This window comes from Helianthus annuus, chromosome 5, assembly GCF_002127325.2.
Source record: "Helianthus annuus cultivar XRQ/B chromosome 5, HanXRQr2.0-SUNRISE, whole genome shotgun sequence".
Lineage (NCBI taxonomy): Eukaryota > Viridiplantae > Streptophyta > Magnoliopsida > Asterales > Asteraceae > Helianthus > Helianthus annuus.
The window spans coordinates 169,020,146-169,092,234 of record NC_035437.2 but is presented as its reverse complement, the minus strand read 5'-3'; the positions used below and the strand labels follow the sequence as shown (position 1 = coordinate 169,092,234).

The following is a 72,089-nucleotide window of genomic DNA, read 5'->3' as shown; positions in this document are numbered from 1 at the left end:
GTGGAGTGATGCCAACGTTTGAGTGCAAAATGGGAACTTAAGAGGGGAGTTGACATGGAATAACCTGATTGGTTGTGGCTAAGTGGGGAATACTCCCCACGTGGGTAACACCCCGTTCACCCTAAGTTATATAATATAGTAGGGGTGTACATGGGTCGGTTTTAGCCTAAAATCATAACCATAACCGCGATATAGATTAATGGATAACCATAACCATAACCGATCGGTTATGGCGGTTATGGTTAATCGATTTTGATGATTATAGCGGGTCGGTTATGGGAGGTTAACCGTGTATTTAGCCTAGCTAAAAATAGCTTACTTTTTTTTAACATGCAATAAATTGTTATTGCATATTTGTATATATTAGTATATTACATAGTATTAAAAAATACATATAATCTATAATATTAACACCGATTATTACCGAATATTCAAATAAAGTGATCTGATATATTCCATAAACTCAAATAAACATTCAACCAAAACCGCAAAACGATATGAAATAACCAATAAATACGAAAAAAATTAATCAAAAACATTAAATATTATAAAACTAGTGAAGAGTCCTAAATCCTACAAAGATTTATTACATGTTGGTTTGGTTCGGTTATGGTGGTTTTGGAAACATTGATAACCATAACCGACCTGCTACTTTTGGTTTTTCAGAAAAAACATTAACCGACCCACCAGTTTTTGATTTGATTCGATTTTTTCGGTTCGGTTTTATCGATTAATTCAGTTATGGTTCAGTTAATTCGGTTTTTTACACAACCTACAATATAGGCAACATTAATTGAGTTGTGCATAAATCAACAAGATATTATATTTTTATGGACAAAAAGAATATTTCTGGTTTAGGAAGTTTTGTGCATGCGCAGCCGTCATGTGTGATATCTGTTTATCTTGTGGGTTGGGTGGCTTATCTCATGTGCTTTTAACAACTTTACACATGTCCGAATATTACAGACTTTACATACAATCACAAACAACAAACGAAACTTCGTAGGTTTGTCCAAAGATCAACCTTGAAAACCACAAATCAAGATATAATCAAAATGATTGATTTGGAACAAGGATGTAATCAGCAGGGCTGTTTACGAGAATTCATGAAACGTTTTGGGTTCGGGGTGAGTAAGAAAAGAAACGGACCCCTATAATATAAACTCAATAATAAAAAAATCATAATAAGACGATAAATTTGTATTGAGTTTTAATTATTGGACTATTTTTTTATTTAATTATTTAACATTTTGAATAATTGAGCCTCTTTTTATTTGAAAACAAAATCTTATTTGGGTTTAGTTGTTTCAACTAATCAAGTCTTATATTTTTATTTCGGTATAAATACACACAATTTTTTAATTAAATATTAAAAGAAGTCTAGACCCTTGGGGAGACCAGGCCCCAAGGCCGTCGCACACCCGGCCCTCCTGCGGAGTCTCTAAAAACGACCTTGTCACATTAGGGTTTGGTTATTCATCACAGTGTTTCAAAAGCAGGTTTTTCCGTTTAAATAATTGTATAGCGGTGTGTTATTGATTTTCTTTGGTCAATGATTCGAAAATTAGATCGGTTATCAAACCAACTACTCTATGAGTTCACGGGTACAGTCATCAAAATCGGATAATATAATAATTAGTTTAAGTTACAAATATTGAGAAAAAAACAATAATGCACATATACACTTTTTGTACAAAATATTTATTTGAAAACGGTTTCTATACGATTAGTAAGTTATAACTAATTTAAACAAAAACATGAATAATTTTTTTTTTTGAACAACAGCTTTCATTAAAACGAGTCTACTAGCAAGTCGCTAGAAAGACAAAAAAACAAACAACTTACACATCACAAATACACCACTTGTCCCAATCTAAGCTAAGGCATTTTGATCTATTGGAAATAAGTAAATAGTTGGTCATGTATATGCATTCCATGACATTTGTGACAAGTCACAAAAATACAGTGGGTATATGAAAATTTTACATCCATTTCAATGTATAAAGGTAAAATCTTATATAACTAATCGAACATGTGGTTTAATATTTCTTAATTATTTATTTTTGGAAGAATTGTAAACCGTCAAAATATCAAACTATTAAAACCAACGGGTTTGTTTGTTCCATATGGTTTCTAGCTTCCTAAACCAGTTAAACAACGATTTTCTTTAAAATTTTCATCAAAACTCATCGAACAAGATCGTAAACACACATCATGTTATTATATTTTCCTCGACAGTCATTAGATGATGAACATCAAGGTTTTAGAAATAGTGGCGTGGAATTTCCTTAAACCATCAAATATGACCACCTGAGTTTCTCGTTTTTGTTTATATCCCTCAAAAATTATAAGAAAAAAGAAAGTAAATTACTTTCTTCTCCCCCAAAACCATACACTATTGCGACTTTGAACACTACCCACAACACCTTTTTGGTCATTTACCACTTCCTTTTCATCCTCACATCCAACTTTCTTCTTCTGCAATGGCTTTTTGTACTTCTTGCTTGAAGTATTGTACTTTCCTTTACCATCTTTTGCTTCACCTTGACCGGGCCCAGATGACGCATCAGACGCCAACGAATCATCTGTATCCACGTCATCATTCTCCGCCATCGTCTTCTTCCTGCCACCACTGTCGCCGCCACTTCCACTGCCGTCATCATCGTCAGTGGATGAACCAATGTACATGGTCCATCCAGATTCACTGCTCTGACACTCCTCTACAAAATTTTTGGAATATGACTCCATCTTTCCCCTATTCCAAAAAAAAAAAAAAATTTTGTTAAAATTAATGTTTTCATAACTAGACTTGAGTTTGCAATTTTAATAACATACAAAGACTTAAATAAATAAAATATGGAGTTTCGAGTACTAAATAAAATATGGAATCACCTTTTAAATAGTTCTTACAGTTTGTATACGAAATGCGGTTTGTATTTGACCCTACTCCTTGATAAAGAAAACGACATTTTGTAAAAAAAATATAAAAACAAAAACTAAAATATTGGAACTCTGGTCTGACCACCCGGTTCGTCTGGCTCACCCGCCCAACCAGTAACTAGCCGGTTCAAATGGGGAATGATTGAATAGGTTTAATCAGACTGGTTTCCTGTCCAATAGGTCCGGTATGGTTTTGAAAACACTAGTAAAAATTTAAAAAAAATATATAAGAGAATTTTGAAAAATCAAATAATTAAAACTTACCTGGATCCAAACAAGAACGGATTTGGGGAATTTAAGACACTAAATAGAGTGGGATGCTCATGCTCTCTTTCTTATGAATATATAGATACATGTAAACATAGAGAGAGAATTAAGAGAGAGAGAGGACAGACATCCTTAGCTTAAGTCATTTAATATATTCTTTAAACAGTTGGTGAATTAAATTCCAGGTTCAATACCTGTATAGCAATCAAAATAAGCCATAATTTCTCTGACTTCACCTGTTCTCCATAACCATGAAGACAGCTAGAAGCTGTCAAAAAGGAGAAAATTTTTAAAAATTAAAAAGAGAAAAGGGGAATGAATACAAGTTGTTTGAATTTGAAACAAACAACAGGGGAGATCCAATCATCTTTGTATTGGTCTGAACTGTTCATTTAATGTAAAGGTGAGGCCTTTTTCATAAGTTTACTGGTTGGATTCTTAAACTCAAAACCTTACTTGTATATCAATCGGGTCCCTGGTCCATTGACAAAAGCGTTGTCTTTAAAAACACGTAGGTTTGGAGGTTTTTAGTTCATGTCTCACAAATAACAGGACGTAAGGATTAAAGAAATTCACCCTTATAAAAAAATTAAATCAATCCTAACTCTGACATGTTTAAAATCGCTAACCATAAACTTGATATTTGTAATCTATTTATATAAAAAAGTCAAATGGTTGACGTGTTATAAATATATTGACGGGTGGTAAATGGGTTGTTGAGTTGTGTATAGGTTATAATAAACGAATTGAAGGGTATATTTGTCCAAATATGATTTGTGTTTATTGTCGTATTTATATATAACTATGTTTTATTACCGTCGCGGCTACTTACGCGACGAATTAAACTCAAGTAAAGAAAACTTGGCAAGTTATCTATCCAGGATTCCCAAATTAAAAGCATAAAACAATATAAGTTGGTTAAAAGATTTTCTCTTTGTCCATGACTTTATAGTCTAGTGGCATCTTGGTGGTGGGATAAAACTTTGGGACCAATAGATCCTGTGTTCGATTCCCACAAGGGGGTTTTTCCCATATTTATTGGGTTTCCTCCTGAATTGGTGTATATGCATTATGCCTAGTGGAGATGGATATGATCGGGTGGTTCCGCTGGTGGCACGATGTGTCACACCCCCAAAATAACACGTGCGGATTTCACCGCGAGACGTGTGACGTACCAGGATCTAGCCACTAATCATGTCGAACTAACAGTAAATATTAAACTCAAAATTTTTATTCAACATGAAAAGTGCATTTCAACATAAGCGATTCAACAAAGTATACGTTCAGCGGAAGCAAATTGTAATTGTTTTAAATATTCGAAAACAAATTGTTTGTAAAGCATCACATAACAATTAAGCGTTTGAATAAGCAACAGGACCCATGACATCTCCAGCTCCTCCGATTGCAAGTTTCGTTTCATGGATGTATCTAACTACCTGCAAGCATGCAGAAAAGTGTGTTAACATAAAGTTGGCGAGTTCACAGTTTTGTTTAACGAAAATCATGTAAGTGCTTAGTTTAAAGACATGTTACGAATATTAAACTCGATACCGATTAATTGTTCTGTTTTTGGTGCCCTCAGAAATGTCTATCATCATTGATCAAAATGTTTAAGGTCATTAGTTCACGCGCGTCCTCCCAGGTACGGTGTGAGGTTTGTCATGCCTAATAGCGCTATCAACTAATATCCCGTTGCCTCCCAGGTAACTAGCTCGGTATGGAAGTAGGGACTTTCCTGATAGAGTTGAGTTTGTTAATTAACATCGAAATTAAACCAAAACATAGAAAAGTATTCCTCCCAGGAATAGTACTTTGAAAAGTATTCCTCTCAGGAATAGTAGTTTGCTTGTCCCCCGGGACACATGCTTGTAAAAGAATAGTGAACTCACATTAGTTTGCTCGGTATGATAACGTACTTCTAGCATTAATTAATTGTTAGGTCTGTTACATGCGACCTAAGGTATAATGTTATATAAGTGAGTATACGAGTAGGGTTCTGCAATACCCTAGTGTCCAAATAACAGTGTCCAATGTGATCAAGTTTAACATGCAACAGCAGTAACACATAGTAGATTCTAATTGTTACCATAAACACATATGGTTTGTTAATATTTATTTTGTTATAATAGATTGAACCTTATAATATTTCTTGCTATAAAGAATGCAAAGTTGCAAATGTTTTAGAGTGAGAACCATATCTATGAATATATGGTCATTAGCCCAATACATATCAGAGCCCACTCACATCAGCTTTTAAAAGCTGGCCCTCCATAACTTTCTTTAAGTCCAGAACACATAAATTTTATTTACATTTGATTGGTAGTTGTCATCAGAAACTTGGAATATTGCAAAGTGTAATTTGGACTTCTTTGATTAATCGGACATTCTTGGCCCAATAACAAACTTAGCATATACTTATTAGTTCGGAACATTCATGAAGCATGTTATTCTTTTTGAGTATTTAGTCTCAAATTCGGAACATATATTAACAATATGTAGCCATATATTCTGAATACATATATACATGGACATCCTTTATTCTATAAAAACTCGGAACTATCACCATTTGAAACTTGGATATAACACTTGTTTTAAATAAATGAAAACTCAGCAATTATGTGTAAAAGTCGGACTCCCCTTGTGCACACATGAACCCAGAACCCAGAGATAAACTCGGACCATTATAGCTTTCTTTTAAAACTGGGAACCATATCTTCCCAACTAATTCTGATTATTATATCAGCTACTCGGACATATAGATAACATAAGCATAAATTCACTCTTCCATACCTAAACTCTGAACTCATAAAGTGCCCAAGCCAAAATAAATTCGGACCAAACCCTTCCTTAAACTCGGACCACTTAAGTCGTTCAAAAAAAAAAGTTTGAATGTAAACTCTGATGCAATTCAAATTCGGACAATATAAACCTTAATATATGCGGACCACTTAGAACTAAACTCGGATCATCTTGTTCAAAAGTCCTGATCACACACAAACATATAAATTCGGACCTTTTTGAATTAACAAACCCTAAACTCCCTTTTGTTTTGTTAAACTCGGAACATGTAAGAGCCAAACTAACTTCCTATGTTCGGATGCGAGGAATAAGTTCTGATTTCCTTTTTTTATAAATCCTGAATACATATGTGCGGACCATATACATGTGCGGACCCCTAATGCCATACAAGTCCTGATCTTTTCTTTATAAACATTACACATCAATTCGGACTATTTCATGATAACTCTGATTATGCATTAATAATTAAGTTCGGACCCTTTTTAACTTGTAAACCCTGATTCAAGTTTGTAAATAAACTCTTGACTTATAAGGTCGAACTTTGTGACGTCTGACAACTATCTCCGGACTAACAATTTTCTTTTAGATTACCAAAATCAAAGTCACAGTTTCAATGTAACAGTTACTACGGTGAAAACACTAATCCACAATAAACATCAAATATTACAAATTATCAACACAGATTGGAAATTCTATCATATCAACGGATTCTAATACAACGGATTTTAATACACATTAACAATGCACATTCATTCACAAAACACCATCATTCAAGCACAAACAAGTAAACACGGGGCCATTGTTTGGAGGACAAGGGTTTGCATGAAATCAAGTAAACAAGAACAACAACACATAATCATAAACACTTACCTATGATTCGATTGTAAAGGTTGTTCTTGAAAGGTTGAAAGATCAAAGATTTGAGAACTTGATGTAGCCAAAAGATTAGAGGAATGATTGGAGAATGATGATTTGCAAACTGCCGCAGGATGATTTGTGAGGGAGGGTTTAGGGTTATGAGGAGTTTTATTAAAGTTTCTAACGTATCCAAAAAGCACCCCTAACTATGCAACTTTCACATAAATCACATAATAGCCAGTAATTTACACTTAAAGCATGTAGTTCACGTATTTGTCATCCAGCACATGAGTTTCGTATAAACCATCCGTTTATAATTATTATTCGCGTTAGTCACCAACGTTCGAGAGTTATCATGTGTGTATTCCGGTAATTCCCCGAATTACTAAAGTAGGCTCATTTAACTAAGGGGTTGTTTGTTTGTCTCTTAATGAGGCTCTTAATGATTCAGCACTTAATGGTTCAGACTGTTTGTTTCGCGAGCAAATGTCTGAATGGTTTAGACATTTGTCTCTGAATGGTTAAGCATTATACCGAGTCTGAATAATTAAGACCTCTAATCTGAATTGATCAGACATTTGCCTCTGAACGGTTAAGCATTATACTGACCCTTAATGATTCAGACCTCTTACTGGTTCAGCACTTAATCATTCAGAAGTTGCCAAGCAGCCCCTAACCCTAGTTAAATGCAATGCTATGAATATATGACTAAGTTAACTGTAGTTAGGTTAAAGTAGTAACTTGAAGTTAGTGATTCAAATTTGCCGTTAAAAAAGATTTTTTCTCTTTAGTTAATTAAGTAATGAATGGCTAAGCAGAGGTAGTGGTGCTTTTCAAGCATTAACCAATTACATGACATGTGTCTAGTTGTCGTATTTATAACGGTGACTTTCGCAACGAATTAAACTCAAGTAAAGAAAACTTGACAAAGTTATCTATCCAGGATTCCCAAATTAAAAGCATAAAACAATATAAGTTGTTTAAAAGATTTTTCTCTAGTTAATTAAGTAATAAATGGCTAAGCAGAGGTAGTAGGTGCTTTACAAACATTAACCAATTACATGCCATGTAATAACTAAAAAGTTAATAAAGAACTACTATTTATGAGACTCAATAAATACATGTGCTTTTTTTTTTTGAAAGTAATTTTTATTCACAAGCTAACCCTCAAAACAAGGGCAACCACACAAACAACAACCAATTATAAAAAATTGAAAGAGCACAAGCTATTCCATAAAATACCTTCCTATTTCTAGATTTATTTCTGTACCATAAGAAACCTAAGACTTTAACATCTTGAAAAGTAACCGAGATCTCTTTCCTATTATTCTTGAACCTCCTCTCGTTTCTAGCTTTCCATAAACACCAACAACCAACTATAATAATACCTTGAAGGGCTTCTTTAGCGTTTTTTCCAGTCCCGAGTACTCATGGATAGACAACAAATCTCTAATAGAGAAGGCATAGATCGGGCTAATCTTGCACCAACGGCTGATACGATACCAGATATTTGAGGCCACTGAGCACGAGCAATGCTCAGCCGTCTCCACTAACTCATCGCACAAGGGACACTTCTCATCACCGTTCAATATGTGCTAATCAAACAAAAAGACATACTTCGTCAAAATGTAAAATTCAATGAACAACAATTAACCGTTCAATCCTAACTAGTGCCACATTTGGTGGATAAATACAATGAAGACTAGTTCTCCCAGACCTTAGGTCAAGAGTTCGAGTCCGAGCCACCCCGGGTTTTAATCCACCGTGCGTCACGCCAGAGAGAATCTTTCTTGTGGCGGTGCAAGCCCCTGTTACTTGCAGTGGTGGTATGGCTTCCCGTGGAACGTCGTTAGCCAAACTCTGACGCCAGCGTGGACATAGTTAAGACAACATAGTCTGGCCAAAGTGGGGTTAGGGCCCTCTGTTTAGGAGGGTGTGGGATCTCTCTCACAACAAGTTAAAGATTCTCACTGTTAAAAAAAACAATTAACCGTTCAGTAAACAATGATAACAAATTCATTCATCAAAATGTAAAATCCAACGAACAACAATTAACCGTTCAACAAACAATGATAACAAATTCATAGTTCTCTAACCCTCAGAAACTATATTTCTTAACATAGGAGCTCATGGATTCTCTAACCCTGCTTCATTAACTCCCAATTGCTGCAAACAGATAGAAATTTCCAGAACTCATATCTCAATGCTTTAATCATAAATACGTACAACTTTGTAACAAAAGACATACTTCATTAAATGCATATGCAAATTAAACAAAAGACATACCTCATCAAAATGTAGGATCCAACGAAGTCAACTCAGAGCACAAATTCAATCCAAAATAGTAGTTCGTAACAGAAATTCAAATCTCATAACATAACACAACGATTAACCATCGCAAATGAAATCTCATTCTACAAACCCTAACTCGAGATGCTCGAATTTTACTAAACTTAACTAACACAAAAACAAACTTCACGTAGAGTGACAAAAGACCTGGAGAAACACACCTGAAGGCGATGAAATTGGAACAATAGGTCATATTCGACACACAAACCTGGTGATCGACACAATGACACATGCATCAGGCATCAACAATACTTTTTAGAAGAACAAACTGACATTCCATGCCTTCACATCATTCTTGCACTTACTACCCGTCGAAACGGGTCAAAACATACTTATCTCAAAATAGAGATAAAACATACCATTCATTACTTACCCGTTAGAAACGGGTAATTACATTCGTAACATAAATTTCCATTCGGTCCGTTTACCACGAACGAATACATTCCTTTCATTTTTGCACTTACATCAACTCCAACCCGTTTATAACGGATCGAGTAATTTCATTCCTTTCTTACATAACTTTCCAATACGGTTCATCCGAGATGAACCGATTATAATACAATTTCCTTCATAAACTTTCATTTCATATGACCCGTTCGTGACAGGTCATGTTATCTACTACATAACTACTACGAACTACCATAATTATGATTTTAGTACAAGAACGAAAAGTTACAAAATAAAGTTTGTATGCATAAAACAACATACCTCGATCTTGCGAACCTTCCGATTTCCTAGCGTTTGAGCTTTCTTTTTTTACGCCTACATCAATACATTCACTCATTTAGCCCAAACTATACCATTCCATCATTCACATAATTCCTCATATGTCAACATTATCATAAAATTTCCAAATTTCACATATTTGTTCTCTTAGACATTTTATCGAACACTTGGTGGGTTTAGCATTAATAGGACACTTAATATAAGTATTTTAACACATGATTCTACTAGTTCAGTTAGTAATTCATCAATAATTCAAACAAGTTCATAAGACCCTTTTATTCTACATCAATTCATCTAGTGCCCAAGTATCACAAACAAGATCAAGCATCCAGATTTCAAGGTTATACATGATTATTTCTATGATTTTGATCATCCTACATTCATGAAGATTCATACAAAATGGGTTAATACATCAAGTCTTTTAATTGATCAAAATCAATCATAAACCCTGTTCTATAGTGCAAATCCTACATTCTAATTACACATATCATAACATAAATTTCATGATTGGGTTAAACCCATTTCGTACAATTCTCCAAAACAAGAAATTCGACTTACCACTTCCCTATATGAGCTTAGATGATCGAAACTTGAGTTCATGCAATCAATTATCTTTGAAATTTTCTTCTAATTTGGCTGGATTAGCAACTAGGGTTGAACCCTTTTTCTTCCCTGCCTTGATCGATCCCCAGACACACACACACATAGTGTGTTTTTAATTTTTCCTTATTTTATTAATTTGAGTTTTGACATTTTACACCTTTGGCCCTTCAAGTTTTGTTCACTTAGTTAATGGGAAATGTTACAACTACTAGTAATAAAATGAGAATAATATATATAGGGAGCCGCTAAAATGAAAACCATCCCCAGTTATGAGAACCGCGAGAACCACTCTCCACCAATAAGATTTTGCCATTTATAAACTATTATTTTAAACCCAAAAGGTTATTTTGGTAATTTAACCCAAAATGTCAAATCTTATCTGTCTGTCTCTTGTCTTAGTCCCATTTTAAAGTCTCCTTCACCACCAGACTTTTTCATTCAAAATCAAACCCCCTCCCCCAAAAATTGAATCTCTCATCTCTTCTCTCTCTCTCAAATCGTTCACCACCATCTCTCAAATCCCTCATATGAAACTGGCCAATCTGCCACCCACACAACCGGAGTTGATGAACTCGCCGCTGATCCCTGATGAACTCGATGCCGGCATCACCCACCCCGTAGTTGATGAACTCGCCACCGGTTTCTCTCTCTCACACACTCGTTCACCACCATGTTTCTCGGGCAGAAGTGACGCCGCTCACGATGGCGGTGAACAGAAGCCCCAATGGGCAAACCAGGGTGGTGAGTGGTGGGCAGAGGCGGTGCCGGTAGTACAACCGATGGTGGGTGGTGGGTAGAGGTGGTGCCGGATTTGGGGGTTTCGATGTTTTTCGGAGACGGTGGTGGCGGTGAAAGATGGGTGAAGGGCTGCAGTGTGTCGAAGGCGGTGGTGGCGGTGAATGGTGGGTAGAGGGGTGGTTGTTGGATGCGGTAATTTTTTGATGGGTTTTCTTTTGATTTTGGGTCTTGTGGAAATATGCATTCTTTAAATGAGATTGGTTTCTGATGATTTGCAATTACACAAATGGCTTTGAATGAATTTTGATTTTTGGGTCTTGTGATACTGATGGTTGCATTCTTTAAATGAAATTTGATTTTTGGGTCCTTGAGATACTGATGGTTGCATTCTTTGAATGAAATTTGATTTTGGGTATGTGCAGCATGTTTGTTTGTTATTGTTGCTGGGTTTTCCTTTGATTTGGGTATTCTTTATGAAATGGGTATTGGGTGTTTTATTAGAGATGTTTTGTGTGCTTCTGTTGGCTGGCTTCGATATCGACTGTTTTTAAAGGTGACCGACTTTGCAAGTGGTGCCGGTGGTGCCGATCGAAAAGTTGTCGAATTTGTGTGAGGTTGTCTGCGACTTTTGATATTGGGGGTTTGAGATTGGCAGTGATAGTTCGAAACAATTTTTCCGACAAATTGATAACGAAGGCGCGACAAGGATGGTGGAGGATAGGTTTTTGAACCTGCAACCCCACTTTGCAGCCTTGATTATTAGAAACTTTGAGCCAAACCCCGTTTATTTCAAGATCCACACATTTGTTTTGATTTTTGTTGTTGGGTTTTTTATATTTTTTTTCTCAATAATGATAAGTTCAAAATATCTAAGACACCTACCGAGTTGTGATTTCTGGGCGCGTTCGTTTTGTGTAAAAAAATTTTGTAAAAAAAGTCTAAAACCATAAAAAAGTTTTCGTAAAAAAAAGTTGAACAAAAAAAAGTTTTTGTAAAAAAAAAAAGTTAAACCGTAAACTTTTTAACGTAAAACGTAAACTTTTTAACGTAAAATGTAAACTTAAACTTAAACTTTTTAACGTAAAACGTAAAACTTTTTATAAGTAAATTGTAAAACGTACAACGTAAAACGTAAACTTTTTAACGTAAAACGTAAACTTCTATGTAAAACGTAAAACTTTTTTAGGTAAATTAAAAAATGGCTCGTAAAAAAATCGTGTGATAAAACGACGCGTAAACAAGGGGCGTGAATACGGGACGTAAAAACGGTGTGTAAAAACGGGACGTAAAAAACAGCACGGTAAAAAGCGGCGCGTAAAACCAGACATAAAAAAAGGGCGCGTAAAAAACCGGTCGCAAAAACGGCGCGAAAAAAACGGAGCGTAAAAAACAGGTCGTAACGGGCCGTAAAAAAACGCGCGTAATAAACGGGGCGTAAAAAAATGGCTCTTAAAAAACGTTCTTTTAAACAAATCTTGAAAAAAAAAATTATCAAAAAATCTGATTTCAAAATGTTGTTTAATAAAAAAATCTGATTTTTAATAAAAAAAACAATTTATGTAATAAGACAAAAAAGGTAATAAAAAACAATAAATATAATAAGACAAAAAAAAAACAAATTTACTTAAACAAGTTGATTTTTTGCCCGCACGTTGCGCCGGGACCCAATAACTACAAAAGGCGTGTCAGCAACGGCAAGCAGATACCGAATATCAAAACATAAATAAAAATGACGTGATAAGGATAGTCACTCCGTCCAAAAAAACGATTTTAAATAACCTAATATATAATAATAGGACCCACACGTCCTACACGTTAGAAAGTCGGTTGTTTTCAGTTCAGTTATTAGACCATGTGTAGTGGTAGAACCTTATAATGCCCCCACCATGGGGCATTATACGACACGTGGCGTCCTAGTCAGCAAGGGGGCATTATAGCAAAAGTGGTGTAGTGGGTATAATGCCCCATAATGCCCATTCAATCATAAAAAAAAAAAAAAAAGAAATCAAAAGTGGTTAGAGTGTGTCAGTCCATTTGTTCTCTTTCCATTGGCCCATTCAATCAAAAGTGGCTACACAATTTGTAGTGTGGGCGTTTTGAAGAAAACGCCGAGCCCCTTTTTTTTCAAAATTTTTGCAATAAAACGCCCCATGTAGTGGTAGTGGGGGCGTTTTAGGGCGTTATTTTTCAATTTTTTTTAAAAATCACGCCCCACTACACATGGTCTTACTGTGCTAACACATTAAAATATGGATGAGCTCGGTACCGGTAACCACACCGAAAGTACCGATCCGGAAAATCATCGAAATTAGGTACCGACACCGAAAATGCTCGCTACAATACGGTATGGTATTTGAAGGTAAAAATCAATAAATACAGGTATGGTGCTAGACCGGCATCGAAACGAAAGTAGCGATTCTGAAAACGCCAAAAGGTGGGTACCAAATTGGTACCGAAAATGATTTGGTATAGTAAATTTGGTACCCATACGATACCGGTTTGATTATACGATTTGATACGATTTTGCTCATCAATATTCTAAATATCCAAGTTAATTTTACATGCTACAATTCATTCATTACAGAAAAAGACAAAAAAGAAAGCAAAATAAGTTGTTGTGTATATAAAACCTCATTGAAACGAAATACAGTTTACTTACTGTGTGTATGAAAAGTAATCTAAACGGTGCAATTACTTGCATTGCTGCGTTGCTACAGGATTTGATGAGCTCGGTACTAACCGGTACCGAAAATACTGTTACTAAAATCCCCAAAAGTGGGTACCGGTACCGAATATAACTGGTACGGTTGGTACCGGTCTGTACTGGTACGGCACCGGTATTTGAGGATAAAAACCGGTGAATACTGGTGTGGAACCGATACCGAAAATACACTGATTTAATAAATCGGGTACCGGAACCGATACCCGATACCATTTGCTCGTCTATTAGTAATGTAACTGTTCATTCCATTTTGATTTTAATATATGGGTAATACCATTAGACATTAAAATATTAAAAACAAAATAAGACAAAAAGAATTTTATAATAGTTTTAATTACTTTTAATCTCATCCATCTATCTTGAATATCTAATGATTAGAAAGTGGTTCTCTCGGTTCTTATAACTAGGGTGGTTTTCATTTTAGCGGCCCTATATATATATATATATATATCGAAAACCCATGTGAGTTGAGAAAACCCAAATAAACCCTATGTAACATTTTTATTTTTTTCTAAAAAAAATAGGGAATGTAATATAAATGTACACGGACCTATTTATGAAAAAAATGTAAAAAAACGCTTACTATTTTTTTTTTTAAAAATGTTGAAAATTTGTATGTTACATTTTTTTTGGACATATATATTATGTAACCTGAAATTTTGTAACATTTTTTTAAAAAAACTACTTGGTGTTTTTTTGTGTTTCTTTTTTAAAAATGTTCAAATATATGTATATTACATTTTCTATTTTTTTAGAAATGTTTCTTGAGTTTACATGGTTTTTTTACAAAGGTTTTCTGAGTTTTCTCAACTCAAGTGGGTTTTCGATTTATCCTTCCCCTATATATATATATATATATATATATATATATATATATATATATATATATAACAAGGATTCGTTAGGAACCATCATTTATTGCGAGAACCGCGAGAACCAATGTGAACACAACCAAAAATACCTAAAAATAGCTAAAAAACACACAATTTTTTTTAATAATTTTTATAAAAAAATCGCTGGATTTCGTTAAAAAAAATTAATTTTTTCTTTTAAAAAATTTTTTTTGGCTACTAAAAGTAGCGATTTTAATGTAAAAAATATTAAAAAAAAGAAATTTTTTTGTGTGTTTTTTGATTTTTTTTTATTTTTTTTAGGTTTTTTGAGTATTTAGTTTTCAGCATTTTAGCTTGGGTGGGGGGTGGGGGTGTTAGGTTTTTGGGGGGTGGGGGAGGGGGGTTTGGGTTTTTTTTTTTTTTTTTTTTGTGGGGGGGGGTTAGGTTTTTTTAAGGGTTTTTTAGGTATTTTTGGTTGTGTTCACATAGGTTCTCGCGATTCTCGCATGAACCTTACCCCATATATATATATATATATATATAGAGTAGGAGTTGGGTGGAAAGTCTATTTTTCCTAGAAAGTCTAGGAAGGAATAAGATTTGGACATGTGTCATTGAGTGATTTTAAGTAGAAGGGCTATCATGTAATTTCAAATTTTAATTTTATTTTTGGAATGTATCTTCATTAACTAAAATTCCATGATTTTCGGAATTTTTATTGTTTTCGAATTCAAATCTGCAAGTCAATGTGTTTATCTGAAACTATCAGCATGTTCTTGGTGATGTGTTTTACCAGTCAGAGAGGTTGAAGTCAGTGTGTTTTAACAATCTGAAGTCAATATATAATCAGGTTGTGTTTTAACAGCTATTTTGCATTTTAACACTCTGAATGTGTTTTATGTTGTTGTCTATGTCACATTACATCACATTGTGTTTTTTGATGATTACATTACATCATAATGTGTTTTACAACAGTTTGTTTTTATACTGGAGTTTAACAAATCTGATTGTGTTTTAAGTCAGCAGATTTGCTGGAGGATTCTTGATATTGTGTTTTAACAGCAAGCAGATTCTTGACATTGTGTTTTAACAGCAAGCAGGCCATTGTGTTTTAACAGCAAGCAGATTCTTGACGCTGTGTTTTAACAGCAAGCAGATTCTTGACGCTGTGTTTTAACAGCAAGCAGATTCTTGACGCTGTGTTTTAACAGCAAGCAGATTCTTGACGCTGTGTTTTAACAGCAAGCAGATTCTTGACGCTGTGTTTTAACAGCAAGCAGATTCTTGACGTTGTGTTTTAACAGCAACCAGATTCTTGACGTTATGTTTTAACAGCAAGCAGATTCTTTGACGCTGTGTTTTAACAGCAAGCAGATTCTTGACGCTGTGTTTTACATGCCTCTCTACAATCATCAATTAAAACAGAAAAAACACAGCCAACTTACAAGCAGATTAAGACCGAAAATGTATATGCACTTCAAGAACTTTAATCACAACACAAGATATGAATACCTAGTGAAGAAAAAGGGGTCTCAACAAGCCTTGGAACCGAAATCTGAATGCTTTTGGGGTCCTTTTTTGCGTCGCCAACAGCAAGGGGGAGTAGAGATCGCAGGTTTTATTATGCTTAGGGTTGGATTGGAGAGAGAAAGAGAGAAAATCAAATCAATAATGGAGAGAGAGGGAAAATCCCATGAAAGTAGGGATTGCAGTTATCTAATTGATTTAAAAAAACGGCCATTTGACAAAATTGCCCCTATTCATTTAAAACAATTAATTAATTAAACTCAAATATTACAAAATTGCCATTGATTTAATCTCAACCCTTAAACACACCAATCGGATGGACCAGATCGCTTCCTAGACTTTCTAGGAAAAACACACTTTCCGTGCGAACCCTATATATATATATATATATATATATATATATATATATAGGAACATGATTACGAGATAACGCCTCAAAGTGTGAGAACGGTGAGAACAATTCTCAGCCACAAGATCTTAGTGATTTGTGGCTGAGATTGATGCGGTGGCATTTTTGTAAATAATAGGAGCATTGGAACTAACAGGAGGGGTAAAATAGGAAGATCCAAACAAAGGTGCACATGCTAATCACATGCCATTTTCCCCCATCATATTTAAACGACAATAACTTTTTTATACGTGATTATTTTTCGAAAAAATTACACCATAAAACTCAGCGTTTTTTTATCTTTCCAACGAGTATATTATTGATATACTTTTCAAAAAAAAATTAACTGGGTTTTATGGCGTTTTTCTGAACTGAGTGTTTTTATGGCGTTTTAACTAGGTATTTTCATGGCGTTTTTCTGAACTGAGTGTTTTATGGCATTTTCAACTGAGTTTTTTCATGGCGTTTTTCTGAACTGGGTGTTTTATGGCGTTTTTAACTGGGTATTTTCATGGCGTTTTTCTGAATTCGGTGTTTTTTATGGCGTTTTATTTGAACACCCAGTTCATGTGAGTGAGTTTTTTTTGACAATATTACCCCTGAGTGTAATTTAGTATCAACGCCACATGTCACCACCAAAATTGTTCTCACACTTTTCAACATTCTCTCTAAATCCTGACCCTATATATATATATATATATATATATATATATATATATATATATATAGGGTAATGCTAGACAAAAAACCCTAAAAATTTTAGGAAACTCTGGAAACTCAAAGTTCCCGACTTTTTTTTTTGAAAAAAATAACACATGTAATATACATGTTTTTAAGACTTTTGGGCAAAAAAAAAAAAAACAAAAAAGCGCCGAGTACTTTTTTAAAAAAAAATAAATAAGTTTCAAAAACTTCGTTGACTAACATATGTTAGACAAAAAATGCTGAAAGTTGCTGAAATTTGTTTTTTTTAAAAAAAAAACCCTTCGGGATGGTGACCGTCGGTGGTTCTAGGTGGTACGACGTGGAGGTGTGGGTTGGGGGTGTACGGTGGTGGTCGTGGAGGTGTGGGGGTGTACGGTGTGGGGGAGTACGGTGGTGGTCGTGGAGGTGTGGGGGTGTATGGTGTTCGATGATCGATGTGTGGTGGTGGGTTTCGAATGGGATGGGTGAAATGGGGAGTGATCGAGATCGAGATCGAATGCGAATCAGATGAGTTTGAAGTTTGTGAGCCATGTGGTGAAGGAGAAGGTGATGGCGGTGGTGAAGATTGAGGTGTAATGGAGGGGTAATATGGTAAAGAGGTAGATGATTGGGATGAGAGAGATGAATCTGTATATGCCTTTGGGGATGTTTGAAGATATGTAGTAGCAGTAGGTAAGTGATGTTGTGGTTGATGTGTAGATGATGAAGTTTGTTTTTAGATGTGGCTTCCATGGTGTATGTATTTAAGGGTTTTTTTTTTCCTACTGAATGGTTTGGTTGACTGGTTTTTATCGAACTGTCTAGATTGAGATAAACAACTAGGTGTTTGTGGAACTTTTGTGTTGACTCTCTGTAGTTTTGTGGAGGACTTTTGTGACAACTCTTTGTAGTTTTGTGCAGGTATTGTTTGACCCCTTCTAGTTTTGATTTTTTAATTGGCATATAACCCAAAAAGAAATAATAATCAATATATAAAGAAGCCATCTATATGAAAAAACCAAAGGCTAAAGAGTATGAGTTTGATAGCCTTGAAATCAATCTAGAATACATATTATGTTAGTAGTTTTATCTATAGGTTGATGTGTGGTTATTCTATTAGTAATAATACAATGGATTAAGGACGAAAATGAGTTAAAACTTATCTTTTAAATTCAATAATAAAAACGTAAAACGTAAAAACTTTTACGTTACGTAAAACGTAAAATGGTAAAAGTTTCATGTAAAATGGCGATTTTCTGTTGCGTTCGGTTTTGCGTAAAAACGTTTTTGTAAAAAAAAATTAAACCGTAAACTTGTTAACGTAAACCGTAAACTTTTTATCGTTAAACGTAAAAACGTAAAAAGTGTTACGTAAATTTTTTCGTAAGTTTTACGTAAAACATAAAACGTAAAAAGTTTTTCGTAAGTTTTACGTAAACTTTTTCGTAAGTTTTTCGTAAATTTTTTTCGTAAGTTTTACGTAAACTTTTTCGTAAGTTTTTCGTAAAACGTAAAAAGTTTTACGTAAAACGTAAAACGTAAAAAGTTTAACGTAAAACGTGAAAATTTTAACGTAAACGTAAAAACTTTTACGTAAAACGTAAAAAGTTTAAATTTTTAACGTAAAACGTAAAAAGTTTTACGTAAAACGTAAAAAGTTTTACGTAAAACGTAAAAAGTTTAACGTAAAACGTAAAAACTTTTACGTAAAACATAAAAAGTTTAAATTTTTAACGCAAAACGTAAAAAGTGTACAAAAAGGGGCGCGTTAAAAAAAGTGAAAAAACGGCGCGTTTAAAACGGCGTGTAAAAAAACGACGCATTAAAAAACGTGGAGAAACGGCGCGTTTTAAAAAAACGGCGCGTAAAAAACGGCGTGTTAAAAAACTTCGGAAAAACGGCGCGTTAAAAAACTTCAAAAAAACGGCGCATTAAAAAACTTCGGAAAACGGCGTGTAAAAAGCGTGTAAAAAATTTGGCGCGTTAAAAAACGTGGAAAAACGGCGCGTTTAAAAAAACGACGCTTGAAAAAAACGGCGCGTTAAAAAACTTCGGAAAAACGGCGCGTAAAAAACGTGTAAAAAACCGCGCGTTAAAAAAACGCCGATTGAGAAAAACGACGACTTAAAAAAACGGCGCGTTAAAACGGCGCATAAAAACGACGCGTAAAAAACGGCGCGTTAAAAAAACGCCGATTGAGAAAAACGACGCCTTTAGAAACGACGCGAAAAAACGGCGCGTGAAAAACGTCGCTTAAAAAACGGCGTTAAAAAACGGCGCGTTAAAAAATCGATGCGTTAAAAAGGGCGCGTTTAAAAAAACGCTGATTGAGAACGGCGCGTTAAAAAACGGCGCGTTAAAAAACGGCGCGTTAAAAACGGCGCGTTAGAAACGGCGTGTTAAAAAAACGCCGATTGAGAAAAACAACGCCTTTAAAAAAACGGCACATAAAAACGGCGCGTAAAAACGGCGCGTAAAAAACGGCGCGTAAAAACGGCACGTGAAAAACGGCGCGTGAAAAACGGCGCGTAAAAAACGGCGCGTAAAATACGGCGCGTAAAAAAACGGCGTTAAAAAACAGCGTTAAAACGGCGCGTTACGCTTGAAAAACGGCGCGTAAAAAAACGGCGCGTTAAAAACGGTGCGTCAAAAAAACGTAAAAAATTTAACGTAAAACTTAAATTGTAAAAAGTATAAAAATCTTTTTAAAAAAATCTGAATTTAAAAATGTTTTTAATAAAGAAATTATGTTTAAAAAATAAAAGTAATAAAAAGTAATTAATGAATAAGACAAAAAAGGTAATTTAAAATTAATATATATAAAAAGACAAAATAGAGTTATTTTACTTAAATACCCTTTTGGATTATAATATTAAAGACATAATAAGACAAACAACTTTTAATATTAATATTAACTACTTTTAATCACATCCATCCATCTAGTTGATCTAAGGGCCATAAAGTGGTTCTTATGGTTTTTACAACTAGAGGTGGTTTTTATTTTAGCGATCCCATATATATATATATATATATATATATATATATATATAGGATAGGGTTCAAGAGTGAACCATATTGTTTTTGTGAACAAAATGAACAAATCTTGTCCATTGATTTAGGAGATCTTGAGATTTATAATAATGACAATTTCCTAATTATTTATGTGTAGAAAATAAATGAAAAGGGTATAAGTGTAAATTGTTAACTAGTTCTCTTTCCAATTAAATATTTAATTACATTCTCTCTCTTCATTTCTCTCACCAATTAACTAATTTATTAATTTAGAAATAAACACAATTACTATTCAGCCAACCTGTTTTATACACATACGTATATCCGTTTTATACACATGCATATATATATAATTTGAATAATACATATGTGTACTTTGAGTATCCAATACAAATACATATGTGTATAAACCATTTATTAGTTCTGTTTGTGTATATTTTATACACAGTTTTTATTCAGCCAAACTGTTTTATACACATATGTATATCTTGTTTATACACATACATACACATGTAAATTAAAAAGTACATATATGTAAATATGTCATGAGAAAATCTATAATCTCTACAAAATAGGAAACATGTAACTGAAATCAAGAATTCAAACAAAATGATTTAAATAGGAAACGTGTAACTGAAATCAAGAATTAAAACAAAATGATTTAAATCTAATTTATGAAAATTAAAGGTAAAATTACAATCCTATCCTTTTAATTAAAAAACTAATGGATGGCTGAGATTAGTTCACTCTGTTCACAAACAAGGATGTTGTTCACTCATGATCCTAACCCTATATATATATATATAAAAAGATTGTTTATTAGGAGTTCTGCGAGTTCTGTAAATATATATATATATATATATATATATATATATATATATATATATATATATATATATATATATATATATATATAAAAAGATTGTTTATTAGGAGTTCTGCGAGTTCTGTAAATATTTATGGTTCTGAAATGATTATTGCCCTATTTACATATATATGATGGGGTTTTAGAGTAAATACTAGTGTATTTATGAACTAAGTGAACAAATCCTGGGCATTGATTTACATCATCAAATCGTAAAATACCCTAGTGTATTTTCATCATCAAATCCTAGCCATTGATTTACACTTGTGTATTGATAATCATGGGCTAAGATTAGTTCACTAGTGTTCACAATTAAGAGGGTTGTTCACAAATGAACCTAATCCTATATGTATATTTGTTATATATGGCGTATAAGCTTCCACTCTCACAGTGTTCTGACGGATGTATGTAAAAATGTATTTTTAGTCGGTAATTCTTTGGTGATTATATAGTGTGAGTTTCAATAGTGAACCATAAAAAAAGTGGAGAACTAGGGAATCACATAGAAAAACTCATAACAATTCATTCTTACGTGTAAGAAATTAATTTTTACCTAATTTTTTAGGAGTTTCTGTATATAAATATATGTAGAAACCGTTTTAATAAAAAAAAAAGTTAAAAAAACAGTTCCAAAAAGTAATTTTTTATATTTATTATTATTTTTTATGAATGACTTCTACACGTGTTTGTATGAAAAAGCTTTGAAGAAATTATGTCAAAAAGATTTTTTTTCCTATTTAAAAATGATTCTTTCACATGTAAAATTAGTGGTTTCTAGTTCCTCACTTTTTTTTTTTGTTCCCATCCAAACCCTCTTATGAATTACAATATTTTTTTTTAGTAGTGATATAGTGCGAGTCGCTATTCTCCAAAATGTGCAATCAGGTTTATCTGGCTTAGTAGCTCTTTTTGCAAGAACAAAATAAATGGTTAAGATTTGTAGCCATGCATGCTTCCACTAGTTGCCCATCTATGCACGAGGAGAATCAAAGAAGACGTCGCCATACATATCAACATCATAGAATATCTTTCATACATAGGTCTTTAGTGGATGAATGTTATAGCAAGAACAATAATAAATGGGTGCTTGATTCCTATGTTTGGGGGTATGATTGACTGTGGGAATGAGAACCAATCAAAATAGAAAGAAGCCAGGTAGGAAGCACATCCATATATTTAGTTGAGGGACTTCCAACCTCCTATGCACGATGGTCTATGCACTTTTAACCTCTCTTGGTCTATATGCATCAGTCTACTGGGTATGGGGACCGTCTTCGGAGCGTTCGGGAACGGTGCCGTCCCTTTTCACACACTACAATCTCATATCTCTCTCACATTTTATAAACCTTCTTCCCTTTTTATAAAAACTCAACATTTTTTATACCATTTTTTACCCACTACCAGCCCATCTCTCTCTAAAAAATATTTTCATTTCTTCCATTTATTTTTTTAACCTTCTTCCATTTTTTTAGTCTATGTTTTTTTTAAGTTTATGTAATGTTTTTTAATATTAATGAAAATATTTTGTTAATTTATTTGTTAAATGTTAAAAAAAAAGTAGAAGATTAAAAAAATAAAAAATATAAAAGTGGTGGAGTAGGATCATCTAGGACAATCCTCCCATTTCCACTAGTTTTGTGGGATGGACCATCCTTGGGAGGACTATGATGTGGCGCCTACGTGGCGGATCATCTTCCAAGGGAGGATGGTCACCATACCATATAGCCTCATATATTACAATATTAACTATTAAAGAGGTTTCGTTGTTGGCGAATTTGGAATGCTCGAAACGAGAAAAGATTTCCAAACAAAGTCATCAAGGCCGAAGAGATTATTGTTGATGTAAAATCTTTAGGCTTTTTATGGTTTAAGAATATGCCTAAAATCCAATGGTCCATTTGGTGTTTCTTGTGCTTCCCCTGGTTTATGGGGTGACCGTTGTGAATAAAATTTATTGTTTGAGAAAAAAAGAGAAAAAAAAAAAAAAACGTTACTACGGAATTGACTATTATCGATAAACCCTAGGTAATCAGCGAAGGATGAGTAGAATTCAAAATGTAATCAAATACAAATATAAAACATTTTAGTCAGTAATCCAAATATAATCCGCTCAACTAAAATGTAAAAAAAGATGATATGTTTATAATAACATAAAAAACTTTCGATGGCTATATTCATGGTTATTTTTATTTGCTAGAGGACTCGTCACACAAAACTCGATGGATGGCCCCCATCTCCACGTCGGCCCTAAGCTATAAGCTCTCAAATGAGAGCTCTCTCCCTTCCTCCCTTCTCAAATCCTCCTTTGGGGGTGTTGTTCGGGTTTCGGGTTATTTAGGTTTTTTGTTATAAAAATCCTAATCGTTCACTGACCCAAATGAGATTCGTGTTATTTGATTTCGGGTTTATTCAGGTTGGGTTAATCAATATTCGAATTTCAAAGTACGACTTAAAATGCAGACTTTACAATTTAATTTAACATAATATTCATTAGATAATAAACACAAAACATATGGGAGGTAAACTAGACTTTTATGTTGACTATACATGTATATGTATAATTGACATTTTTTTTTTTGATTTCGGGATAACCCGATTAACTTTTATTAACCCAATTACTGAACCGGATACTACCTTCGTGTTTCGGGTAAAAATGACACCCGTATCCCCCTCCCTCTGGCCTCTACCATCCTTAGACGCCCGTAGAGACGGATGTTCCATCATCTCTCTCCTCGTCACGTCCTTTGCATCCGTATCTCTTCCACATCAGCTCAAGGATTATCGTTGACGCCATGGAGATGGTTTTAGGCACCAAACATTTACAGCAGATCTAAGCTGGTGGTGCTAAATGTTGATTTGGACTAGAAAATTGTGGTGATTTGTGAAAAGTAAAAGTGGTGAGTAGCCAATGGCAGTGCTGACCAAATCCATTCCTTATAAACTGTGGTCCGCTTTTGATCCATACACTTGGCTAATATTCTATCCTGATTTGGGAGGTGAAATGTGTAATGAAACTCGACCACTATCTTCGCTCCATTTTAGTCACAAAGTTGTCATTGGTTATGTAATTAATTAATCACAAATTTCACTTGAAACTGTAACTAAGAATCGACACACATATATTTGGGGTATAACTTAAAACGAGTATAACTTTAAGCAACAAAAATGGTGTAACAGATTGGATGTTGTAACACATTCCTCATTTAGAGCCCAAAAAGTGATTTTTAACCTATAACCCTAAAAAGACGTTCAGGAACATACACAAAAAAAAAGCTAGAAAAATCTTTTTTACGTTTTAACCTAAAAGTTGTCCTCTATCAATAATTTGCTAGAGAATATTAGACTAAAGTATACTATTATCTTGTATATACGTAACTAGTTTAGTTTCCCGTGTGACACACGGGTATAACAAATAATATTTATATAAAGTTTAAAGTTATTACTAAATAAGATAACATATTAGTGTAAATAAGTGAGAAATCTATACAATATATTAGAATTCACAAAACATATAAAAAATTCATGATTCTCTAAATATCTCCTTACATACAACATTGATTATTTTATTTGTAATTTTGTCGTCTCTATAAGCATTGTCGGTAGTACAAACTGCAAGATAATAAAAATGGTTAGAGTGTTAGACACAAAAAAAATTCCAAAACACGTTAATAGTATACATATGTAAGGTAATATATATCATACCATTTACAATGTCATATACATTAGTTATTTCATTATAACGGTCATCACCTACATAAGAATTAGCCACTTTATAGGTTTGTTATTTCATGTGTGTTTTATATTTTAATAAAAATAAATCGTGGATAATAAAAAACTTGCATTACTATTAATGTGAAATATTTCCTTTTAAATGTTTTTTTCATATGATATTTATCCTGGATAAAACATAAATATGTAAATAATTTAAATACACGTAAACAAAAAAATATTTTTTCATTCGCATGAATGGTAAATAGGAATCACGCTAACAAATCATCTATGTTTGGATTAAATTCATATGTTTGAACTATTATTTCCAGTTTTTTCTATCTATTCATAACATAAAATTATTTTTTATCATTTTTATTTGGATTTGAAAAATAATATTTAGACTAGATTAAATTCATATGTTTAAACTATTATTTCTCGTTTTTGCTATTTATTCGTAACATAAATTATTATTTTTTATAATTTTTATTTGAATTAATTTAATTTGAAAAATAATATTTAAATTAACTAAATTTCAATGTGTTTAATTGAGTGTGGTCTATCTTCCTGTGATGCATTGTGTCATATCTTTGAAAAATATAATTATGTAAGTACGATAACAATTTTTAATTTTAAATTTTGTCATTCCGTTGAAAAATCTAATTATCTACGTATGACAACAATTTTTGAATTTTAAATCTAAAAAGTTTCTTGAAAAAGTGAATTATATATTATAAGATTTATTGATTTAATATTGAATAATTGTTTCTCTTATGAAATTTAAAGGATTTCATTTCAAATTCAAAGTAGTATAAAATTTAATATTAAAGTAGGATAGAATTTAATATTAATTTATTATTTAATTCATATAAGATAAGTATGAAATTGAGGCTAATAATTTAAATTAAATAATAATTATCTATAATTAAATAATATTAGATGATCTTGAATAATGACAAGCGTCCTTTTATTGGTTTCTTTTATTATACAGTAAGATTTATATTTTATAGGATAGTTACTTTAACTCTTTGCTATCTAGTTCATGAATCTTTTTCGAGTTTTAACTTCACATGTCGATATACTTGTGTCCCGATGATGGATATCCGAGTAAGGCTCAATACTCGAGCTCGGGCCTTAATGAGGTCCGGCCCATAGGGCCCAATTCAACCCACATCCCACTCCCTGTGTAAACAAGAGTCCACATTAAAATGGAGGGTTCATTCCTCACTCTTCCATCTCTCTTGAGCAACATCTATCTTAAGATTATTTCTCTACACTACATAGTACATAGTCATATCCTCTCTCTCTCTCATGGATTTTTGTTTTCTTTTGATATTTATGTGATTTATCCCGAGTGACCACCAATAAATTTTAACACTGACTCCTATGAAATTTTGAAATCGACCATTATGAAATTTCGACATCAACCCAACAAATTTTTGGTTAACCAGGGTATCAATTGAAGATGGCTTTTGTATGAGCGACAATTGTGTTTGCTATGTTATGTTAAAATATGTTGCTTGGTAATGTTTTTGTAGTGTAATGGCTAGGTTTAAAAATATAAAAGTCGTAGAAATCAGCAATAGGGATATTCTATTTGCATTATACATTCCTAATAGAAGATATTGTACTTTTGTTATATATTTGAAATTGGATTTGATATTTATCTTTTTTTAACATGACCGGAGCTGACCCAACAAGAAAATTCCAACCCCCGTGGATTTTGTTCTAGATCTGGCAAAGCCTCTTCTGATACATATACACATGTTCGTATAACAATCTACTAGGTTAGAACCCCGTGTATTACACGAGTTGAATAAATGCAATTTTATATACCAAATAATAAAAAAATATATCTTTTAAAATCTCGTTTATTACACGGGTTGAATAAATGTAATTTTATATACCAAATAATAAAACAATATATATTTAAAAATCTCGTTTATTACATTGGTTGAATAAATGTAATTTTATATATTAAATAATAAAAAAAGTTATATCTTTAAGAACCCCGTGTATTGTACGGGTTGAGTAAATTTAATTTTATATATCTTTTTATACTAATAAACAAAAATCCTTTTTGGACACGTGTCATTCTCTGGTAATTTCTCACCCTTATTTTCTTATTTATCTCTTTTATTACATAATAATAATAATATTAAACATCAATTTAACTAAATCTATTAATCTCTTTTGTTTAATTGATTTCTTTTTTAACTCTAAAGTTTCAATCTTTGTTATTTTAACCTCTTTGATTAATTTGATTTTTCACTTCTATTTCAAAAGTTTTTTTTTTTTTTTTTTTTTTTTTTTTGCAATTTAACCCCTTTAATTTTTTTACTTTCAATACAAAACTTTTCATTTTTTGCAATTTAATCTCAACATTTTTTTTTACTTTCAACTTTAGTCTCTTATATATTTTTCATCTTTCACAAATTCTCCGTTTAACGTATCGTTCTAAATTTCCGACTTAACACGCCACAACATGCGTGTGGGGTTCAACGTTTTTTCATCTATTTTTTTTCCTGTTTGACATGTTCGTCGCAGCGCGTCTATTTTCCCCCATTTGATAGGTCTGTCGCAACGTGCGAGTCAGAGATCGACTAAGTTATTTTTTTCTCGGTTTTACACACAGGTTCGTGGTCATGTGAGAAACATCTGCCTTTCATCTAACATGATATATAACTATTGAATCCCCGCCGCAGTGGTAAATCTAGTTAAATAATAAAAAAGTTACATTTTTAAGAACCTCGTCGAGCTGAGGAGCGAGACTAAGTTCGACCGTTAGGGAGACTAAAGCGAGAGGCTGTGTTATACGGGTTGAACACATGTCATCTTATATACCAAACAATAAAAAAGTTATATCTTTATAAATCCTATGTATTATATGTATTGAATAAATCTAATTTTATATATTATATAATAAAAAAAGTTATATTTTTTAAAACATCGAGTATTACACGAGTTGCATAAATGTAATTTTGTATAGTAAAAAATAAAAATATTATATTTTTAAAAAACTCGTTTATTACACAGGTTGAATGAATCTAATAAAAATTTATATCTTAAAAAAACTAACGGTTATACTCGATATACGATAGATGGGGTGATTGCGGTAATTGTTCTTATAAATGTCATGTAAACATACTGATTACCGTATTTGAGTTGAGAATTAAACACGAAAATATAAGTATAGAACCAATAAACACCTTTTAAACATTTTTGAAATAGGTTCTACCCTTAACTATTTTAGTTTAATAAAATAAATAAATCATTTAAATTAACTGAGTTAGGGCTAAAGGATATAACTTTCAAATTTTCTTTAATTATTGAAGACAATGGACACAGTTTGCAATAAGTGACATACATAAAGGACGATTTTTGTAATTTACTCTATTTTAAAATATTATATATATTATCTCCTATATGAATTATTTAAATTTATATTAAATTTAATTGTATATTTATCTTTTAATTAATATTAATTATCTATAAAAATAGATGGCTTCAATGAATGACACGTGTCCAAAACTTGGTTTCTTTTATTATAGTAGATAGATAGTATACAAGATAATAGTATACTAAAAACCTGCTATACATCAATAATATCCATCGCAACCAAGCCCAAATATCATATATAATTATTTACTGTTTTTTTTTAAAGTTGGAGGCCCTACTTATTTGGAGGCCCAAAGCCCAAGCCTCAAAATACTTGGGCTTGGGCCGGCCCTGTGTAAATTCCTATGCGATTATTAGTTGTTGCACATAGATGTGCACAAAAAACCCGTACCTGGAACCGGACCCGATAAAAAACACGAAACCGGTTATTTTTGTACCCGAGTATTGTAAACCCGTAACCGAACCCGACCCTATCCGTAGGGTATACATTTTGAACTCAATACCCGTAACCAAACCGTACCCGATTTAAGCACGAAAATACCCGGAACCGGTCATACCCTATACCCGAACCCGGTTATACCCTACCCGATACCGGTTTATTTAATACCCAATAGAATACCCGAATTTTTAAGGTATCTTTTTATGTTTACTTTGCAAATTTTATATTTAAGTTTTTTATAAATGCATATTATAAAACAAATTATTTGTATTTGAGTTAATTTATGTTATCCATCACTTGTGGTCTAGTGGTTGGAAAGACTTGGGTTCTCCTTGGAGACCCAAGTTCAATCCCCATTAGCGCCATAATTGGTGGATAATGGCAATGAAGGCTAGTTCTCCCAGACCCTAGGTCAAGAGTTCGAGCCCGAGCCACTCCGGGTTTTAGTCCATTGTGCTTTCTGTCAAAGAGATTCTTTCTTGTGGCGGCGCAAGCCCCTGCCACTAGCAGTGGGTAGTATGGTTTACCGGGGAACGCCGTTAGCCAAACTCTGACGCCAGTGTGGACCCGGTTAAGACAGGATAGTCTGTCCAGAGTAGGGTTAGGGTCCTCTGTTTAAGAGGGTGTGTGATCTCTCTCACAACAAGTTAAAGATTCTCATCGTTCAAAATATTGTAATTGGTTTTTAATTAGTTTTACAAACCAAATTTAATTTTTAAACACAATTATTTTTATGTAAAATAAAAAAAAACATTTTTTAAAATCGGGTATTAATACCGGTTCCAATACCCGAACCCGATTATACCTTACCCGGGTACATAGGGTATGACTTTTCTCTTCAATACCTGTACCCGAACCCTACCCGATTTCTCTTAATACCCGATTTTCTAATACCTACACAGGGCCAACAAGCAGCTCCTGTGTGACAACCCAAACTTCTGAGGTTAGTGTCGTTTAATTTTGTGACCTTAATGTTCCGTTTTCTCTTTCGATGGGAAGCGTATTGGGGGTGTTATAATTCCGCTAAATGTAAGTATGTTATTCTTTTCACTCAACACTCGTAACCTTAATAAATTCCCTAAACATAAGACATGGTACATTCGTTGTGCATCTAAGAAATTAGCGGTCCCCACATTGATAAACTCTACGGCTCAAAATACTTGCAAACACTTGGATTACACAAGTGTTAAGCACATGCTACATATCAAACATTAAGCCCAACTCTTGGTCAGCTTTTCCTTTAAGCCCAACCGGCCATGGCCCACCCTTCTCTAAATTATATTTACGTGAAACTATGATGGGGGCATACAATCTTTTTGCACGGTTTTAGTAAACCCTAAACCCTACTTCTCACCCAAACGACGGCTGTAACAAGGTTCCCCTCTCCTGTTCCGATTACACCTTGGTCCTCCTGTTCCGGTTGCATAGTGATTGTGAAGATTATCGGTTAGTAATCTTTGCCTGATTGTTCATGTATGTGTTTACTATATATTGATAATGTGACGAGTAGAGTTATAAACGGATTAGGATTGCTTGTCGACATGCATGAACTGTGATGTTAGGTTGTGTTAAATATATACGGATTAGCGGTTTCGATTGTTAATAATGTTGCGGCCCTCAATCACGTATATAAAACCATGTCGAGGTTATTCATGAATGCTTATTCGACTTTCGTCGAATCCGTTATGCGTAAATGTTCACAGTTTCGCATGGTTAAGAATAATACTTCCGGTGTAAGTAATTGCGTGTATTGGGTGTTTTAAATAACAAAGATGATGTTCGAATCTGTTGCGGTGCATACGATAAAAGAAAATGCATGTTTAATGGTTCTGATTAATGTTGTTGATGAATTCTCGTGATTTGAATAACTGCTGCTCATGATCTATTGTTGGCTGTTAGAAAACGATGAGGGTGATGATAATATACATGGGTGGGACGTGTGATGTTTGATGACCGCATAACTGTTACCTGATGTATGCACAAAAAAATAGATTAATATGTTCTGACATTGACTTGGTTACACGAATCCTTGACAATGATAACTTGATCAAAATCAGTAATATTATGACTAGTTTAAAAAGGTGTTAGACCACTAAATGGTTTTGGCTTCTTGTGTGATGCTGGTCTCTTGTGTGGGTAAACCGTAATGGTGATGGTCATTATAAATTGATATAGAGGCGACCAACTCCTATTAATATGTATGCATAGATCGAACAGGAATAGCTAGCTATATTAGTTAGTGTAGTTATGATACAGAACTTGATATGATGATGATTTATGTGATAGAATGTGTTATTAACAATTTGGTTTATGTGTGATGCATGAAAACCGAGTGGAATGATGAGTGAATATATGATGACTTTAGGCTGGTGTATTAGCGAGATGTAGCATGGACTTCATGTGTGTGCAAGTATTAAAGGTAGAGTATGTGATAACTTATGTATTAACTAAACATGATTTGAACTACGTGCATGTATTACTTGTATATTAAATGTGGGGTATGTGAACTAGGAATACATGAGTTAACCGTACGTAAGATACGTAGGTTATGTGTACATGAAACTGATTGTTGTCGATAACCATGATAGGGCGTGTTTGAGCAACTATTAATCGAATAACTAATCCTACCGAGCAAACCAAGGTGAGTTCACTGCACTTTTCTAAGCATGCGTCCCGGTGGTTTGGGACATCTGGTAAACGTTTCTGAAGGGAATACTGGGTAAACTGTTTAATTGGGATGTTGGTTATTGAACACAGTATAAATCATGTAAGACCCCGTACATCTACCGTGTTGCTGAAGAAGCAACGAGGTATTTAGTTGATAGCGCTATTAGGTTTGGCACCCTCACACCGGGCCGAAAGGACGGGCGTGAACTAATTACCTGGACTTCATGACCAATGCCTAGTTCGAGGCATTGGGGTTGGGCATTCACATCGTGTACATATAAGACCCCTTACATCTATTCAAGGTTGTTTGATACCTTGACATCATGACCAATGCCTAAATGGAGGCATTGGGGTTGGGCATTCACATCTAGTCGCCACATACGGTAATCGAGTAATAACAACATCAAAACAAAACCTTGAACTGTTGTAAACACACATCTGGTAATTAAACGCGTTAACAAAACTTTGAACTCACCAGCGTCGTCTGACACACTTGTCTGCATGCTTGCAGGTCTATTGAGTTATATCTTGTGGAACTTGCTGTCTGGGAGGCTGGAGTGATCATGGGTCGAGATACATGGAATCGCAATACAAGCTTAATGGTTTATATACACATATTTTACGGAACACTTAACAAATGAGAAATGCTTCCGCTGTATACAATGAATGTCATGTAATATTTGTAACACTTTAAGCTAATGAATGAAAGTTTTATTTAAATACATTTATGAGTTCAATATGATTGGTGGCTTGGATCCTGGTACGTCACACGCCTCGCGGGGGTTTTCGCATGTGGTATTTTGGGGGTGTGACAGTTTGGTATCAGAGCCACTGGTTATAGAGAACTTGGTTTTAAAACGTTTTCATAAAACCAGACTATAACCGAATTGATCCAAACGATGACCATGACACTCAGCTTCAGATTGGAAGGTTCGTTCCTCGTTACAGTATACATCACATGTTTAGTAGACATATCTATACACATAGCATGCACGATACAACAAGATAGATATCATGACACGTCGATAGCATAACACAACACTTGCATCTTGTAAATCCTAGTTTTGCTGTTAGTACATACCTGTGTTGATTGGAGTGGGAGAAACTTCGAACATAAGTTAAGAAGCGTCGAGAGGAGCATGCAAACCGCCTTATTATCATGGGTGCACACATAATAATAATGCGTGGTGCATGCAATTCCCAATGAGGCTTAACGAGTGCAAGAGGGAATCTCCCCTACTGTATGTGAACTTGAAAGTTGTAGACTTTAAGGTGATACTTGATTTTTTTTCTCATTCTGAACTATCATTTGATCGATGCGAAACCTGATAACCTATAGGAGAAATAGTCGAGATTGTCTCCTACACGAATGTGATCTTTCCATTTTTCCTTTGAAACCTTTCGAATTCCGATGCTATCGAGTATTACCTGAACACCTAACTGAACGCCTAGTGGACTGTGTAGAGTGCTAGGTGCTTATACGAACATCCCCGAGTGGGGTGATGCACAACGATGAACGATCTATATCTTTCCATTTTTCTTCGTTTGTTGGAACTTGACATATTGACGTCTCGAATCTCGAATCACGACCATTTCTGTAACGCCCTCGCAACAGACTGTGTAATACATAGACAACTTGCAACATCGTTGGATGAGAGGGTAAATGTAGTACTTCACCAACCTCAAACATTGGACGACTCTGATGACCGACAGCGAACACCAACGAATAGAATACAATCGACTCTTTAACCTCTGCCAGTGACTCATGGGAGTCAGCTTTTACGAATCACTCGGAACGTAAGTAATGACAATCGAATACGGTGTGGAATGCACCGCTGTCAGCACAATGAGTAGCATCTTAGAACGTGGCACAGAATAGTAGAAGATGGATCCTGTCAGTGGAGGATCATAGGACTCCGCTTCATGAAACAATAAGCAGAAGTAACAGTTACGACAACATCAGGGTACTCGTAATAGTAGTCCTCACTATGGGAGTGAAAAACGTTTACCACACGGATTGGCCGTTGGTCAATCAAGACAGCAACAACCAAGGGAACGACGGCAGTACTGGAAATTCTCGTGACGAAAACAACACTGGAAATGAAGCTCATGGAAGGACACTTGGTATTGGCATAGACTATACCAGGCATAATAGCAACACGATAGCTTGGATGGGTAGCTGTTCGCTTCGTCTCCGATCTGTTTGCCCTGATGTTTCTTGAAACCGAACTTGTTGTGGCAGTAAGGGATGATAAGTCAAATGAAACCTCATATGTCCGCTGCGATGTAAACTCGACCATCTGGGACAAGTGTTCGACGTCAACCTTCCTTCTACTACCCTTGATGGTTGCAATACAGTAGTTAGTGTGGATTGGTTATCCAGAGATCGCTCAGATACACCAGTGAGGACAAAATTTTGTGTGGAAAATCGTTATTTGTTCTAAAGCGTCAGAGTGGTACAAAGGATAGCGCCATTTCAGCTATGAAGGCCAGAATTGTCTACGAAGGGATTACGCCACTATACTAGCAACCGTTACTGATGTTAGGGCTAAGGGAACAGAGGATCGATGATCCACCAATCATTCGTGATTCCTTTCGGTGTGCTACCCAAGGAACTTTCGGGTTTACTTCAACGACTGTTAGGCGAAATCTCAGCCTGATCTCACGCCAGGGGCAGCCCTGACTACACGCACTCTTACCATCTTGCACCAGGAGGGTTGCAAGAATTGTCTAATCAACTACAGAAACAGTTGGGGAGGAGTTTTGTAGGACCTAGTTTTCACTTCGGGGAGCCACAGTTATATTTGTGGAGATACGCCTTTTCGTATGTGTACTGATTATCGAGAACTCATCAAGGTGGCAGTCACGAACCGTTGGCCTCGATCATGTATTAACAACCTGTCAACCAGCTGCGAGGGTCAAGCCCCATTCGAGGATTGACTAACGAGTGAGCTATCACCAGATGGAAGTTCTAGGGGAGAATGTTCCTACAACAACATATTAAACGCAATGCGGCCAGTGTGACTTGGTATTTCATGACCGTTGGGTTAATCAACACACCAGCAGCTTAATGGATCACATGAATCGACCGTGTTTTGATGATGTTTTAAATCGCTTCCAGGAGAAAGGAACAACATGGGTGGTATATGTATCTCGTTTTAGAGCTCCTGAGGGAGGAGCCACTCCGCGCGAAGTCTTTGCTAAATGTAACATCTAGATTCGAGAAATGCATTTGATCATGTAACCAACGAAGTGGGAATACGCGTGGAATGTGCTAGGATCCATTTTGTTAGAAACTGATTGACACCAAAGATTCCTTCGGGGGTACAACAATTTCCTGGTTTCGGTGGATGCTATTGTAGATTCATCACAGGGTTTTCGAAGATCGCACAGCTTGACTCCCTTGAGCACAGCAGGGTGCTGTGTTCGTGGGAGACAAAACAGGAGAACGTCTTTTCAGCTTTTGAAACTCAACTCTACAATGCACTGGGTATTGTCTTTACCCGAGGGTACATGTGATCTGGTGGTATACTATGATGATTCGAATCAGATTCTCAGTTACACGCCGATACAAAATGAGAAAGTGATGGCTTATGTAGTGGAATTACAAGAAGAGTTGCATGAATCACAACCTACGATAGAAACCATGGTCTTTGGATTTAAGTTGGAGGCATTAGTTGGACGGTACCAATTGCACTATTTAGACCGATCGCATGGGCCTCCCGTGTATCCTTGTTTTGAGAGAGCTAATCATGTGATGGCATCGCTGGATGGAACCTTTGATTAACTTCGACTGTGAAACCTAGACGTGTACGAGCCTCGCAGCACACCATCGACTCTAACCTACTTGATCAGACTCGCTCAGTACAAATTGAAGAACTAGAGGAAGAGAGTTCTCAATATTGACCCATGCGGGGCATGGGGAAGCAACCTTTGGCAGGACGGACGACAATTGCTACTTCATGGAACGAATATGGACCCCACTATACAGCAACCTTAGGGAACTGGTGTAGATGAAGTACACGGGCCTCGATATCATATTCATCTGAGTTTAGATAGGATGAATTAAAACCTGAAGACCATATATGGGTGACTGGGCCTGAAGGCCCACATAGCAACGCATGAGAACGATGTTTAACTTGTGGGAAAGTCAAGGTGAGATAATAGCAACCAAAAGGACATGTATGGAAATGAGAACAGACTGCCATGGATCTGGTCACTAGTCTACTTGTAACTCGAAACGGAAACATTATCACCTGGGTGATCATAGATAGACCCAAGTTACCAGCACACTTTCTTGCAATCAAGAGAACTGACGAGTCTTCACAGTTGTGAATGTTCCTCCGAGAGAGGCGGCTTTTAGGCACAAGGTGCCAACTCTTGCTACCTCTGAATTTGAGCTACGCATGATTCATTTCAGGCAATACACAACACCCTTGACTCACGTCAGGACCAGAGCATTGCTTACCGCTGTTGGACAAACGGTCAGAGTAAACAAACTCTCCTGGCACTGGAAGACATGCTGCGAGCATGTGCGTTACTGGCTTTGGTGCAAATTAGAAGGACTCTTACCTATGGTTGAGTATTACTGCGGCAGTTATCATCTTGCCAACCTTCTTGTTAGACTGAGATGGTAGACAACTTAATTACTGGTCCGGGACTGGTACTTGAAACTCTTGGGAAGGTTGTTTGGAGAGGGAGTCGATTGGCGGCAACGCGTGGCCGTCGGGGGAAAGCTGATAAACTTGGGAAACACTGGAAGATCGCTGTAGGCGATCGTGTCGTGTTGAAAGTCTCACCCTAGGAGGGTGTGGGATACTTGGGAAGCATGGCGAGCTTCACTGACGCCACGATGGACCATTCAACAGTCTGGGAAGAATTGGTAGCGTAGCCTACAAACTCGAGTTACCTGATGAATTTGATGACGTACACGATGTCATTTATGACTCGAACCTAAAGAAGCGTCTGTTCAACGCAACACTTGTGATACTCTTGTTGAGAAGCCCACTGTTAACACAGTCGAATTGCAATCGTAAGAGTTCGTTGGAACTCAAGACGTGAACCGGAGTTCACGTGGGAGCGTGAAGATCAGATGAAACTCAAGTATCCTCAACTCTTTCCTGTTGACCAATCTAATACTGGTAAAACTGGTGAATTTCGGGACGAAATTCCTCTTCAAGTTGGGGATGATGTCACACCTGAGCAAAATCCGCAACAATCCTGATTATCACTTCACCCTTTCGTGCCTACTTGTCAAATTTCGGGACGAAATTTCTTTCAAGTTGGGGATGATGTGACAACCCAAACTTCTGAGGTTAGTGTCGTTTAATTTTGTGACCTTAATGTTCCGTTTTCTCTTTCGATGGGAAGCGTATTGGGGGTGTTATAATTCCGCTAAATGTAAGTATGTTATTCTTTTCACTCAACACTCGTAACCTTAATAAATTCCCTAAACATAAGACATGGTACATTCGTTGTGCATCTAAGAAATTAGCGGTCCCCACATTGATAAACTCTACGGCTCAAAATACTTGCAAACACTTGGATTACACAAGTGTTAAGCACATGCTACATATCAAACATTAAGCCCAACTCTTGGTCAGCTTTTCCTTTAAGCCCAACCGGCCATGGCCCACCCTTCTCTAAATTATATTTACGTGAAACTATGATGGGGGCATACAATCTTCTTGCACGGTTTTAGTAAACCCTAAACCCTACTTCTCACCCAAACGACGGCTGTAACAAGGTTCCCCTCTCCTGTTCCGATTACACCTTGGTCCTCCTGTTCCGGTTGCATAGTGATTGTGAAGATTATCGGTTAGTAATCTTTGCCTGATTGTTCATGTATGTGTTTACTATATATTGATAATGTGACGAGTAGAGTTATAAACGGATTAGGATTGCTTGTCGACATGCATGAACTGTGATGTTAGGTTGTGTTAAATATATACGGATTAGCGGTTTCGATTGTTAATAATGTTGCGGCCCTCAATCACGTATATAAAACCATGTCGAGGTTATTCATGAATGCTTATTCGACTTTCATCGAATCCGTTATGCGTAAATGTTCACGGTTTCGCATGGTTAAGAATAATACTTCCGGTGTAAGTAATTGCGTGTATTGGGTGTTTTAAATAACAAAGATGATGTTCGAATCTGTTGCGGTGCATACGATAAAAGAAAATGCATGTTTAATGGTTCTGATTAATGTTGTTGATGAATTCTCGTGATTTGAATAACTGCTGCTCATGATCTATTGTTGGCTGTTAGAAAACGATGAGGGTGATGATAATATACATGGGTGGGACGTGTGATGTTTGATGACCGCATAACTGTTACCTGATGTATGCACAAAAAAATAGATTAATATGTTCTGACATTGACTTGGTTACATGAATCCTTGACAATGATAACTTGATCAAAATCAGTAATATTATGACTAGTTTAAAAAGGTGTTAGACCACTAAATGGTTTTGGCTTCTTGTGTGATGCTGGTCTCTTGTGTGGGTAAATCGTAATGGTGATGGTCATTATAAATTGATATAGAGGCGACCAGCTCCTATTAATATGTATGCATAGATCGAACAGGAATAGCTAGCTATATTAATTAGTGTGGTTATGATTCAGAACTTGATATGATGATGATTTATGTGATAGAATGTGTTATTAACAATTTGGTTTATGTGTGATGCATGAAAACCGAGTGGAATGATGAGTGAATATATGATGACTTTAGGCTGGTGTATTAGCGAGATGTAGCATGGACTTCATGTGTGTGCAAGTATTAAAGGTAGAGTATGTGATAACTTATGTATTAACTAAACATGATTTGAACTACGTGCATGTATTACTTGTATATTAAATGTGGGGTATGTGAACTAGGAATACATGAGTTAACCGTACGTAAGATACGTAGGTTATGTGTACATGAAACTGATTGTTGTCGATAACCATGATAGGGCGTGTTTGAGCAACTATTAATCGAATAACTAATCCTACCGAGCAAACCAAGGTGAGTTCACTGCACTTTTCTAAGCATGCGTCCCGGTGGTTTGGGACATCTGGTAAACGTTTCTGAAGGGAATACTGGGTAAACTGTTTAATTGGGATGTTGGTTATTGAACACAGTATAAATCATGTAAGACCCCGTACATCTACCGTGTTGCTGAAGAAGCAACGAGGTATTTAGTTGATAGCGCTATTAGGTTTGGCACCCTCACACCGGGCCGAAAGGACGGGCGTGAACTAATTACCTGGACTTCATGAGCAATGCCTAGTTCGAGGCATTGGGGTTGGGCATTCACATCGTGTACATATAAGACCCCTTACATCTATTCAAGGTTGTTTGATACCTTGACATCATGACCAATGCCTAAATGGAGGCATTGGGGTTGGGCATTCACATCTAGTCGCCACATACGGTAATCGAGTAATAACAACATCAAAACAAAACGTTGAACTGTTGTAAACACACATCTGGTAATTAAACGCGTTAACAAAACTTTGAACTCACCAGCGTCGTCTGACACACTTGTCTGCATGCTTGCAGGTCTATTGAGTTATATCTTGTGGAACTTGCTGTCTGGGAGGCTGGAGTGATCATGGGTCGAGATACATGGAATCGCAATACAAGCTTAATGGTTTATATACACATGTTTTACGGAACACTTAACAAATGAGAAATGCTTCCGCTGTATACAATGAATGTCATGTAATATTTGTAACACTTTAAGCTAATGAATGAAAGTTTTATTTAAATACATTTATGAGTTCAATATGATTGGTGGCTTGGATCCTGGTACGTCACACGCCTCGCGGGGGTTTTCGCATGTGGTATTTTGGGGGTGTGACATCCTGCTCACGCAAGAGCCTGCTATGCATGTGGTGATCCTAACCACTTTGTAAATGTCTGCCCAAACTGAGTGGTGAAGAAAGAGCCACAGCAGCAACCAGCGCAGCAACAACATCAACAGCAGCAGCCTCAGCAGCAGCAGCAGGCAGCTCAACAAGCTGCTCGTGCCCGAACTTTCAACATCAACGTTCGCTAGGATCAAGCTGACAACAATGTCAGTGGTACATTTCTCGTCAATGGTATACAGTAGAAACTCTATAAAATAATACACTTGAGACCACCAAAATTTATTAATTAAAAGAGTTATTAATTAATCGATAAATTAATAATTATTAATTTATATATTAATTAATAGTTTATTAATTTATAGTAGAATACTTAGTTTACAAACACCTTTCAAGCTTCCACTTAATTATTGTATACAATGCATGTATATCAAATGAACGGCCCAATTTGAAAGAAACCTTCAATCTCCCACCTTATTATGCTTCTTGTGTTCAATGTATCACTTTATGGTTTATCGCATAATGCAATGGATGTCCAAGATGTTCTGACTCACCCAGAAGAAAATGTAGTTGCACAGTTGTTGACTGATGAAGAAATTATTGAAAGTGTTATTGGAATTAATAAAGATGATATCGATGAAGAAGATGATGAAAGTTCTACAATGGAGCCCCCTTCGCGAAACGAAGCTGTTAAAGCGACAATCACATTGAACAATTTCTTGTTGAGCTATAAGAAAACAACACGAGAAATTCTTACCATGCTAAGGAAAATTAGAGACGAGATTCAAGGGGAAATTGATTTTAACAAAAAACAAAAGATAATTGAGTCATTTTTCAAGAAACCTTCATAAATCATTCATGTAATATGCTATATATAAGGAATTATTAATTTGTATTTTATATGGGGTCTAAAGAAATTATCAAAAATGTATTATCTTATAATTTTAGCGAATTATTAATTTAGCACCCTATCCCCGAGTCGGGACCGGCAAAAAATATTATCTTAGAGAGTTTATTAAATAATCGAGTATTAATTTATCGAGTTTCTACTGTATATGCTTCGTGTTTATTTGATACTGGAGCAGATAACTGTTTTGTGTCGTTTGAATTCGAGAAGCTCCTAAAACGTAAACGCGCTAATCTCCCTACGACGTTCGATGTAGATTGCCACTAGAAGAACCGTCACTGTCATACCCGGAACCAGTTTTTAAAAAAACCCGATTTGTGCACCTCTAATTACACATACAATCAATATAGAGGGTTTATGTGTAAATAATAATTTTAAGATTCTTATCTTCATGATGATTTTTAATCTTCTTTTTCCACTTTTACTGTTAAATATATAGAAAGAGAATAGTTAAAAGACTACAAAATTCAAAAGGTTTAATATACAAATATTAGTTTAGTTTTGCAAAAATAGAAATATCTTAGAAGATGACAAGTAATTATCGGTGGCTAAGATGGTAAAGAGTGCACTAAATTTTAGTTGACATAAAAGAAAACCTTATAAAATATATTGGGGTCTACGAGTAAACCAATCAAAATAATATATGTAGCCATGTAGGCTAAAAAACCTTACTCTTTTCAGTTGACAACTAAAAACATGTATGGAAAATTTTACCCCTTAAAAAAAGCCATCTAAATTTCAGCCTTTGGGTGGAGGGAGTGTTTGCCTCCTATGATCACATGTCACAACCTATCTTTCATCCACATTAGCTCTTTTTAGTAATTACCTTACCTTTTGCGTGCCATAACTTGCTAAATCACAGGAAATGCTACACACTTCATACGTTTCCTATGTTAGTATTCGTACACGACTTTAATAAAATTTAAGCAGTGGAAACAGTTATGTATGAACTGATCCAAAACAAAATTTGTATCGCCAACCAGGAGTCCAAATGCAAAACAAAATAGAAACGGATACAACCATTGTGTTTTTATAACAGGTTTATATAAATATGTTCTAATTATTTAATGATTAAATAATGAATCATATAAATATAATCAACACTTTAGTTAAATAGTCAAAAACCCATTATTTATAAACAAAACAATTAAATAACCCTTATTTAATATTCATAGTTTAAATCCCATCAATTGTTACAATTTAACAATCAACAGCTAGAACCGATTATTCTTTAATAAACATCACCACAAGATTATTCACTAATAATCATCATCGTAATACGTGTTTCGTGTCATATCGTTAACTCTTAAACAATCAATAATTAGTTGTTGCTCTGGGTGTAATTCTTAGATCGTACCTTGATAGCAGCAGAGCCGGCCCAAGCCCAAGTATTTTGAGGCTTGGGCTTTGGGCCACCAGATCTATAGAGCCTTCATATTTTAGAAAAAAAAAATATATATACAGATATATGATATATGATATGGACAAAACGCTAGCTGGTGGAGTGGTTTGATAGGCACTGATAATTCCTTGGAGACTCGGGTTTGAGGCTCACCCTGTGCAACTCTTTTTTGTTCAAAAAAAAAAAAAAACAAATATATGATATGGGTCTACAAAATGGATTTAATATGGGCCTAAGCCCTAGCTAAAATCTGTGTTTAGCCTAAAATGGCCTAAAATTCTGCCTAAAATCTATGTTCATTCTGTGATATAATTGCCTAAAATTGGTTTCTTTTTTGAAAAAAGGCCACAAGTTTTTACTTTGCCTTAGGCCATCAAAGTGGTTGAGCCGACCCTGGATAGTAGTGTTGTTGAATTGAATGTCGTTACTTAGGCTCATTATTCCAATATCTCATGTCACAACTAACTTTTAAATTAAATCTTACATAAAAAAGTTAACTAGAATGTAACTTGTTGGATTTTGGGGAGGGATCCTCCTCCTCTCTCTCGCTTACATGCTGTCGATTCCAACTTGCCGCACACCATGGAGTGGTGCTTGCCGAGATGTGGTGTATCGGCTGCCGAGTGGATCTGCCGACACCTCTCCCACCACCTTTAGCTATCGCTTTTTAAAGAGAGAGAACACGTTTAAAGCACGGGCTAAATTTTAACAGCGGTAACTGATGTTTTTTTTTTTTGAACGGCAAATTCGGATCACTGACGGACCACTGGAGTATCATCGTGCCACCAGAGGAACCACCCGATCATATCCATCTCCACTAGGCATAATGTCACACCAATTCAGGAGGAAACCCAATAAACATGGGAAAACCCCCCATGTGGGAATCGAACCCAGGACCTATTGGTCCCAAAGCCTTATCCCACCACCAAGATGCCACTAGGCTATAAAGCCATGGGCGTAACTGATGTTTTTATCTATTTTGATAAGAACTAGAAGTAATATTTAATTAAATAACTTTTTCTTGAAGAACATATCTATTTTATTTATTTTCTTTCTTTTACCTTCTCTTTGTTAACTAGGCCATGCTTTGTTTTAAACAACTAAATAAGATGTTTCCCATTTTTACTATTTTTTTCTTTTTGTATGCGCTAAATAGGCTTCTCCCAATTTTACTAAATTTATTGCCTGACTCGCTTAAAATAAAATATAATCTAAATCAATTATAGATTAATTTACATAAGTAAATAGGTGAATAATGTCACCACAATTGTATCATGAAATATACAACTCCAAGAAATTCATCATAATCAAATCCAGTCCATTACAATTTTGGTTTCATAGTGGAACTTTATCAAGGTACCAACACTATCAATCTACATAACTTTAAAACATCCCTTTAGCAATATTCTATCCTAAAGCTTGTGCTTTTCTTATCATGACCACTTCAAACAGCTGTTTTGTCACTAGCATCCGTTTGAGAACTCCTTGCAAACCTGCCCCGTATTCGAGGCCGAGTCTGCGCGTACGTCTTCCTCGATGAATATATTACTTTCTTTTGATACTTCCTTGCTTTCTTTTTCTCAAAATAACGTAGGATTCGATCTTGCCTGGTCATTGGAGGGTGTTCATATGGCTTTTGTAAATCATCTGGTGAAATTTGTTGTTGTGTCCCTACTGAAGACATGCTTGTTGAGTTTGAATAGGTTCCAACTGCTTCTTTTATTAGATTTCCAGGATAAGAAGGTGGGAAAGAGAACTGGTTTGGTGCCCATTCTGGTGGCAAATCCGCGGTGCCAATTGTAGCCTCAGGTACAATGCCAGCAACCATTGGTAGGAGAGATGTCTAACAGCATGTTAAGACGTATTTATTATGATAAACAACAAGAACAATAGTAGATCCCACAAATAGCAAAGCTATTAGTAGGGTTTGAGAGTTTATTATGATATGAAAACAATATTAATTATTACGATAAATTAACATTGATCCATTTGAGATCAAATATAATCCAGATGTTAAATAAATGTGTCACAATGTTATATTGGTAATCCATGTAATCAAGAAATTAACCAATCCTAAAAATGTTATATTGGTAATGCATGTAATCAAGAAATTAACCAATCCTAAAAATATAAGCTTAAAAATTGTTTGAAACAATATGGAAGCCAAAAAAAAAAAGTATAGTAGATGCTTACATAGTACTACAAAGACATGTTCAGAGAGTTAAATAAGAAAGATCCAAACTTATGTAATTAATGGTTATTAAAGTATTAACAAAGACATGTTTAGAGAGTGTGCATGTGTGTTGTGTGTATTTTAAAGTGTCTGTATTTCACATGCATGGATATATAAAACCATATCATTAGAGTGAAAATTCCAGAGGACATGCTCATGAATCTCTAGAATGATAGAATCTTATGACAATCCATGTAAAGGGAAAATCAGAACATACCTCTCAAGTCCCAAATGACAATCAAACCAAATAGAAAGATGAAGAAGATAATTTAGATCAAGTAACTCTCAATCTTATTAATCAGAAAATAACTCAAAACTGATTACAGACTCTCAAACTATAACTCGGTTTCTCTCTAGTCTTGTCTCTTATCTTAACTTAATAATGCCCAACCCTAGCTTGGTTTATATATGCTAACCCTAGCTTGGTTTATATATGCTAACCCTAACTTGGTGGCCAAGACATTACCAAATATAATTATAACATAATTAGGAAACTTAACCAACTATCCCTTAAGTTCACGACTTGTGACTTGAAGTCCGTAAATTACCAACAACCTCTTCATGCCATATTGTCATGTGATATGCATGCATGCCCATGATAGATGGGAAAAACTTTTCTTCTCTCAAATTGGCAAATCAAAACTATCTAATGCTAGAACCTTATTGTACATAATCCCATCAAATAGAAACAGAAAGGCTGTTAGTTCTTTGAGAAACATAAATAAAGCCGAAAACGATCAAGGAACTAATCGGAAAAAACAAGAAAAAGAAGAAAACCTCAGACATGATCAATGAGTCAGTTTTTGGGAGTAATAACTTTTTGACTGAAAAAAAAAAAGACTGGTATTGATGAAGATTGGCCATAATAACCATTGTAAATTACCTGAATACCCTGAGTTTGCATCTGAATAAACTGACCACTGTCATGAGTAAAGATTAGAAGGGCCATTTATGTCACTTTGTAATGTCAATAATAAGTCTCAGGGACTAATTGTGTAATAGTTGTATAGTTTGAGGGTTGGTTAGCTGATTAGATAGTTGTAACGGTTAGTCAGTTAAATAGTCGTTAAGATGTCAGTTAGGGTTATCGATGAAATGAATTGAATCTTCCTTCTGTTCTGTCTTCTTTCCATTTTGTCGTAACAAACTGGTATCAGAGCTCTCGATCCTCTCGGAGCTCCATATCCACCATTGTTTCCGTTCAATCCCTACCAATTCCGTTCAATCACTACCGATCACAGTTCAAATCCATTTTTGCTGAAATTCATATCGGAAGCTTGTTCGATCCGTTCAACTCTGATTAATCTTCTTTCGATTAATCAAATTGTTCGTTCTTAGCTGGATTAATCTTCTTTCGGTTAATCCTTCCGTTCGATTCTGTTTCGATTAACCTTCTTTCGGTTAATCATTTTGTTTGAAATTGATAATGGCAACAAGGCAACAAGAAATGGAACGTGTAGAAAAGATAGCTAAAGATAATTCTCAAGCAATTCAGTCTCAACAATCTTTAATTGAAGAAAACTCCAATCATGTACAGAATTTGCAGATTCAGATGGTAGAAGTTTGTAATCAGTTGAAAGAACTCAAAGAATTGATGTCACAAGGTCATAGAGGGGTTGACCAGAGATTAGTCCGATTGGGTAGACTGGATTTTCCAAAGTTTAATGGTGAGGATGTTGAGGGATGGTTGTACAAATGCAACCATTTCTTTACCATGGATAAGACCCCTAATCAACTAAAAATGCAATATGCTGTGGTGAACTTGGAAGGTGTGGCTTTACAGTGGCACCAAGGACATATGTCTAGTCAAGATAGAGAGTTGGAAGAAATGGAGTGGGAGGATTATTCAAGGTCCATTCTCAACCGGTTTTCAACAAGATTATCTGAAGAGCCAATTGAAGAACTAAAAAATTTGCAGCAGACAGGTACTTTACAAGAATACTGTGATGCTTTTGACTCATTATTGAATAGAGTTAAACTGTGTGAGGAATATGCTGCTGGTTTGTTTGTGGCTGGTTTAAAACCAGAAATAAGATGTTTAGTGAAGATTTTTAAGCCAAGAACGGTGAGGGATGCCATTGCTATGGCTAAACAACAAGAAGTTGTGTATCACACTTTATTTGGAAGCAAAGACACAAAGAAAAGTAACACTTACACTCCATCTTTTCAGAAAACCAATAGTTCTTCCACAACACCTACACCTTATAAATCAACCTCTTCCTATAATAATACAAACAATCTGTCTTTATTACCTACCCCTCCAGCCAATAAGATGATCAAACCTATTCGAAAAGTGTCTACCAAAGAGGCTGAAGAAAAACGAGCTAGAGGGGAATGCTTTTGGTGTCCTGAGAAGTATACATCTACTCACAACTGTAAGTTTAAGCAGTTGTATATCTTGGAAATTGGTGATACAGAAGAGACTGAAGAAACAGTTAATCAGGTAGTATCAGTTCATGACCTTCCAATTGAACCCCACATTTCTTTGAATGCTCTAACTGGAATTCCATCTTTTAGCACTATGAGAATTGTGGGAACTATAGGTACAAGAACTTTATATATTCTGATTGATTCAGGATCAACTCACAACTTCCTTAAGAAAAGTTTGGCTCTAAAATTGAAGTGTCCAACCCAAGCTGTTACATCTCTATCAGTAACTGTGGCTGATGGTAACAAACTATCTTGTGTGGAGCTGTGTAAAGATTTTCAATGGGTCATGCAGGGTATATGGTTCAAGTCTGATGTGTTTTTATTGCCATTGGAGAATTATGATATGGTATTAGGAGTTCAGTGGTTGCAGACTCTAAATGACATTGTTTGGAACTTTAAAAGTCTTACAATGCAGTTTCAAATTGGTGAGCAGAAATTTGAGTTGAAGGGAACCAACAATCAGAATTTATCTTTGTGTTCTGTGGAGAAGTTGAGTTTTATGATGGAATCTGAAGGTCAAGAGGTTCAGGCTCAACTATTTAGCATTCAAGAATCAGTCAAGGGAACTTTTCAACACCAGACTAAGGTGAAAGAAGTACCAGAAAACAAGCTGGTAGAAGAGTTACTGGAGGAATTTGCAGATGTGTTTCAAGAACCTACCTCCTTACCACCCCCTAGACAATGTGACCACAAAATTGACTTGATTGATGAGAAGGCCACAATCAACCAAAGAGCTTACAGATATCCAGTGGGTCAAAAGGATATTATTGAAAAGATGGTGCAGGAAATGAAGGACATGGGGATCATAAGGAATAGTGTCAGTTCTTTTGCATCTCCAGTTGTTTTAGTTAAAAAAAAAGATGGCAGTTGGAGATTTTGTGTAGATTACAGAAAATTGAATGAGAATACAGTGAAAAATAGATTTCCCATTCCTTTGATAGAAGAATTGATTGAAGAATTAGGAGGGGCTGTGGTGTTTTCTAAGTTGGACTTAAGGTCTGGCTATCATCAAATAAGAATGCACAAAGATCACATTCATAAGACTGCTTTCAGGACTCATCAAGGCTTATTTGAGTTTCTTGTGCTACCTTTTGGTCTTACAAATGCTCCTGCAACTTTTCAAGGGCTCATGAATGCTGTTTTCAAACCACTGCTGAGGAAAAAGGTGCTAATTTTCTTTGATGACATTCTGATATACAGCAAGGATCTTCAGCAACATTTAAAAGACTTAAGGGAGGTATTGCTAATTTTTAGAGATAATCACTTGTTAGCAAAAAAATCGAAATGCAGTTTTGCTGGTTCAAAAGTGGAGTATTTAGGACATGTGATTTCACAAGAAGGAGTGGCCACTGATCAGTCAAAAATAGAAGTAATAAGGGATTGGCCTGTTCCTGTGACTGTCAAACAACTAAGAGGTTTTTTGGGCTTGACAGGATACTATAGGAGGTTTATATCTTCCTATGGGGCGATGGCAAAACCACTAACTGCATTGTTACAAAAAGATGCATTTAAGTGGTCGAATGCAGCACAACAGGCCTTTGATCAACTGAAGCAGGCATTGATGCATGCACCTGTTTTAGCTTTACCTGATTGGTCTAAGGAATTTGTAATTGAGACAGATGCTTCTTCTAAAGGGTTGGGAGCAGTGTTGATGCAAGATAGACATCCTCTCGCATTTGTTAGCAAGGCTTTATCAATCAGGCAATGTTCTTTATCAGTATATGAGAAAGAGCTTCTTGCTATTCTTATGGCAGTAAAACATTGGCATCAGTATCTCATCTTGAAGCATTTCACAATTAGAACAGACCAGAAGAGCCTTAAGCACTTGTTAGAACAAAAAATCACTACTCCTCTTCAACATACTTGGCTTAGTAAATTGATGGGATATGATTATTCTATTGTGTACAAGAAAGGAGTTGATAATGGTGCAGCTGATGCTCTCTCAAGAATTCATGGTGCAGCTTTGTTTCAGATGGCTTTATCTAGTTATGAACCTCTTTTGTTGGGCAGAATTAAGGAAAGTGTGTTGAAAGATAATGCAGCCCAAGAGCTTATTCAGAAGTTACAACAAGGAGAGGTTATTGATAAATATACTTGGGATGGGGAGTTTATTAGAAGAAAGAACAAATTATGGATTCCAAATGATGAGCAACTCAGGAAGGACATTTTAGTCATTTGTCATTCCTCACCACAAGCTGGTCATTCGGGTATTCATAACACACTTCAAAGATTTAAAGACATGTTCTATTGGAAAAGGGCAACTAGTGACATCAAGGAGTTTGTTAAAACATGTGACACTTGTTTAAAAGCAAAGTATGAGACAGTAGCTTCTCCTGGGCTACTAAATCCTTTGCCTACTCCTGTCACTATCTTTTCGGACATCTCAATGGATTTCATTGGTGGACTGCCCAATTCTCAAGGGTATGATTCCATTTTGGTCATTGTGGATAGGCTCACCAAATATGGTCATTTCATACCATTGAAACATCCCTACACTGCTGTTAAAGTTGCTCAAGTAGTCATGGATAATGTGTTCAAGATTCATGGCTGTCCACAAACTATTGTTTCTGACAGGGATGCTCTATTCTTAAGTAAGTTTTGGAAAGAATTTTTAAGGCTGCAGGGAATATCTCAAGCCTTATCTACTGCCTATCATCCGCAAACGGATGGACAGACAGAAGTGCTAAACAGGTGTTTGGAAACATACTTGAGGTGTATGGTAATGACTGAACCACACACATGGGTCAAGTGGTTAGCATTAGCACAATGGTGGTACAACACTACTTGGCATTCGGCTATTCAAATGTCTCCATACAAGGCTTTATTTGGATTGGATCCTCCTATCCATTTACCACATATTCCACTGGATACTGATGTTGCTGCGGTGGAAGAATTTTTTGCAGCAAGAGAAACAATGGTGAACACACTCAAGCAAGCTCTTTTCAAAGCCAAGAATAGAATGAAGCAATTTGCAGATCAGCGAAGGTCTGAGAGATCCTTTGATGTGGGTGAATGGGTATATCTTAAGTTGCATCCATATGTTCAGACTACTTTAAGAGCTCACAAGTATTCAAAACTGTCCCCAAAATACTATGGACCATTCCTTATAATAGCTAAAGTTGGGCCAGCTGCTTATAAGTTGGATCTTCCTCAAGGATCTCAAATTCACTCAACATTCCACGTTTCTTTATTGAAGAAGGCTGGGGGACCTCCTCAGGTGATTCATCAAATTCCTATGGTGGCTAACAGTGGGCTGCAACCATTTAAGATTTTAGACAGGAAGCTAGCAAAGCAGGGCCATAGGGCAGTGGTCAAATTTCTTATTCAGTGGAAGGATCATCCTCTTCATGATGCTTCATGGATGGTGGCTGATGAGTTTATGCTGAAGTATCCTGAGTTTCCTGTTGATTCTTGAGGTCAAGAATGCTTAAGGGGGGAGTATTGTCATGAGTAAAGATTAGAAGGGCCATTTATGTCACTTTGTAATGTCAATAATAAGTCTCAGGGACTAATTGTGTAATAGTTGTATAGTTTGAGGGTTGGTTAGCTGATTAGATAGTTGTAACGGTTAGTCAGTTAAATAGTCGTTAAGATGTCAGTTAGGGTTATCGATGAAATGAATTGAATCTTCCTTCTGTTCTGTCTTCTTTCCATTTTGTCGTAACAACCACCCTGGTACTGATGCTCGTTGTAGGAGGCGTAGCAGCTTCGAAGATTCAAACTCTCACCAATCTGATCATTATCAGGGTTTGACATCAACCAAGAATCGATTTCATTCGTAGCCATATGATCACTAGCTTCATGATCATGCTCTACATGAAGAGGAGGATTAACAAGATTGCTTGCATGAGAAAAACCTGCATAAATGGTGCTTTCAGGGGCTCTTTGGTAATTTAAATAATTATTTGAACTCAAGGGTACATTATTGTACCACCTGATCATGGGGTTGGTGCATAAACAAGGCACTGTGGCAGTGTGACACATGATACATGGCCAATTAAAATTACCAAGGCCATAATTAGTTGAATTATTATCACCCCACATTGTGTTCTAGTGTTGTAGCAAATATATATCTCATGTGCGAAGGTCTTTATATATGCATGTAGTTTATGTGCTAAAGGGTGAACCAAGAAAGTGAAGAACTGCATGTGAGTGGCTGAGGTGACTACTAAATAAGCTTGTGGCTACCTATGCTTCTGGTGGGGTAACAATTCTAGAGGCCCATAAATGCTTGTAGTGGGCCCATCATACAGTCTTTGATTCTAAATTTCTAATATTCATTTGTTGTGGCTTTTGTGTGTGTATGCCTTTTGGTTAAAGTGAGTCATGTGTATGCAATTTTAGTACATCATGATTACTTAAGGTTACCTTTTTTTTGTATAAGAAACTTATTGTAGATGAGCAGATTTTGTGTCACACAAGTTCAACTTTAGACTATAGTAAATTACAATAGGAAAACACACATATAGGTGATTTGGTTTTAATTCATGGATTATTTTATGTAATTGAGTTTTACACTAGACCAACTAAACTTTAGGTTAAGCTATATCACAGGTTAGGAAGTGGAGAGTTCACATTTGTATAAGGTAATTGAATCTTGCACCCATTTAAGGGGTTAAAAATTATTTGTTTCACTTAGTAGAGTATTAACTTTTGTTAAAGTCTATCATATGTTGTTTTCACTAAAATATTTGACAAAATGTTGGTTTCTGTAAAAGCTCACTGTTTGTTAGCCAACATAGACTTTCTAACCAACGTATTAAGGAGTTGATTTATCATCAGTTGATTATCAAAGACTAATTAATGATCAAAATTTGATGACCAAAATCTTATGGCACTTCAAATGAAACCTACAATGCATGCGAATGATATGAATAAAATGGTAACTATGGGTGTTCATGATCTGGTTCGGCCAGTTTTGAGGAAAACTAATGACAAAACAAACCGGTTGGGATGAGTGCGTGATGCAAAACATAAGCGATAAAATGTTAGATACGTTCTAGCGAACATGTAGAGAAAACCTCTAAGCGAAAAATTATATAGATATATCAAAAGTTGGTTTAAACACTACAATTGAGCCTTTATTTATAGGCTGATTAAATGTGGTCAAAGTAACCAAAACATTGACTCAACTCTTAATAGCAAACATAACCGAAACCTTAATTCCAGTCAACATAACCTACACTCTAGACTTAATTAAAAGAAATAACAAAAATCAATAATATAAAATAAAAATAAATTATTAAAAAGGTTTTGTAATGTTATTTTGCGAGTATGAATTGTTTTTTCACTCTTCTCTCACATTTCCACCGGCACATATAGGGTTTCAAAATATGAGTAATCAGTCCCTCATCATTTTCCCCTACTTGAAAAGAACTCTTGATTTCTTAAAGTAGAGAGTTTTAGTTGAGTTTTTTTTTTTGTTTCTCTAGTCAATAAATTTCTTCACCGCCACTGCTACCTTTGATTTCATATTTCCATCCATTATTAGCATTAGTGATGGTTCAATACCCTCCACCTTAGAACACAAATGTTATAATTAACTTCAGTGCCTTTGTATTTGTTCTTTTAGTTATTTCTTTTCTTTATTTCTTGATTCTCTCCCATGGTACCATCTTTTATTACCTCCAACGTCATGGTTAGAGTTTTACTACGCTTGTAAACCTCTATATCTTTATTTGGTACATCATCGTTATGATATTCTATGGTTACAACAACATATGAACTATCATCAAAATGAACATATATCTCGTCAAGTAAAAAGTTGAAATGAAGGATGGACTTCTTCACATTGACAAGATGTCGATAGCTATGAGTAGTGTTACCAACGCCTCCTTTATTTGCTCACAATGGAATCCTGAGCATCACTATAACCACCCTCATGATTTTTGTGGATGTTTCCTCCACTTACGATCATGACACTTCTAAAACAAGCCTTAATATAATGATCATCAAACGTACACCAAAAAAATCAACCCACGATCTCCATCATAAGAATGAGGAGGTTCATATACTCCAACGCAGTATGTCATCGGGACACTAACAAGCTCTGATACCACCTGCTTCGAAACAAAAGCGATAAATGCTAGATATATACATTCTAGCAAACGTGTAGAAAAAACCTCAATGAGATAAATTATAATATATTATATTATATTATCTATTATTTTGTAACTTCTCCCAGTGAGAAGTTATTGCGGCTATAAATACAATTTTGATAAGCGATATGTACACATCTTTAAAGCAACATTTGTCTTTACAATGCCACATTTGTTCTCTACTACTATGTGTTTTCTCTGGAGTTTGAGATCTACGTTCATACACACAACTTCACTCCCTTCTATACCTTCTGTTAAGCAATATGTACAACTCTTTGAAGCAACATTTGTCTTTACAACGCCATGTTTATTCTTTGCTGCTACGTTCCTCTCTAGATTTTGAGATCGACGTTCATACACACAGCTTCACTCCTTTCTACACCCACCATCTATGCACTCTCTCCCTCCCCCGCCAATGCCGCACTCCATCGCAAATTGTTATAGATTTCGTCACTAGTTTGCCCAGAACTCAAAACGGGAATGATACCATCTGGGTGATCGTTGACCGTCTCACGAAATCTACGCACTTTCTTGCGATCAAGGAAACTGATAAGTTCTCACAACTTGCTGCTGTTTATCTTAAGGAAGTTGTTTCTAGGCACGGGGTGCCAACCTCTATCATCTCTAATCGTGGTCCGCGTTTTATATCCGATTTATGGCAGTCGATGCACAAATCATTCGGTTCGCGTCTCGACATGAGTACTGCTTATCACCCTCAGACGGATGGTCAAAGCGAACAGACCATCCAGACACTTGAAGACATGCTGCGGACATGTGTGATCGATTTTTGTAAAGGTTGGGAGAAACACTTGCCCTTGATAGAGTTCTCTTACAACAACAATTACCATTCCAGCATCCAGGCAGCATCATTTGAAGCATTGTACGGACGAAAATGTCGTTCTCCTCTTTGTTGGGCTGAGGTGGGAGACAACCAGGTCACAGGTCCAGAACTTGTACTTGAAACTTCCGTGTTAATGCACTTTTGGTGATAAGTGCAAGTCTTCCAATATTTAGGGTCTTTATTGTGCAAGTGCCCAAAGTTAGTCCCAAGAAGTTCCTAGGGACAATTTGTCCAAGTTTTGGAAGGAATTTCTTGGTCAGAGTTTTATGTAAAGTTAGTCCCAAGAAGTTCCTAGGGACAATTTGTCCAAGTTTTGGAAGGAATTTCTTGGTCAGAGTTTTATGTATAGTTTAGCTTTTGTCTGAGTTTTGTGGCAAAAGCTCTGAGCTTTGTGCTATTTGTTTTGTCCGGGCTTTCTAGTTAGTCTTGAAAGTCCGGGTTTCACCTTGTATATATACTTTAATATGGAATAGACAAGGGAACGATTTCTGTGTGAATTTCTGTGCCCTAATCATTGTGTTTTGTCTGGCGGCTGCTTTGTGTGAGTGACGTCATTCATCTTCATCAAGAATACTCAGTGTATTCTTGACTTCTCTCTCAAATCCTTGCATTCTAGTGTTTCATCTGCAGTGGTTGATCATCAGGTGGATTCCGCACACCTGTTGGTTGCTTTAGCTGAGTGAGATCTTGGATTAGGAGGCCTTACAAGTGGTATCAGAGCAGTGTGCTCATACTACTGTAGGTGTTTCTTAGTTTGAAGGTTTTGGTGAGAAAAATTCATATTTTGATTGGGTTTAGTGAGATTTTAGTGAGTTTTTGTGTTTTATTCATGATTCTTCATTCATTTCTAGTGATTTGATGATGGATTTTGAGTAGTTTAGTGAGTTTTTAGTGTTTTCTTCATCTGGGTTTTACAGGGGTTTTTGTTTCTTGTTCATCAGAGGTTTGAAGGTGAAAAAGATTCTGAGTTTGATCTTTGGAAAGCTTGGTCCGTGGTTTACACTTTGTGTTTGTGTCTCCGGGGTATTGTTGAACCAGTGTGTAGTCACATTGGGGAGATACTCCGAAGATTGGTTTCTTCTGAGTTTTGAGACTTGTCTGAGTTTTCAAATTCAGTCTGAGTTTTGTCCTAGCCCGAGTTTTCCTTTTAGGGTGTAAGGGGTGCTCACATCTTAGGTAAGTCCCCCCTCTTACACACAACCAACCACAAAGTGCCATGTCAATTCCCCTCTAACACTCCCCTAATACCCATTTTTGATGGCGGCACTCCCCTATTAGGTGAGTTCAAAATTATTATTTTTTTTTTGTAAAATTATGGATGTTTATAAATTAAATAAAAGACATTTCATTAAATTTAAAAAAAATACATTCAAAGTAGAAAATAAAAAAACACATTCAAAGTAGAAAATAAAAAACACATTCAAAGTAGAAAATAAAAATTACATTAAAACTAGAAAATTAAATTTTAGAAATCGCATGGCCACCCGTACTTGTTAGCGATTTCTCGCTTTCGGGCGAGGATGATCGGCAACATACTTGGCGGAACATCGTCGTGCGGCTTAAGGAATGTTTTCATATCTCGATCGTAATTGTAGTTTTTCATCGTCTCGAGTTGTGCCGATATGAGCTCGCGAGCCTCCGACTCTTTTTTTTCCTCAATTCGATCGCCTCCAATTCTACCGCTTGCTTCGCTTCTTTCATGGCGGTGTACACTTTGAATTGTGCCGCTGTTGGTGCACTTGTGTCTGTACTTTGTCTGTATTCAGTCTCGATGTAAAACGATGTCTATGTTAGTCTTGTAAGTTTGACCAAGTCAACTATCCTCCTAGTTTGACTTGGCCAAACAGTTTGTTTATGAATGTAACATGTCTGGTTCGAAGGATATCTCATCGAAGGATAGTTAGATCCTTCGATGAGCTCGAAAGTTGAACCTTCGATGGATGGACCTCGATAGATAGTCCTTCGAGGTCGCTGTGAACCCTTCGATGGAAGTCTGATCGAAAGATGATCTTTCGATCAGTATTCCTGATCCTTCGACAGGTTCAACATCGATAGATGATCCTTCGTGACATCTATCGGATCCTTCGGTCAGACCTGCTGTGTATGGGTATAAATACCCATGCAGTGTGTTCATTTCAGTTTAGACACTTAGAGACAGACACATCCGAGAGATATTGAGAGCTTTCTGTAAAGAACACACACACACATAGTGAGAGTTTACAAAACTGATTTGTAAACATTGTGCTTGTAACCGGAACCTTCATTCGTATTAATACAGTGGTGTTAATCGGTGAACCTTTGTGTGTTTGTGTTTATACTTGGTTTAGCACCCGTTTTTGGTGGTTTTCTTGCATTTTTAAACTGAAAAACGCGTTCTAAACCTTTCGGGAGTGTTCAAGGTTGGGTTGGGTAACTTAAAAATCTGGTTTTAAGTAACTTGGTGTTTTCCGGCCATATCTCCGGTGTGTTCCGGTGACCGGACCTTCTGGATAAGGTTTGCCATTTTGGGAAATTTTATTTGAAAGTCAAAAAGTTGGTGAAAAGTCGTGTGCAGAACATCCCTTCTGCCGAAAGTTGGTACACCAACCAATCACCTTTCTCACCAACCTGTCACTTTTTTGTCAGTTGTGTCAGTGTGATCGAAGGATATCCTTCGAAGTCGAAAGACCATCTTTCGATCAAGGAGGGCTCGATAGATAATCATCGTTCGACCCATCCTTCGAAGTCAGAGATCTATCCTTCGATTCAGGGAATCTTTTCGAAAGATAGTTATTCGAAAGATAAGGATCTTTCAAATTGTGAATCTTTCGAAATAATTGCTCGAAAGATAAGGATCTTTCAAACCGTGAATCTTTCGAGATAACTGCTCGAAAGATAAGGATCTGTCAATTGTGAATCTTTCGAAGTCTTTGCTCGAAACTCAACAGTGATCTTTCGAACACTGTTGATCCTTCGAACAAATCTTGATCTTTCGAACAAGGTTGTATCTTTCAATTCGGGTCTGTTTGAACCTTAACAGTTTGTGTTTGTGTAGATCTTCAACTAGTATTTCACTAAAATGAGTTGTACAAGTCCTTGGGATTGGAGTTTGGACTCACAATCTAGTCAAGAACTAACTTCTGCTGCAGCTTGGGCAAAAAGTATGTTTCCTCCGCCATCAATCAGTCCAAGTCAATGGGCTTTGGTATCCAATCAAAGTCAAAGCATTCAAAACCTTTTGATTAGTGAAAGCGAAACGGGCAGCAACAATCGTCCACCAAAGTTGAATCATATGAACGACTTTCCATCATGGAAAAACCGCTTTCACACGTATGTTCAAGGGCAAAGCACCGATCTTTGGACGTGTTTCATCAATGCATTCAATGCCAATCTGGAGGTTGCTGCGTCAACTTCAGAAGGTTATGCAAACATGCTGGAAAATGACAAGAAGGCTTATGAATTGGAGAAAAAGGCCTTTGCTACACTTACACAAGCACTCAACAAAGATATCTATCATCAGTTCTCCTACTGCAAGACCACGAAAACATTGTGGGATGCCTTAGTTGCTAGAGGAGAAGGCAATGCAGCTACTCGAAAGTCTCATCATGATTTGTTGAAGAAAGAGTTTGAATCGTTTCAATTTTTGGAAAACGAAACTCTAAATGATATGACAACACGGTTCTATCATCTGATTAGTGAAATGTGTGCTTATGGGGTTGTCTCTACTCAACAAGACATGGTGAATAGGTTTGCAGACGCCTTACCTCCAAAATGGAGTTCGTTTATTGAGTTGTTGAAGCATACTGGAACTCTAGATACTGTTAACATCTATGAGTTCATTCAGAAGCTGGAACATAAAAATGATGAAGAAATCAGGAAAGCAAAGCGAGCTCCCGCTCCTCAGAATACAGAAATGTACCTTCCAGGTTTCGATGTTTTGGCAAGATCTGCTGCAGCTCAGCAACCTAAGCTGCAAACTGCATTTGTGTCCAACACAAGTTCAAGTTCTCTTCCGTTTCCTCAATCAACTGCTGCTCCAGCTTTTGATCCGAGGTCGTACATTCCTGTCCCAACACAGCCACAAGTCCAACCTCCACAACAACAACAGCAGGCTCACTATACAAGCAATCCTCAACCTCAAAACCCTAACACAATCCGAGTCGATAATTCAAACCTTTCACACCTCAGCATTGAAGTTGCTAAGGAGCACATGGAAATTATCAATACAATGGTCAGTGCTTACTGTGGTTTGGTAGCAGGTCAGCTTGGAAACATCAACATGACCAATGAAGATTAGCAACAGATCGACAAGGAAGAAATGGAGTTGATGGATATTAAGTGGGCTTTTGCAAGTGCAGTTAGAAGGGCAAAAGACTTCATGGCTCGTACTGGTAGAACTTCGTTGGAAGGAAAGAAAGATACGAAGTATAGGTTTGATATCAACGCCGTTACATGCTTCAACTGTGGTAATAAAGGGCACTTCAAACGTGAGTGCACTCTACCAACAAAACATGGCAATCACAACCCTTTCAGAAACCAGACGAATACTACAAATGTGAATGCCCAGCAAGAAAACCGTGAGAGGAGGATGGTGGCAGTTAATAACAATCAAGGCCAGTCTGAAACTTCAAATCCCAATCGGGCTTTGGCTGTTCAAGCAGATGAGGGATGTGACTGGTCAGTGCAGTTTGGTGATGATGATCAGAGAAGTGGAACAGCTTGTTATGCAAAGATCATCGAGCATGTTCATAAAGAAGAGTCCTCTGGAAGTGATGACAGTTCTGGTTATTCTGGAAGTTCTGATGAAGAAGGCTCTGTTTCTGGGGATAATCACTCAGAGTCTGATGTGAAGGAGGAAGGAGGTGATGATATTCAAGATCTACTGAATGAAGCTGATGAGCTTAAATGTCAGAAACCAATTCTGATTAGGAAGGCTGCTACTGCATCAAAGGAAATGGAGAAGTTGTTTTCTGAAGATGGAGCTTTTTCTTTTCAAACTGCCTTTATGGCAAACGGTTCAGCCTCTTCTAGTCAGGTAAATTCTGAACCTCCTGCTCCTAGTGTTTGTAAATCATGTGCTGATATGAAGCTTGAATCAGAAAAGCTTCATAGTCATAATCAGAATTTGGTTGTTGAACTGTCAAAATGCAAAGAGGCGAACATGGCTTTAACTCGGAATGAAAAAGAATTTAAATCTGTAATAGAAACATTAAAGAAAAATGTTTCCGAAGTTAACAAAGTAGTTTACCACAAGCAAGTAAGTATAAATGAATATATTAACATTGTGGAAGAAACTAAGAAGCAATTAGCCATTGCCCAATGCGAGCATGATACGATCAAACAAAAATTGGAAAGTTATTCTAACTCCCAATTTGTGCTTGATCACATCATTGATGTTCAACAACCGAAGGGAAATCAGAAAGGCATAGGGTATAAGAAATGTCCGCCCCCTTTGATGAACAATTATACCAAGATGCCTGATGAGGAGGAAATGCCTCGGTATGAACCCAGTGTGCCTCTAGATGTTGAGGAATTTGCTGCTGGCCTAGGGTTCAAACCGGACAATTCTTCAAACACATCTTCTGAGCAACAAGAAACTTCATCATCCATGAAGCAAAGTCCTCCAATTATCGAGGACTATGAGACATCGGATGATGAATCAGAAGTGGATGTAGGTGAACAGGATAAATCACTTAACAAGATGAAAGGAGTAGTTATTCCACGAGAGAATCACATTCTTTGTGATCCTGATACTCCTGATGTCCCATCTGTTAAGAAGCAAGTGATTGATCCTGTCAAATTTGATAAGACATGTGTGTCTACTGTTAAAAGCAGTAACGTGTTGTATACATTGGTTGGAGATAATAAAATCTACTCAGATCATGTTTTCCCAATTAAAAATGTAAATAAATCTTTGATTGACAAAGTCTTTGAAGACAACACAAACAAATTTTTGGGAAAAACACTTCCGGGAATTGTTGTAACACAATGTGATCCATTTCCTAAGGCTGAGATTAGAAAACAGTTTGGTAATCAAAAATCTTCAACCACTCAACAACCTGCTGCTTCTAATGGTAAACAACCAGTCAAACGAGCTCAAAAGCATAAAGTTTCTCAGATGAAGTCTGAAACAAAAGGAGCTCGATTTCAAAAGAAAGCAAAAGATGTCAAATTCGTGTCATCCAAGGGTACTGATAAGATTGAAACTTTTGAAAACAAATCTAACACTGATTTTGTAAAACAAGTCACAATCTTAAAACGTAACAGTGATAACAATTACACTCAACGCACAAATGGGTGTGATGAAAAGGCGAGTACCTCGGGTTCCACGAGTTCGACATCTTGTGGTCAATCAAGTTCTCCAAAATTTGTTGAAAGGAGAACATGTTTTAAATGTGGAGAAATTGGGCACATCATCAAAAACTGCCCAAATGCTCCAAAGAATAAATTTGTTGAGAAAGCTCCACCTGAAATAGTTCATCCTCAACGTCGGTCAGTTTCACCTAAACATGACAAACGAACTGTAAAAGAACAAGAAACTAAGCAACGGCGTAAGAACGTGAAAACTGTTGAAAAAGCTTTAAAATCTGAGGTTAAAACAGTTCAAAGGGAACCAAGTGTGTCACAACTTGTAAAACCAGAATCTTCAAAAACTGGTAGGCAAAAACGAACTTGGTTACCTAAGTCGGGTGACAATTCAGGGGGAGCAGTTGTTCTTGAAAACCATCAAGAGATTGATATCACGTTTCGTGATGCTCAGGGACGACCCAAGACCACTAAGGCTTGGGTCCCCATTCTCAACTGATGTGTTTAAATGACATGTGCAGGATGTTCTAGGAGGAACTATTAATAGTCACTGGATTGTTGATAGTGGAGCATCCAGGCACATGACTGGCGACTTACGGCTCCTATACGACGTGAGAAACATTAGAGGAGGGTATGTTGCTTTTGCGGGAGACAAAGGCGGATTCATCACTAGAGGGAAGTATCTCCAATGGCATCGTGTGCTTTGATAAGATCAATTATGTTAAGCAAATTGATCATAATCTTCTCAGTGTGTCGCAAATCTGCGATAAGAAATTCACCGTGCATTTTGATGATGCCGGCTGCTATGTGCTGAAACCTGGATTCAAAATTCCACAAGAATGGATTCTCTTATCGGCTCCGAGAGTTAATGATCTTTATATTCTCGACATGAGCCAAGCGATTACAACATCTGCACAAGTCACTTGCTTTGTCTCAAAAGCCACGGAAAAGGAGTCTATATCTTGGCACAGAAGAATGGGACACATTCACTTGAGAAAGATGAACCATTTGGTGAAAAATAATCTTGTGAATGGTGTGCCTGTGAGAAGTTTTCATTTGCAAGATATCTGTGTCTCGTGCCAAAAAAGGGAAGCAAACAAAGAAGTCTCACCCTCTGAAGAAAATCAACACTGTCAGCATGCCTCTCGAACGTCTTCATATGGATCTTTTTGGACCTATGAAGCACAAGACAACATTCGGAGATGCTTATTGTCTAGTTGTTACTGATGATTATTCTAGATTTTCTTGGGTATCCTTCATGGCACACAAGAGTCAAACTCCTGGCATCCTCAAGGATCTTCTTACAATGTTGGAGAATCTCTATTCGTTGAAAGTGAAGAGGATCCGAAGCGACAATGGTACTGAATTCAAGAATCAAGTTATGGATGAGTTTTGTACTTCTAAAGGCATTCTTCATGAGTACAGTTCTCGTTATACTCCACAACAAAATGGTGTCGCGGAGAGGAAGAATCGAACGATTATAGAAACTGCAAGAACAATGTTAGTAGAGTCGGAACTCCCTATTCAATTCTGGGGGGAGGCTGTATCGGCTACATGCTACACATTAAACAGAGTTCTTACAGTAAAGGGACATGGCAAAACTTGCTTCGAACTCCTTCAGAAAAGGAAACCGGATCTTTCTTACCTAGAACCGTTTGGTGCTCCATGTACTATGATTGAGCCGGATGGAAAATTTGGAGCAAGAGCTATCGAGGGTTTCTTCCTTGGATATGCTACTCCGAATTTTCGTGTTTGGAATCTAGCTACCAAAAAGATTGAGCTTTGGAGTGAAGTGAGGGTTCAAAGGTACACGAGTCCTGTTAGGGCTCCGGGTGATCCGTGGATGTTCGATTATGATGGACTATTTGACTCCTTCAATCTGCCAACCTTTGACGAAGAATCAGCAGCGGCTAGGATGTTGTTGGAAAGTGACAACGCTGCTGTCTCGCCTTTGGTTAGACCTATTGTTGTTGACCCACAAGCTTCTTCATCTGTCAACAATATGGTTCAAAATGAGGTTTATGAAGATGCTGCTGATTATAATGATTCTTCTGAAGATGACGAATATCATGATGCAGCTGAAGGATCTTCGGCTCCAGCTGCTCCTATTCAAGGTGCCTCTGGTGATACACCTCATATGCAGAATGTAGACACTGCTGAAGGGAATGCATCCACCTCTACCCACATTCCTGGTGTGGAGTTGGTTGTTGATCTTAATCTTACCAATTTGGGTATCAATGCACGTGTACCAGAAAATCCTGAAATGAGGATTCATGATACCCACCCCCAGCAGAATATTATAGGAGATGTCCATCGCGGTGTGCAGACGCGTAATCAGCTGAGAAACAACCGGAATGCTAGTTTGTATTCAGCTATAAGAGAATCTGGTCAACAAAATGACTGGTCCTTCGCGTGTTACGTGTCACAAGAAGAACCAAAATCGTGGAAAGAAGCTTTGAAAGATAGTGCTTGGGTTGAAGCCATGCAGGAAGAATTGCAGCAATTTCAAAAGCTTGGTGTTTGGAAGCTTGTTGAAAGACCTGAGAATTACAAGAAAATCGGCACTCGATGGGTCTTCAAATGCAAGAAAGACGACCGTGGAGTGGTTATTCGGAACAAAGCTCGTTTAGTCGTTCAAGGTTTTCGTCAGATAGAAGGAATCGACTACAACGAAGTCTATGCACCTGTTGCACGTCTGGAAGCTATTCGGATCTTTCTGGCTTATGCCTCATTCAAAGGATTCAAGGTTTACCAGATGGACGTCAAAAGTGCATTTTTACATGGTGTGGTTGAAGAAGAGGTATATGTCGAACAACCTCCAGGTTTTGAAGATCCTGTCCATCCCGATCGGGTTTGGTTGCTCAACAAAGCTCTCTATGGTCTTCATCAAGCACCACGAGCTTGGTATGCAACCTTATCCACCTATCTGCTGGAGAACGGTTTTCGAAGAGGTCTTATCGATTGTACTCTCTTCATCAAAGAACAAGATGGAGATCTTCTTCTGGTACAGGTATATGTTGATGATATTATTTTTGGTTCTACTAATGATGCTTTGTGTAGGAATTTCGAGCGCATTATGCAGGAAAAATTCGAGATGAGTGCTATGGGGGAAATGACCTTTTTCTTGGGCCTACAAGTGCAACAAACTGAGTCTGGGATATTCATCCACCAGACTAAATATGTTGGTGACATCTTGAGCCGGTTCCAGATGTCCGATGCAACGCCCATTGGTACCCCACTGCCACAAAATCACGGAATTACTCCAGACTTGAAGGGTGAAGCTGTTAGCCCCTCATACTATCGCGCAATGATCGGATCTCTTATGTACCTCACAGCATCAAGACCAGACATAATGTATCCAACGTGCTTGCTTGCCAGATATCAAGTCAACCCGAAGGCCTCACATCTTGCAGCTGTAAAAAGGATTTTTCGTTATTTGAAGGGTTACCCTGACACCGGTCTATGGTACCCTAGGGATAATAACTTTGACTTAGTCGCATTCAGTGATTCTGATCATGGCGGATGCAAAATCGACGGCAAATCCACAACGGCTGGATGTCAGTTTTTAGGAAATCGCCTAGTCACATGGCAGTGCAAGAAGCAGACGTGCGTCGCTACATCAACATGCGAAGCTGAATACATTGCTGCCTCAAGTTGTTGCTCCCAAGTTCTTTGGATCCAACAACAATTGCGGGACTACGGTTTTGAATTCCTAACTACTCCTATTTACGTAGATAATTCTGCTGCTTTACAGATCACTAGAAATCCTGTGCAGCACTCAAAGACCAAACACATCGAAATCAAATATCACTTCATACGTGATTGCTTTGAGAAAAGGCTAATCGATGTTGTTAAGGTCCACACCGATGGCCAACGTGCCGACCTTTTTACCAAAGCATTTGACAAATCAAGATTTGACTTTTTATTATTGGTAAACGGCATTAAGGTCAAGCAAGAGTAAACCAACATCGGAAAATCATTTTTGTATATACCTTTGTGTTTTAAATTTGTCTTAGTTTGTTGATTTTAGGGGGAGTAAATCCAAAAATCGGAAAATCCAAAAACATCGAAAAATTTCTAAAACACAAAAACAATAGAAAAACAAAAATGAGTTTCCTGGCGAGCAAAAGAGAAAATGATAGTACATCAGTGGTCTATCCAAACCTCTTTAAACCTTAAATGAAAAACGATAAGCAGCTCTATGTAAGATGTATCGGTAGGCTCACAATCATTTTAAAGTGTGCAGGGTGATATAAATCTTAAATCGACTGAAGACCAGGTGGGAACCATTCATTGGCATATGGTCTTAGTACCGAAATTTCGTTTGATAGATTGCCGAGGTTCTGAGATATTCGGTCTTTATGCTGCTTATCATCTGGGTATCATGGTTGTATCTTTTACCGAAAAATAACGGGGACGCAAGTCTAGATCTTCCATGATACTATACATACGTGTACATATTACATACTGCATTCGACCTCAATAAGTGATAAACAATCACATGTCCAAACAAATAAGTGATAAAATATCACATTTATCCGGGAGTCAAGTTCGTCTCTCTGCTGTACGAAAGTACTGACCTGTTCACGGACTTGCTCCTGTGCCCTCATGCATATGAAAATCAAGTTCCTCATCAATAAGTGATTATATCACATAGGGCTTGTTTTCAAATCAAAATAAGTGAGTATCTCGCAGCTTATACGGTCAAACAGATGATAATCAGTATACTCACCGGTAAGATGAACTCTCGTGCATACCTTGATACGGGAATGTGTCGTGATGTGGATGAACACCGGTCGGTAAGTATAAATCATACCTTAACGTATCCCCTCGCCATGATTACATCTAATAAGTTGAGCTTAAGTGGATAACAATACCGATGATTGTTATAGGATGCTTATTTTAATGTTAACTAACTGAACAACAAGAGTGTTTTGGCATGACCGTACACTGATATGATTCTCTTACCCTCGAAACTCGCAAAAAGAATGTCTGTATATATTTATTTACTGCTTAACTTTGATTGTTTTATTTTTAAACAGTTTCGTCGTTTGGTGCATATCAGCACGACATTAGCGGTGATGTCGTTTGATAACACTCAAAGGATTTTAAAATTGTTGTCTTTCGAAATATTAAAACACACCTAAAATCTGTTTTGATATGAACTTTATAAAAGCCAAAAAGATTTTATTTCTACTTTATTTTCAATCGTACGATGTTGGATCTCGAGTCTTCGTTACCTGAAACCTGAATGAAAACCGAACTGACTAAATCTTCATAAACGGTCAAAAGTTGCATGTTTTGAAAGTTAAAGACTAACTTGACAAACTTATTAAACTTTCAAACTGTCGGACGGTGTTTGATTGTGACATGGTCATTCGTGTGTCATTTGTTTATACTAAGTATTCCAAGCAGTCGTTCTCAATACGCGTTTAGATTTCTGGAATGTGCAGATTCTAAAGGCTAGGAGAACATGGTCAATGACAAGCTTTGGAATGAAGACACGACGTGAAGGCACTCAAGAGATTAAGTTGATCGAGTTGCCGCTGACCATCATCAACACACAAGGATCTCACTTCATAAAGATCAAGTATTTCACGAGCATAACTCAAGGGGGAGCTTATGTTAAGGGGGAGTTTGTCAACACACTTCCTACATGATACGGGTAGTTTGTTGATACGGGTAGTTTGTTGATACACTCTCTGCTTTCAAGACGTGAAGACTTTGAAGATCCTCCGACATTGAAGACTTGAAAGGACATCAGAGTCTTGAAGACATGAAGATCAAGGATGATCAAGGTCAAGACAAATCTGCAAACATCGAAGATCGAGACAAAGCTACAGCCAAGGGGGAGTTTGTTGGTGCACTTGTGTCTGTACTTTGTCTGTATTCAGTCTCGATGTAAAACGATGTCTATGTTAGTCTTGTAAGTTTGACCAAGTCAACTATCCTCCTAGTTTGACTTGGCCAAACAGTTTGTTTATGAATGTAACATGTCTGGTTCGAAGGATATCTCATCGAAGGATAGTTAGATCCTTCGATGAGCTCGAAAGTTGAACCTTCGATGGATGGACCTCGATAGATAGTCCTTCGAGGTCGCTGTGAACCCTTCGATGGAAGTCTGATCGAAAGATGATCTTTCGATCAGTATTCCTGATCCTTCGACAGGTTCAACATCGATAGATGATCCTTCGTGACATCTATCGGATCCTTCGGTCAGACCTGCTGTGTATGGGTATAAATACCCATGCAGTGTGTTCATTTCAGTTTAGACACTTAGAGACAGACACATCCGAGAGATATTGAGAGCTTTCTGTAAAGAACACACACACATAGTGAGAGTTTACAAAACTGATTTGTAAACATTGTGCTTGTAACCGGAACCTTCATTCGTATTAATACAGTGGTGTTAATCGGTGAACCTTTGTGTGTTTGTGTTTATACTTGTTTCATCTTGGTTTGCTTGCTAGCTTGGATTCCGCACTCGCTAGTGGGTTTGTATAACAAGGTTTAGGTTCGTCATCCTCCGAGAGGGACCTACAGCCGCCAACTCGGCCGAGCTTCCCTCGGACGATGTAGCTTGACGCTTGTCTCGCCGTTGTGCTCTTTGTGGCGAGGGATCTTCGTTCATATCCGGTATCGAAAGGTCCACGTCAACGGGCTTTCTTTTATGTGCCGAACCTTCACCTTCCTCACCCATCAATGGGACTTGGGCCCATTTCTCGTGTCTTCGAACGACCTCCCACGCCTCGATGTGTTGAAAACCGCTTGGAAATCTTTCTTTAAATTCTTTTAACGCGACTTTCATCACGTCGAGATCCTTACATCCGCTTGCTCGTTGCGATCCTACATGTTATAAAATAAAAAAAATTAGAAAGTGTTAAAAAAGTATGAACTTAGAAAAAAAATTAAAAATATGCAATGTTAAAAAAAATATAATTTTTACCGCTTGTTGGTATAGGCCGTTGAAAAAGTTTATTTTCGCATGCATCGGGTTCCATTTAGACCGTACTTGATGAACGGTCCGGTTACTTCCACCGATAGTTTTGTTAAAATGCTCTAAAATTTTACCCCAAAAACTTTCGCGACTTTGTTGATTGCCCTTTTTTTTGTTGGTAGAACAATGTACCCACGCCTTCGCCAACGCCTCTTCTTGTTCTTTTGTCCATTTTTCGCTCACCGTTTTCCCTTTTTTTTCTCGAGCCTCATCTTCTTCGTTGCCTGCGTCTTCGTCCACATTATATTCATCTTCCTCGTCGTCGTCGCCCAAATTTTGAGTTTCGGGCACTACCTCATCGTCCCCGTCGTCGTGAATAGGTAGAGGACGTTCGACATTTCCTCGTGTAGAAGGAACTTGTGAAGAACGATAAGCATATGGGTCGAAGGCGGGGGATTGAGGAGGAGCGTCCATTGATAACAAATTTTGAAAATAGCCGAAATTGGGTTGTCGGGTGTTGTAGAACGAGGGGTGTGTAGGTTGTTGGAAAAAAACGGGGGTTGTGAAGTGTATCCGAAAGGGGGTTGTGGTTGAGCATTTGCACCGCTCAAACCATCTCGAGACGGTTTCGAGACCCGTCCCTTAGTTTTTTTCTTGGCCTCGCGGGGTCGGTTCTCCATTGCTCGGTGTATAAAAAATAAAAAGTGAAGGGGGTTTGGTTGGAGAGTATAAAAAATAAAAAGTGAAGTGGGTGTGGTTGGAGAGTTTAAAAAATGTGTGAGAATGAGATGGTTTGAGTATAAAAAAATGGTGAGAATGAGATGGTTATTTATATTAGTTTAAAAAAAGTGAATTTTTTTTTATTAAAAGTCGACCGTTGAACATGACCGTTCCTCAAATCTCGTGCAATTTCAATCGGTGAGCCCACGCCCAAAATCCACCCCGAATCGGGACCCCGCTTTGATGGCGGCGGTGTTCCCGATCGGGGAAACCTATCACCGAACCACCTCACCGAAGACGCCCCGTACACCCTTAGAGTTATTTGAGAGTTTTAGATTTAGCTTGTCCGAGTTCTGTGTCTTGTCCGACCTTTTTAGTCTTGTCCGAGTTTTATTTAAGTTTTTTAGTCCGTCTTTTAAATTCCGAGTTCTTTAGGTTAAGTCCGAGTTTTTATAATATCCTTTAGTCCGACTTCTTAGAATATATAGAGTCCGAGCTTCCTTTTAGAATATAGATATATATAATAGTCCAAGCTTCCTTTTAGTGCATATTATTGTCTTAATATAGATAGATATAATAGTCCGAGCTTCCTTTTAGTGCATATTATTGTCCCATTTTTCTTTTCTTTTAGAATATATCGAGTCAGATTTCTTTTTAAAAATCATCTTATAGTCCGAGTTTCTTGAGTCTTTTATATAAAGAGTCCGACTTTTATTATATATTTTTAGTCCGAGTTTCTTTTTAAATGAGTCTTTAGTCCGAGTTTAATACTTTTGAGTCTTTGGTCCGAGTTTAGTAGAGAGTGTTACATAGTGAGTCCGAATTTTTATAGAGTCCGAGTTTTTTTTTTTATTAGTCCGAGTTTTAAGTCTTAGATTAGTCCGAGTTCTTTTAATATTCATAGAGTCCGAGTTTGATTTAGTACATTAAAGTCCGATTTTCATTTTTTATATTATAGTCCGAGTTTTTAATTTATTGGTGTCCGATTTTTTTTTGGTTTTAAAAGTAAGTCCGAATTTTAATAGGTGTCTGAGTTTTAAGTCTGAATCTGTCCGAATTGGATCCGAGCTTTGTTTGTGTTTTTCTAACAGTCTTGTCCGAGTTTCTCTGTTGTTTGTGTTTATTTCAGGTTCTGTGATCTGGGTTTCACACTCTGATTAAAGCTCAGACATTTCACTTTGAACTTGGAAAAAGTCTTCTGTGACACAGTTCTTGCTTGGAAGTTCTCTGTTGTTTTCTGAAATGGCAAACAACAATCTGACTACAATTGTGCAAAACCTCAAGCACAATGCTGAGGTAGGAAGTAACGACAAACCTCCTTTGTTGATCAACGAACTTGATTTTCCTGAGTGGAAAGAGCGTTTCGAAAGGTATGTACGAGCGAAAGACATCAAAATCTGGTTGTGTATTGTTAAAGGATGTGGAGCTACTCCAGTACGTACGTTGACAATTGATACGTATTTGGCGCTCACTGATGACCAGAAGAAGTTTTATGATTGTGAAGGGAAAGCTATGTCAATGATAACGATGGCAATGACACAATCTATACTTCATACGTTCCGTAAGAGAAATAGCTCAAAGGAATTGTGGGATAGTATGATCCAGCGATATGAAGGAAACGAAATGTACAAGAAACGACGTCTCGAACTTTTGAAGACTCAATTCGTTGTGTTCAAGGCTTTGAAGAATGAATCGTTTGATGACACAGTGAATCGATTTTATCATCTGCTGAGCGAACTTGATAGAAGTCAAGAGGATATCTACACTGAATTCGAGAAGGTTGAGAAGTTTCTGAATTGTCTTTCCAGAGAATGGAATATGTACACCGCTTTGATCAGAGAAGGTGTTCTCTACGAAGAGCTTTCATTGGAAGTAGCTGTTCAGAAACTGAGGGGTTATGCTTGGAATATGGAAGATCAAGCATCTGATTTCGAGAAGATCCAAGATCCTCAGTTGTATAAGGCTTCGAAACCAACGGATAAGGGTAGTAATGGTGGAGTCGGTGTTGCTTTGTATTCGGAAAATGAAGGTCCTGCAAGTGAACACGCCTTCATAAGCAACAATGACAGTTCAGGTGGAACAAACAATTCAAATCAAGGGATGTACTCTTCTAGTGGAGCTCAGAAATCTCAAGGAACAAGCCTGAACATTCCTAAGATAGATGCAAGCTGTTTAAAGATGATTGAAGAAAACATGAGTCTGTTGGCGTCCTTCATGACTGCCTACGAGAACTTCTGTCTTGGAAAGCTCGTTGAACCGTCAAGTCTCGATGAGGACTTTGATCAGATAGATCAAGACGAAATGGAAGAACTTGATCTACAACTCAATATGGCACTGTTAGTCCGAAGAGCGAAGAAGTTTCTGTTGAAGACGGGTAGGAAGTTCATAGGAGGTCAGACAAAGACTCGAATGGGAGTCGACATGTCCAAAGTAAAATGTTACAACTGTGGTATCTACGGGCATTTCGCACGTGATTGTCGAAAGCCGAAAATGGAAAGATCTGACAACAATTCCCGAGGAAATAATTCAAGACCTCACAACAATTCATCAGCTGGTACCTCTAACTCAAGTGCTCGTTCAAGTGGGTCTGAAAATCTTACACCTTCGACAAACAACGCTATGGTGGCTCAACCTCTACAGAGTGTGACTGAGCCTTATGATTGGGGTTGTGCCTTGGAAGACATTTCGGGAGCTATTGTGTCACAAGCATTTATAGCTGAAATTGTGAATGAAGAAGTGTGTGAAGAGGTTGTCGAAGAGACTAGCATTGAGGAACTTGCAGTTGTAGCTGAGGTTATTGGGGAAGAATTGGATTCGGGGAATGTTGCTGAGAATGAAAGTCTTTCGATCGAAGAGACTGTTGAGAAGTCTAGCAAGACAGAAGATGGAGAAAAGGGTGAACGCTTTGAATTCAACATCTCCACAGCTGAAATGCAGCAATTTGCGGATGCAGAAGCTAAAAGGTTGGAAGAAAACTCCGTAGAAAACGAGGCTTGTGCATTCATGGCTGGCATTGAGGTAAAATCATCTTCTGTAGATAAGCGATGTGCTAGATGTGTTGAGTTTGTGACTAAGATAGATAGATATGCACTTCATAACACAAACTTAATTGCAGATTTAGAAAAATCCAGAGAACTCATTGCTGTTTTGTCTAATTCGGATAAAGAACACCGAATTAAGATAAAAGCACTGAAAAATGATATCTCTGAATTTGAGAGACTTGTGGCTGTGGGTAATCTTAGAAATCAGGAATTAAAATCTGAACTTGAAATGAATCAAAATTGTGTTTTGGAAAAGAACAAAATCATTTTGGAAAACGATAATCTGATTTTAGATTTGCAACGAAAGATCGAAAAATTCAGGGATTCATCCGAAGTGATGAACTTCTGTATTAACAGCCAACGTCTCAAAGAATCTGAGGAAGGAATGTTTGGCATTGGTTATAACAAGGTGCCTCCTCCGGTAAACCATAATTATACATCGATGCCAAGCATTGACCCTGAATTGGCAAATTTTGTGCCAAAGACTCCTCTGACGGTTGAACCACAAAGTGAGTCAGAATCTGAGCCAGATGAAGTTACTGACTCAGATCAGTCGAAGATGAGTGGAGTTTCAAAGAAACATGAAGTAAATCTTGAAAACATTGAAAATTTGATAAGCAACAAGATTTTGGAAATTTTCAATCAAGTTCAAAATGAGAAATCAAAACCAAAGTCACGTGGGAAAAATAAAAAGGCTTTGAAAAATGTCCCTAAAACTGAGTTTGTTAAAGGGGAGGATTTTATCAAAGAAGAAGTAAAAATTGAAACAGGTTCCAACTCTCAGTTTGTGAACCAAATTTTGAAAAATTCCACCAACGACTCATCATCTTCGACCACTCATGAGGAACGTCCGAAGAACGCTGCGAAAATTCGCAAATGCTACAAGTGTCGTGGGAAAGGACACTTAGCAGCAGACTGTCCAGATGACAGGGGTAAATCACTTGTTGATCCTGATCAAAAGAAACCTTTTGTTGACAAACCACAAAATGAAGCAGTTAATGTTGAAAAGAAAAATGGTAAAAATCAGAAGGTTGAGAAAAACAAAGTGATTAAACAAGAAGTAAAACCTGATGTTAAACCAAATGTTAAATCACAACAAAAACAGGATCAAGAGGAGAAACCCGTTGTTATTAACCGTGGGGACAGATCAGAAAATGTGCCTCAAAGACATGATACTCGTGAGAAAACCCCTCACAGACGACAAAATCATGTCACTTTTCAAGGAGTTGAGAATGACAAACGTTCTGGAGGTTCGAACAACAACTATGCTAGACCTCATGCACAGAACAGATTCGTGAATGATCGAAATGCGTCACCCCCCCGATTTCCAAATCAACGACGGCATTCGGATAATCATCCACGATCATTCTCAAGACACGAAGATGCTCCTAGATTTGGTAGGAATTTTGAGCCACCCAGGAATCAAAATTACAGTTACCAAAACTATGGAAGCCGAGGGTATGGAAACTCTGGGTATAACAACAGATCGTCAACTCCGTATAATCCACGATTTGCGGTGACTCATTCCAACAATTTCCGAAATGGAAATGGTGGACACAGAGGCGATGATGGTTATTTCAAAGAGTTTTCTTATGTTGACGAATCAGGACGACCCAAGACCATCATGGCTTGGCTCCCACACTCTAACTAAATTTTTGTTGGGGAGTGTAGGAGCAGCTGAAGAGGGCTATCTATATTTGGTATATCGATAGTGGCTGTTCCAGACACATGACAGGAAATAAAGAATTATTGAACAACTTTAAACAAATTCGTGGTGGTTATGTGAATTTTGCCGGTGAAAAGGGTGGTTACAT

The 72,089-nt window shown here is 36.7% G+C and overlaps 2 protein-coding genes and 2 long non-coding RNA genes across 8 annotated transcripts; all 4 read right to left on the bottom strand.

Moving 5' to 3' along the window:
- Window positions 1–2,367: 2,367 nt before the first annotated feature.
- On the bottom strand, window positions 2,368–2,748 carry LOC110939407 (protein SOB FIVE-LIKE 3). The gene has a single exon (XM_022181039.2). It carries the CDS (start codon window positions 2,746–2,748, stop codon window positions 2,368–2,370), a length of 381 nt encoding a protein of 126 aa, XP_022036731.1.
- Window positions 2,749–4,420: 1,672 nt separating this feature from the next.
- Window positions 4,421–6,987, bottom strand: LOC110939408. Its single transcript, XR_002592237.2, has 3 exons — window positions 6,877–6,987; window positions 4,759–4,942; window positions 4,421–4,643 (listed from the first exon to the last, which is right to left on the bottom strand). It is a non-coding gene; the product is annotated as an uncharacterized LOC110939408 (long non-coding RNA).
- Window positions 6,988–7,978: 991 nt separating this feature from the next.
- On the bottom strand, window positions 7,979–10,666 carry LOC110941947. Of its 5 annotated transcripts, none has more exons than XR_004893585.1 (4): window positions 10,498–10,666; window positions 9,151–9,975; window positions 8,582–9,030; window positions 7,979–8,459 (listed from the first exon to the last, which is right to left on the bottom strand). It is a non-coding gene; the product is annotated as an uncharacterized LOC110941947 (long non-coding RNA). The 5 variants fall into 5 exon arrangements; XR_004893583.1 differs by having other exon boundaries at window positions 8,582–8,834; window positions 8,961–9,975; window positions 10,498–10,664; XR_004893584.1 differs by having other exon boundaries at window positions 8,582–9,421; window positions 9,922–9,975; window positions 10,498–10,662.
- A 32,330-nt stretch (window positions 10,667–42,996) lies between these two features.
- LOC118492401 (zinc finger protein HD1-like) lies at window positions 42,997–44,836 on the bottom strand. The gene is made up of 2 exons (XM_035990380.1): window positions 44,807–44,836; window positions 42,997–43,533 (listed from the first exon to the last, which is right to left on the bottom strand). Exons 1-2 carry the CDS (start codon window positions 44,825–44,827, stop codon window positions 43,135–43,137), a joined length of 420 nt encoding a protein of 139 aa, XP_035846273.1. The 5' UTR covers window positions 44,828–44,836; the 3' UTR covers window positions 42,997–43,134.
- Window positions 44,837–72,089: the final 27,253 nt, after the last annotated feature.

Excerpts from the sequence above, each read along its gene's own strand:
- LOC110939407 (XM_022181039.2), bottom strand. The coding sequence starts at position 2,748 with ATGGAGTCATATTCCAAAAATTTTGTAGAGGAGTGTCAGAGCAGTGAA.
- LOC118492401 (XM_035990380.1), bottom strand. The coding sequence starts at position 44,827 with ATGCAAACTCAGGGTATTCAG. Across the intron at positions 43,534-44,806 it reads TGCAAACTCAGGGTATTCAG|ACATCTCTCCTACCAATGGT; the intron begins GTAATTTACAAT and ends ACATGCTGTTAG.